Source organism: Pholis gunnellus (assembly GCF_910591455.1).
Source record: "Pholis gunnellus genome assembly, chromosome: 14".
Lineage (NCBI taxonomy): Eukaryota > Metazoa > Chordata > Actinopteri > Perciformes > Pholidae > Pholis > Pholis gunnellus.
Genome location: NC_136541.1, coordinates 8042019 through 8113654, shown reverse-complemented (window position 1 = coordinate 8113654; position 71636 = coordinate 8042019). Strand labels below are relative to the sequence as shown.

The following is a 71636-nucleotide window of genomic DNA, read 5'->3' as shown; positions in this document are numbered from 1 at the left end:
GATATATCCCCACCTTCAGGCCGTGCTCTGTTTCCACCGGCTGACAGCTTGTCTCAGTGGCATCAGCTCCTGCTGGAAACATCATGACAAAAGAGAGAGGGGGGGGGGGGGGATATAATTTAGATTCTGAACTCAGCATCTCAGTGAGCTCAGACTGAAATGTGTACAAACCGTGCTTCCTCTCAAGGCTTTTCATCATTCATTGATGGAGCCATAGAAACTGTGTTAATCTCTATTGTACTGAAAGTGAAGGTGTGTGTGTGTGTGTGTGTGTGTGTGTGAGTCCTTGTGAGTCATGATGCCTCGCTTCTGGAGGAAGCACTGTACACCAGATTGCATCAAGTGTTGCTGTGGCAATAGCTGTTTGCGTGTGTGTTTGTGTACTTCTGTCTTTGTGAAGACCAATGTAGTTTTGTGAGTGAGTCTCGGGCCGACTTCTAATCACGGATTATCACTGTGCTTCAATATTGACCCCATTCTGCAATCAAAAGGCAATTGATTGTGCAGCAACAGAAACACAAAGCATATTCCCACAGCATGTAAATACAAAGTACAAAGTGAAAGCAGAGTATACAAGTTGAAACAGTTCAAAATATTAATTGAAATGTTATAACATGTTGCCTTTGGGTATTCATCAAGCACAGACCTGAAAACAGACTGCACGTGCCCGTGACATAAATCCCAGAGCTGCAGAAACCAGTACTCCTACGCAGGAATAATACCCGGCCTCAAGACTGCTGTGTACCAATTAGTATGTGGTAATTTGATTTATCGCAAGTTTATTTAAGGAATGTGCACCATTAAAACACGATATAAAGTTTTTAAATTTAGGTTTTGACACAGGACCCGTGATCATTTCAGTTTCTGTTTCGAGGCCCCGGGGGATCTGGGTCTGTTTTGTAATCCAGCCTTGGTTCTAACATAGAAATCCAAATTTGGAAACATTTTATAAGTCCTGTGTTTTCTATTGTCATACAGGTTACTGACCCAGCATTGTGTTATAATTCGTTTTACAGTGTCTCCTTTGGATGTATCCATGGACACCACATAATGCTGATCCTATAATCAAACAATAATGAGCTGTTTGGGTATTAAGACTAAGGATAGGGAATGTATTAGTGTGTGTGTGTGTGTGTGTGTGTGTGTGGCTTGGTTACGTACCACAAAATCGGTTGTGCTATTTCTTCACTGAACCTGTTTTGGGTGATTAATTCAGATGATTCAGGCCTTTAAAATGTCAAACGCATCGGAGCTTTGAAAGACTTGTGAAAGTGAAAAGAAAGGGCTGTGTTGAACAGAAAAGCTACATTACACTTACAACTAATAAAACTCTCGTCTCATTTTGTAAATGAAAGCTCAAGCACATGCACTTTTCCGACACGTTTCTCTGGCAGCCGGCCTCGACCTGAAGCTTGTAGCGTGGCTCTCCCTGCAGCTTAATGTGAGGAGCTGCTTTACTCGTGCAGCGGCGCTTATGTTTATGTGGACGTCACAAATATACCAAGTTTACCTCACTCCGTTCTGGCACGTGGCCAGGGGGTTTTATGATTAAAACCAGATTGTGCTTGCCCAACTCAGAAAGGCTAGAAAAACAGATTGCAGTTACGCATACTCTGCACAAGAGGGAAGTACAGAAACATCCACTGTCTCTGCAGCATTTGTAAAGGTGGACTTTTTGAAGGGACTGTATGTACCTTTTTTCCCCATCTGCTGGGAGTTTTTTTTTTTTTTGCACTGATGTCATCTTGTTATTAAATCTGTTCCTGGTTCACAGTCATTAAGCAAACATCTGACTGTGACACGAGAAGAAGGCTTTAGTGTCTTCTCTGTAAACAGTAAATCAGCCAATTCTGAGTCAGAGAGATGATCATCCTGTAAATATAATGACGCTTCTTTTGTGTCACATGATTGGAGTCAAGCGGCTGTGGGGTCTTCCTGCCAACTCTGTTCCCTCTAGTGATGACTAAGTTACACTGCAAAAAAAAAATCTGTTTCAAGATTTTATCTTGCTTTTTTTCTGTCAGATTAAAGTGAGAAAGATTGTCAAAAATCAAATCGTTTTTTAAGCTGCTTAAATAAATCTCGCCTTGATTTTGAGTTCTGTTTTCAAGATGTTTAATAACCTAATGTCTAATCTTGTTTTGCAAGATCAGATATTCCTCAAATCTACTCAAAAAAGTTTCATTTTACTTCAGCAAGTGACATTTTCTCAACCTGCTGGCTGATTTTTCCCACACGTGTCACCAATCTGAAGTGTAAATACTCATTTCACTTGCCAAGACAGACACATTTTGCAGTGTAGTGAAGACTGGGAAATCATGTGACATCAACAAAAGCAGACGCATTACGCCCCCTCCGCCGCCCACACACAGACATCACACACACACACGCAGACATCAAACACGCACATAAACCCTTTTTTGTAACAGGGAGGAACACTGCAATTCATTTACTGACTTTGAAAACTACGCTGCCAGTAAACACGGCAAACGTCATCAGCTGAGAGCGCTGATGGAAACATCAACAGTGTAAAACAAGAGGGAGAAATCTGAACTTACCATGAGTTGTTCCCCTGCCTGGTCCCACTCTGACCTCCACTCGCTGCAGCAGGGTCTCATGTTTCAGGCCCCCATGGCACTGGGGCAGACCACCCCCCCCTCCCTCACACCATGCTGGTGCTCTGGCAGCCTCTCGCAGGGTAGGCAGGGGTCCTCACGGGCTTGGGAGGCGGGTACGGGCCCTTCCCACAGCGCCCGTTTTGAGGGTAAAGAGGAGGCTTCTGAGTCCTTGAACTGGAGGTGCTGTTACCAATAATGACCTTGGGGTCCAGGCTCTGTGGGTGGGGCTCAGGACGAGTTTGGCCAACGTGGTTGGAGTCTCTGGGGGGATAGAGGTGAGGCGGGTGGCCGTTTACGCCTGTCCTTTCGTGGTTGATGTCCTTAGTGATGCTGGGTGGGGTGAAGCGGCTGGTTTTGACGACGGATGCCATGTGAACAGGGGAGGGAGAGTTAGTTCTTAATATGATGCGGTCTTCGTCGATGTGTTGCATCGCCTGGACTGGAGCAGGCTTGTGATTAGACGGCGGGGACACCCTAGGGTCACCTGGATGAGTTGAGCCGTGGAAGTTACCGGACGCCCCCTGAGTGATGCTGGGCGTCTCCTCGCTGAGGTCAATTCTGGCTGTGAGACGATCAATCTGCTGGACCACCTGAATGACAATAAAGAGACTCGGTACTTGTCCGGACTGCAGCGGTGGAAAGAAACAAAGTACATGTACTCAAGTACAGTACTTGTACTTTACTCACGTATTTCCATTTAATCCCACTTTATGCTTCTACTTCACTGCAATTCAGAGGGAAATATTGTGATTTTTTTACTCCACTACATGTCTACATACAATCATCAGTTACTTGTCAGATTAGGATTTTACTTAAAAAACGTTTGATAAACTTATTAAATGCAATACATTCTTAAAAATTAAACTAGTGGTTCTAAACTTTTTTGGGCTTGTAACCCTTCACAAAATAAAAAGTATAATTTCAGGCGAGTTATTCGCAGTTCAGTCGAGGAGATGTTTCCCCTCTGAACTGTTGGTTTCATGTAATAGAAGAAGTAAGTCTTTCCAATATTTCACAAAAAGCTAAACACAGAGAATATTCCCCAAAATGAATATAGATCTGTGTCGTCGTATTTAGTTTTATTCCTCTTTCCTCTCCCATTAATCATCTCACAGTCCCTCTGAGCTATCTTGAGACCCTTAAGAGGGCTCTGACCCCTTCGTTGGAAACCGCTGGACTAAACTATCGACCAGCTATAAAGGAGATATTCAGATTTATGCATTGATACATCGCTATTAACAATCTAATGATATCATATACGATTATGACGCGCCATTTCTTAAACTTTCAGTACATTTAGCTCTCAAAACTTTCTACTACTTTTTCACAAGTGGTATTTAACTGCAGGACTTAACCTTGTAATGGAGTATTTCTACGTTATGGTATTGGTACATTTACTGAAGTAAAGGTTCTGAATACTTCTTCCAGCACTGCAAACGTGTATTTTCCCAGTTTATTTTGATGTCTTTCTGTTTCCAGCTGTTTCTATTCACAATCATGGAGGCATTTTACTTGTAATGTGGATTCAGTACAATGCCAGGCCTTGCACAGACGCATTCAGCTGTGAATCAAAGCTGTTTTACAGCTGCATGCAAAATGGATACTGTAAGAGCAAGGCACAATTTAGTAACAGTCTCAAGCCGGGCTTTTTAATGTGCTGGCCGGAACGCTGCCAATTTCTGCAGCGTTCTGAAAAAGGTCAATGCAAATTGTTCTCAATCACAGCTTCTCGGTAAGACATGATAGACGAGTCACAAACATGCAGTTAGCATGCACACACACACACACACATGCCGACATGTTGCTATGAACACGGACACACAGATACACAACGTGTGTCAAACTGATCGGCACTTTTGTCTGAATCTAATCTTTTTAAATGTCACAATATCCAGGGGAGCATAGATGAAAGGCTGAGACATCTGCACTTAGATGCAGACCTTCATCTTTAGACTCCTGATGTAAAGAATAAACATCTATAATAATAGACCCTCCTACCTCTTTCATCTCCACGTGAACTTGCTTCAAACCCCCCAACACATCCTCCAGATCTGTCACCACTTGTCTGATTTTATCCCTCACCGAATCCTGCCTCCTCTTCTGCTTCGCCACATCCGAACCCTGGCACTGATGGTCCCCGTTGGCTGTCGATTTTGAGGGCTCTGGACTGGTGATGCCAGAGGGAGGGACGTCGGGCGCCTTCTGTCTCCTTTGGTTCAAGTGTTTTTGTGGGACTTCAGTGGGGAAGAAACCTTTGTGAGAGCCGTCGCGTCCATTACAGCCCTCCTCTGATCCACCCTTCAGTCTGCCCCGGTCCTGATGGCTATCTCTTTCCTCCCCTCCCTCAAAGAACACAGGCCTCGGTCCACAGTGGCCATTTGGCGCGTGTGAACGACCCAGATGGGGATCGTGTGGCTCCGAATGATAGCTCTCAGAGTTGCATCCGCAGTCTTCTTCCTCCTCTTCCACTGAGACATACCTGACAGTCCTCCGGTGCTTGTACCCCTGACCTCTGACCTGAAGATGTGGGAGAGGATGTGGTATCCCGGCGTTAAAGGGGTGTGCCCTGGTGTCGCTGCGCACCACACAGCCACACTGTTCTCTGACAGACGGGTAGTGTCTCACCCCAGGCTCTGGCGGGTGGCTCCACTGGGCAGGGTTCAACTCCCGGGGGCAAACTTGGCTCAAGTCGTCTGACTGGCTGTAAGGGCCCGGCCCTGCGAACACAGGCCTCCTCTGTGGGCTGCGATGACCGCTTCTCTCAGCTCTGTCCGCTACGAAAGCTCTCCCTCCTACGTCTTTAACCCGAGGAGCCTGGGTGTCTCTCCTGCAGTCCAGAGATGGGTGGTCTGTCTGTCTGGCTGATGCTGGTTGGTATCCCAGCCCACCGTGATGGCCGTACGCTGGCTGCCCATAGTGGACGCAGTGCTGGCAGGAGCAGGGGGCGGGGGTGTTGATGTGCTGAAGAAATCGGCGGTGTCCCGTTGTTTGTGAGCCTTCTGTGTACATGTCCAAAGAAGTCCAGAGGCTTGTGTGGAAAACGCCTTAGAAAACAATTGGTTTCCTCCCCTCTCTGCTCTCTCTAGCCCAGTCATTCACTCGCTCTGTTTTCCTCATCTGAGTCTTCCCAGAAGAAAACTTTTCTTCAGCTCTTTTTTTTTTTTTTTCTTCCTCTCTACCCAAGCCTTCTCCCTCCCCTTCCTTCCTGTCTGTTGTTTCCCTTCTTCTTCTCTCCTGTGGTTGTTAATCTCCGCACCCGTTCTTTTCTTTCCCTAAAACCTCCTTCTCCTACTTCTCCTAACTTTTTCTCTACTTCTTCCTCACCCAGTAGCCCTCTCTCCTACACGGGGCCCCTCTCCACCTCCCTTCCTCTCTCTCTCTCTCTACCTCTCCCGCCTCGTTGTTCTGTCTCATTTGCTGCTGCGGGCTTCCTCTCTCTCTCTCTCTCGCTTTCTCTCTCTCGCTTTCTCTCTCTCTCTCTCTCTCTCTCTCTGTGTATTTCCCGTTTCCTCCCCTCCCCTCTCCCGCTCTCCTCTCTTTCTCCACCTCTTACTCCGTCTCCAGCCTCTGGTATATACTCTCACATAGTCGGTTGTACCTGAATTCATGAAATCCTTCTTTTCCCCCTCCACCTAAAATCCAGCCGCCCCGCGAGGCTCCTCCGGTAAAGGATTTCTGTCTCTCAGAGAGTGCGTGAAAGAGTCCCAGCTCCGGTGCTGAGCTCATTAGCCCAACTAAAGCCTTTGCACTCTGCAATTAAACGCTGCCTGGGATTCCTCAGCCGGAGACTGAAGGAGGAGGTGAGGGGAGGGGAGGAGAGAAGCAAAGGGGGAGGTGGGGTTTCAAACATACACAGACGAGGGAGTAGATAGCACTCTGAGTGAAGAAGACAGAGCCACTGCCTTTGTACGAGTGAACATTTTTTTACTATTCTTCTGTATCTGCTTTTGTTCTACCTCTCTCCCCACCAATGCCTGCGCCGCTGCTGTCATTCCCACTCTGTCATTGTCTCGGTTAAAGTGGCTTCACCTCAACAGTTGAGCAAAACTTAACTCTGCTGAGGCAAGCACAGATATTTTAGTTGAACTACACAGAAAATCTTCCTCTCAAGTTCATACAATGGTGTTTACATGCTCACTGTCAGAAAAATCAAACCACATGTTCAAGCCATGTTAAACTCTTCATCCTTTTCATTATGAATCAACCTCTGCTCACTATAGACAACGTCAGAATAAACACAGGAACAAAAAAGAAAAGCAGGACGAGCAATCAAGAACTCTCTCAAAAATAGCATAACGCGCCTCTGTTGTGGCTCTAAATCAACAGCGACGGAGGACAGCTAGGCGTTTATTTTCAACGAGGACGACTGTGACTTTTTAAAGAAAACAATGGGTTGTGAAAAGAAAAAATAAACTACTGAGAATAACAGCAGAGGAGGATGAAGGGGATTCATCCATCCCAGCAAGGTAACCAATTTGCAGTATTACAAACAACAAACGACATTCCTTGGAAAAAAATGCGGTGTTACATTTATTTCTCCATTTTCTCCACAAAAAAAATGTAATTGTGCAGACGGTTCTGAAAACCTGAAGCTCATGTATCAACAAAATGACTCCAAAGCACAATTCCATTGTGTTCACTCAAATAGAAATTCTACATCAGCCAGGACTGAAATCCTGCCACTTGGCAATCCTGAAGATATCAGTCGTGGTTGATTTAGAATTCCATACTAACATGCTATTTTTGAGAATTGTGTGCAAAGTTTAATTTTTTATTTTATAAACAATAGGGAAAAAACTGTAATACAGCATATCTTCCAGGATTGTCGCCACAGACACCCAGTTCGTAATGCAAATATATAAGTATTGCAATGCTTTCATCAGTGGACTGAATCACCAATGTGTTACCTCCTCTGGTAATCGTGACTTAACATGACTAAACAAGCAAAGTCGCAATATTTCCACCTGAGTAGGGAATTTTATATTTTACACTGCTGAATATAAGCACTTCCCTCCAACTCTGTGTATGCATATGTATGAGATAGATAGTCCAGAGAGAAAGACAAAAAGACGCTGAAGTCGATAAGAGGAGACAGCAATACCTCAACCTGTCGTCTTAATCTCAGTGTTTCACAGTAGGGGTTCCTCAGGCGGATCCTTGTATCCGAGCTACAAAAAGAATATCTAAAAGTTATAGTTGTCATACTGCCAGCACCGTTACCGTAGGTGGGTGTAGTATGTGTGCGTGTGTGTTGCCTCAGAAAGTTCCCAGCTTCGGCAGCTCTTACATCACTTTCTTTTGTGTTGGCCTGCCCACCGCCCGCTTGGCTGCACCACTGGAGGGCAACCACGAAGTAGAGAGTGGGAGCCACACTTCGCCACTCTGCACTCTGCTGTCCTCACCAGGGTCAAGATGACCTAATTAGCACATATGGATACCTCTAAAACAACCTATAACGAGAGCTCAATATGGTGTCAGTGATCTATCAGATGGCGTGTGCCCTAATTACCCTCCTGTAGATGCAAGGGCCCAGAAATTCACTGATGCAGACTTGAGTGTCCCACATCACGCAGTATGCAAATTGTGTAGTAAAGCATTAGTTTGCAAGAGATACTGTACATTATATGATTACTGTTTTGTCTGTGATATCACCATACTGTATAGGCTAAAGATAGCACTAAAGATATTACAGCACAAACATGCCCATAACGTTTTCTGCTGAGTGCAATTTGCCCTTTTTTTCTGCATCTGTTTGCAATTATCGATGTAGCAAAGTATAAATGTGATTCAGCTCATTGCATTGTGAGGTGTGAAAGAAGGAGCCAAAAGACATACTGAGTCGATTCAAGTCGGGCTTGGGCCATATAGACCAAGCTCGGGTCGAACTCTGGCTCATTTGACTTCTTTCCTTTCATTATGCACGTCTGCACCGCAAAGCACACGTATAAGGATGGGTGAAATTATACACAATTAAAGAGGTAAATATTTTATTTTAAGAACTTTTTTATACATTTCAAAAAAAAAATTGTTTATTAAATACCTGTAATATATTATTTATTTATTTTTTGACACAACAGTCATTGCATTTCAAAATAGATGAGTTTGAGCGTACACCCCTTATGCACTTCAGTTAACACCAACTCCATAAATATGCGAATAATTGAGGCTTATTTGCATAAAAAGGGGCAGATTTTCGCTAAATGTATCCCTTTTACCTCATTTTAATTACGTGCTAATAGCACTGGAGCACGGAGATGCTATTTTCTTGGCAGCGCAGTTATGCATGCATTTCACCCTTTGGGGTGCTTTGAGATTTGCACAATTTTGTCTCATTTGCACAGGTTTAGCGGCCACAAAAGCCACGCAATCCTTTTCTGAATTCGCCCCTGAATGTATAAAATATAAGAGGCATCTTCCTGACACTGCAGTACTCGTCTGCTTCTCTTCATCTACCTATTCTCCTTAAAAAACTTCTAAAATTTTAATAAAGAAAATCAATGACAGAAATTGCTTTTACATGTTATTTATCAAGTAGAAAAAAATAGAAAGTATCCCTGACATTTTGCACATTCAGTGCAAACTGGGTGTTTTAATGAGGATGAACAGTTCCTGTATCTGTAGAGGTCAATCTAATTCCACTCCCAAATGATCTCCTATTGTGAGTAAATTGTTGCATGTCCTGAAGAACCACCATCCCTGAGAAATAGCAAGTTCAATTTCCATCTAGCCCTGGAATGAGATTATATGACTTCTATCCATGGTGTATTTAAAGTCAAAAACAGGTCAAAAATCACATAAATTAAGCCAATTTCCCCATCAGTAGCATCGCAAAAGTGTCCAAAAACCGTTGAGGCAAAATTGGATTCCCTGAGACAAGAGGAAATAGCCTGAAAAACTGTAGTCAGATGTGATTTCTCCATCACAGCATAGTGACTAGTGACAGTGTCGAGACCACGTTAGATCACACCCAGTGATCATATCAGCGCTCCGTGTGTCGGTGCATGTCCTGCTTTTAGGGAACACAATGGTCACATTGTACCAAAGAGTTGTATAAAACAATTCTCATTTCTGAGTCAGGAAACCTAATTGCATCATGGTGCCACAAAAAACGCTGCGTCATGCGATTCATAAGATAAGTTGTTCTTTGAGTTTTTGTGGGAGAACAAAATGGTTTTAATGTGACGGAAGCTGAGAGACACAGTGTGCTCTCGCTTTAAAGGACACTAAAATAGACCACGGAGCAAATCGCTACTTTAATTCCTTCGTTCTTTGTGCAAGGTTGGAAAATGACTGTCTTAAGAAAAAAATCTACTGCTTTTAGACCTTGACACTATTCCACGTGGTCAGTCACAATCGGCACACAAAGAGTTAAAGACCTCAGGGTGCTGTAGCTAATTTGTCTTTATGGGGAGTATCAAGGGCACCACACGGGAGTCAGCTGTTTTAAAGAGGCCTGAAATCCAAATGACAATGGCAAAAAGCACTAATGGACGATATAATGACAGGGAGAGTGAGTGGGAAGGAGCACTGCTGAGATGTCTTGCAGAGAGCTGTTGCCATGGCTGACGGTAAGAAAATGGGAAGGAAATGATTAATTTTGCCCTGTTGGCATGAGATTGAACTTGCCTCGGGGACTAAAGAAAAAGAGCCTGTGTACACCTGGTTTGGATCTTGAATGGTGACAAGGGGGAAGCAGAGATAGATAGGTTGGAGTTTTATCAGTTCTGGACTGACAGCACAAAAGGACACGCTACAGCGAAAGCAAGGTCATGTTTGTAGTTAAAACCGCCTCAGATGAATATACGGCAATTCTAAGACCAGATCCATGTGAGCTGAAGAGGAGACAATGTCAAGACGAAAGCAGTGCAAAATCGCATCCTCCACAAGAGCAAAGCGGAAACGTTATGGCGTCTTTCCAAACATAAGATTAAAAATACAGGAATTTCTTGAGGTTGAGCAGCGATGGAGGTCAATCTGGAAGGTTTTGCACGAAACATTTATGTTTTGATAAGTGTTTAGGGCTGAGGAGGACATTTAGCCACATTAGCGGCTATCTGAGGCTTTACACAGCTGTGCTTTTAGCTAAATGCTAACATCAGCATGCTAACATGCTCACAATGACATTGCTAAATGTTTAAGTATAATGTTTACCATGTTCACCAGCTTAGTTTATTGTATCAGCATGCTAGCATTAGTTAATTAGCACTAAACACAGTAGAGCAGTTTAGCAGGTATTTGGACAAAAAACAAAAGAATTGGACAAATTACATGTTTTACCAGATGATGGCGCTAGTTGTGAAATGAAGGGATCACCATAGTTATTATAATTCATTGTGAGGGGAACGTATATATGTGTGTGCCAAATGTCATGCCAATCCATCAAATAGTTGTTGAGATATTTCAGTCTGAACCAAAAGACCAACACATCCATTGAGCCACGCTGCTCGCGAGTCAAAATGCAGTTTGACAGATACTAGTCCCACTAAAGTGTTTTGAAGTCCAGACTAAAACACTACAACCCCGCCAGAGGCTACCAAATGACAAAAACATCCTGGCTCTTACCTTTTGTTTTATCTATGAAGTAAACAGTGTGGCACCATGAACACATCAGTCTGGGACATAAAAGCCTGGCCTGCAATCAGCTGTCGGTTCAGGACACTGATTCTACAACAGGAACAGACAGTCAGACTTCTTTTCACTCTTATCTAACCAGCAGCAGTAATGTGCACTGACCCAGATAAACCCACATCGCATTGTTCATTAAGCAGCTAACGCCAAGGCATTTGGTCATTAGTCCAGGGCAGAAGATTTTAAATGACCACTGCCAAAGTCCATTAAGTGTATGACATTTTTGCAACCGTGAAAGAAGTATTCACATCCTTTATTTAAGATGAAGTTAAAATCAAATTTCGGGGGGGGGGGGGGGGGGGGGGGGGTTTCCCTCAGTGGTCGTAGCATTGTGACATAACCTCATAAGTAAAAATCATTAAACTTTTGGTATCAGACGGGATGTGAACGTACTTGCTAGTATTAGCATTATCTGGTGTTAGCAATGTGTTTTAGCGCAGACTGTAAAGATGGAGATGAAAGAGTCTTTGGTATGGATGAAGTTGTCATAGTTCACTCATAATTCCACTATGCCTTCATGTTACACTGGTTCATCTGGCGATAGCAATGTGCTTTTTCTGTGACAAGATTCAGTGGATGAAACATGAAGTTGTTTCATTTCACTCATTTAGCGGCTGGCTAGTTAGCTAGCTAGCTTGCTAATTCCACTTTCATGCTACCCTGGTTTCCGAAATTGAGCACACATGGGAGAAGTTTGCCTCTGCCAGAAATCCTTTGGTTAAGGCAACAGACCCTCTTGGTTTGGTAGGAAAAGATCATTGTTTGCGTTAAAGTAAAGCCTTTCTGGCAGAAAGCCCTGAAGGCAAACTTCCCCTGTGAGCAAAATGAGCTAAACAGTCGAGGTGTAGCAGCCAATCGCAGCACAGTAAGGATGTTTCTTTATTTTAAAGATCCAGATATTTAAAACTGATCACGTAACATTTCGGGAATTAGAGGCTCTGTTCATTGAAGTCAGTAAACCTACTTATTCAGAATTGATTAACTCGTTCTTAAATGGAGGCAAGATATAATTACTGCAAACATCCTTGCTGTATTGAAAGCATTCATTCAATTCTTGGGTTTTTTTCCAAGCCTCCTGCAATTTGAACTTTTGGTTTCATTGATACGGAGCAAGCGATGGTCCAAACCAGAAATGTTTACCATTCCCCTGACCTTGAAGTTCGAGGCCATCCATTCGTTCAGCGCAATCTCTCATGTTTACCCACAAATAGCAGCTGAATCATTCATTCTCTGTCCCTTGCAACCCAAACGGTGAAGCATCCAGCCTTTAGATTTTCGCATTTGAGGTGAATAGCGGTGCACATAAATCAGTGCACTGAGGGAGAAATCAAAGCCGTACTCGACCTGACAGACACTTATTATCGACAGTGCTGTGTTTAATTTCACATCTGTTGTGATTCTGTGAAATATTCTCCAAGGTAACCAATTAACGTCAAAATCATCATTTGCTTCCCACTGCTTCACATTTGCTTCAAACAATGACTTTAAAACAGCCTCGAACTAAAACTTGCTCTCAATAAATTGTGCTGCTCTTTTGTGTATGTTTCAAGTAGCTCTCTGTGTCTTTTATCGTGTAGATATGGAAACGTGCAGCAAATGGCAAAGAAAAACAATCCCCTGATGTACTGTGGAAACACTTGAGAGCAACAGTTTCTTGCTGTCGAGACAATTACGTGGTTCACATCTAATCTGATCGAGGATCAGATAGATGGAGGATCATTAAAAAAGGGCCTTGTGGTCCCATGTAGCCTTATCGTGAGAAGAGCTACTGATGGTCATTGGAGGTGTTTCTACGCCTCATGAACATCCGTTAAAGAAAGATGGGCACGTCATGCAAGACCTTGGTTGAACCACCTCCAGAAACGGCCAAGCCTGGGAGTGTGGTTTAACACACTGTGCTGACACAATGTTCAATCTTGGCTCAAGCTATGCGACCTCTCTTATTTTCCTAAGTGGCAGTGTCTTATTTAGTGCCGCAGCCCTCATATAGCACCGTCTGTGAGAGTCTTTTTCTCTCTTCTAAATTATTATCAAAGCTGTAGCGAGGACCATCTGAGGCAACGTCCAGACTGGAGCTGTTGTTTATCAAACTTTAGTTGAATCTTTAGAGCATTCTTATCACTAAAACGGCTCTTTGTTAAAAGTAACTTAACTTACAGTGTAGTTCTCATGTGATCACATTATTATTCACTTGTATTTAGAAGCAGAAATAGGCGAGAGTATACCCACAACTGGCCCATTGTTTATAACAATCCTTACATTTTCCTAACGATGCCGAGTTATTCTGCAGATTAAATAAAAAATAAAATAAAAAAAACTGTGTGACATCTTACTTCTGTAAGAGTCTGTTCAAAGAGCATGACAGTGTGATTTTGTGCCATCTGAGTGCATCGTTTCACTGCCATCCACACCACAACAGCAGGAAAACCCCACCAGGTTGCCTGAAAAATAATTATAATCCTCTGTTTTTCTGCCATTGTCCACCAACAGCTGCCCTCGGTGAGAACAATGCGTTCCATAAAACAGATTTTGGATGATGAGCACATCCACATCACATCCACTGAACACTTTGGATGAAAACCCAGCTTGTAGCTTTAGAAGCCGTTGTTTCCAGAGACATTTTGGTGAGCATCAACATTGTTTATAGGGATTTCTCAGGATTTTAGTTCTACTTCTTCCTTTGCAGTACATTTGTTATAGATATTTAGAAATAAAATATCTCACAATAGTGTAGAGTAAATTGTGTGTTCTGGCTACTAAAAGTGACTCGCATGTCAACAAAGCAAGGAAACGCTTGAATTATAACAAACAGAGGGAGAGTGACTTCACTCTCTGTCAGGTAGACATTAATTGATGTTTACATAGCAAAAAGTTGCTGCTAGGTTAATGCTTTGAATTTTGAATTTAGCACCTTTAAAGTGTAACTATTCAGTACTTAAATCGGTGTTCTGTTGCTGTATAGTATGTTGCCAATGCATAAAGGAAATGGAGGTCAGGTGTGGAAGTGGTGCTCACAGATGCAAATCATTAAAATAAATTGCAAATGGTGGTGAGAACAGCTCCAGAGAGATCTCAAAAATCCAACATTCAATAAACATAACCAAAAAACATTTTGCTTTTATCTGTAATGCATCATTTCCTGTTTGTATACAATTGTTTGTATGCTAACTGCAAAAACAGTATAGCGTAAAGATGAGTTTATAGAATACATTGCAAACAATATGTAGTATGGAATTTAGAGCTTCGGCAATTAATTGATTAGTCAATAGACACTAAATTAATTGGGAACTATTTTGATGAATAATTATGAATAATTATGAAGTTTTGGACAAACAAAACAAGAGATGGTCTGATATCACTAGGCTCTAGGAAATTATCCTGGGTATTTCTCACTGTTGTCTGATGTTTTATAAAACCAAACACCTAATCAATTATTAGATGATTGTTGGTTGCAACCTTAATGGAGTTCGGACACAGCTATGTAAGAAGGATATTATTGTTCTCACAGGAAACTTACTAAAGTATTAGTTTAACAAAAAACTTAAATTCAAGAGTGATTAAAAAAACAACATAGTGTAACCTCATCTGAACAGATCATTTCTGGATGATTATTTCTACATCTTTAAATTTAAACTCTTAACACGTAATATAATTAGCTCTTTGCGTTTCCTGTGTGATACTACTTGTACCACAGAGGCGCGAGGAGTCAGCGGTGCAGCCGACCTGACAGCTTGGTATGCACCAGTGGTGCTGACTCCCACAAACCACTGTGAGGGTCGAAGGTCGCCCCGGCCATTTTCACAGATGCTGTTCTCCTTTTAAGCAATGGATATCTACTGACCCCGCTGAGAGTCCAGCATATCGGGGTGAATGTGTTGCACATTCTGCAGCTGCTCACGAGCTAAACGATCACTGTTAAACTGTCCTGTTTCATTTTTTTAACCAAGCAAACACGAAATTGACTGAAATGATCTCTTGCACCTATGAAATAGATTAAAGTTCTCATTATGATCAATAGGTGGCACTCCTGATCCTTGACAGTTTTGAAAGGTCATCTGTTCACAGGAATGAATTTTTGCTGCAATAATTAACTAATTTCCTTCTTTTTTTTTATTTGCATGTTTCAGTGCAGATTATATGCTTATAAATGTTGCAATCTGTTGTATTCTAAATTATTACCCTTAACTTTGATCGAACATAGAATTGCTCCGCTTTTTCATGGATGTTATTCCGAATAATTCTGCTGAGTGAAAGAACCTTTACTGCTACAAAGGCTCTGCCCATCTCTGTCCTTCATTCTCATTCTTGGCTGCTAAAACTCTTATTCAGGCATTTATCACCTCCAGATTTGATTAATGCAACAGCACCCTCTACAGCACCCTCCCTCTCCCTCCCTCTCTCTCTCTCTTTCTCCTTTTCTCTCTCTCTCCTTCCAAAAAATGCCCGTTGGCTTTGCATGCAGGAAGGGATGCAGATCAATCCACTTCCTCTGCATAAAGAGCTGTTCATCATGCGGCTCCTTCCCATCTCTGTGGCCTTTTTAACTATCTTACACTCTCCCTCTAGAGCTGGTGCCAAATGACCTGAAACTCACTGCAAGGACAGAAAACATTCAAGTCCCTCATTATCCACTTCCATTCAAACTATTAATTTAAGAGTCACCTTTTCAGTGAAGCACGGATCATTTTGCTCTCACAGGCCGTGGTGATTTGTCTAGACACTTTTTGTGAATGTCAAACTACGTAAAAATGACCAAAGAAAAATGTATTTGATGGAACTGATGTAATTAAACAGATAGATGGATAGATAGAGATAAGTCAGCTGATGGGAATGTCATTAGTTTTGCAGGTATTTTGTCTTAAAAAAAGTAATGGATAAATTATAATGTTGGCACAAGTTAAAGTTAAGGGGTCACCAATGATATTACAATTCATCCATAGGAGAATATGAACGTTTGTTGGAAATTTCATGGCAATCCATTCAGTAGTTGTTGAGACAATGTGACTCTCATGATGGCACAAGAGGAAATGTCACAGGATAACCGAGGATTTCATCATCTTGGGAACTTGATGACAGACAGACAATAAATAAAAGTTTGTGTCCAGCAGAATTTGTATTTATTTATTTATAAATTCAAGTATCACATCAGTATCACATACTAATAATGTGAGAGTGAAGGGGCTTGTTGGACATCAGAGCAGTCAAAAGCAGTTTACCTTCAAACTCTTCCAGCCGTAGCCGCACATAATGGACAGTCAGGCCTCTCGGAGCCAGCTAGCCCATTAGCCTCGGCTAATGCATCCAGCACTCCCTGCCATGCACTGCCCATCACTCCAGACCGGGTCTGGTTTCACACAGAAGCTGCCTCATCTCTTTGTGCTCGCGGCAACTCTCGCTGCAAAACAATCACCCCTGAGTTGCTGAGAAAATGTGTGTTTTCACTCTCATACTATATGTAGGACCCGAGGTTCTACGGTCAAATGAAGATCTAGGAGAGGTTCCGAGGTTTCAGAGACAGACATATTGTGACTGGTTACTAGTGCAGGGTTTACTCTGAAATGAACAGATTACAAAATGCAGGACTTGTATTTTGTACGTGTGTGGTAACACACATCAGATTACTGTTTCTCCTCAAAATGTAAAGTGGATATTGGCTCAATCAGAGGGTGAAATTGTTTTTGACCATGCCTGTGATCTTGGGTTTCACAGCTCTGCCTTGCTAAATGGACCGGGTGCATTAGGGGCCAGAGGAGCACGCTGCAGAGTGCTCTTAAAAGGCGAGGGGAGCAAAACAACTCGAGACAGCCTCCCTGTGTTTTTCAGCCCCGCTGACTTGCTGTAGAGGGACGGGGACATGAACCAACCACGTATGGAAGCTCCCGGTATCGGGTTGCAGCCATCAAATCAAAACAATCATCCTGATGGAGAGAGGGCCCAAAGTACACGGAGGGTATGGTGAGTGACACGAGGGCCCTTATGTCTTACATGTTCTACTCTGCTTTGTTACAACTGGACAGAGTTTGCAAAAATGTGAGTTTGGGTATTTTTTGTAACTAACTTAACTATTTTCTGAATCATCGTCATTAGCCATTTATCTCTACTCTGGTTACACAATGTGGAAGAAACAAGGCAAGAAACAAGGAATTATATACTTTTAATATTGTTCTGCCTTTTTAAGAAAGACATGGAACTTACTGGGTACATTTTTTAAATATGTATAAGTTGTGGAACTCTTTCTGTCATGTGGTTAAAACAGCATAGTCCTATTTTAAGGCAGGTTTTTTCTGTTTTTCTCATTGTCAACTATGACGCTCCACTACGGTCGCAGTAAACACGTGCTTAATGTTGAGAATTCAAACAAAGAAACTTGAGCAACAAAACGTTGTCGTTTCGGTTTAAATAAGTACGTAAACTCAGTAAAACACAATAAACGAAACATATTTACGGAAAACACATAACTTCAAAATAACTCAACAATTCTTTGGGGCACGAAGACTCCTGGTTCAACGTCCTGTGTTTGTTTGACCCACCTGCCCTCGCTCCAACGCGTACCTAACGTGGACATGGAACATTACATGGAAAGCCCGGTGCGTCCCATACAGACCCTAAAGGTTGCCTTGTGTGTCGGTATCAGACGATGAAAAGCATAACAAAGTTTTGGTATTTGACGCCCTGGAAATGAGATATATCAATATGTATGTCTTCTCTACAGGATTGGGTGAGGAATTGGTGAAATAACCAGGTTGCTTCTTGTTTACGTTTCAGTTTGTTCAGTTTATTATGTACAGATGGCAGAGTGCATGTCATTTCCACAAAGAGTTGTAATCTTAAACTCTAATAAAATAAACTTTTGTCTCAAAACTGACTGAAACAGTGATATGTCCCGCAGACAATTAGTTGCGTTATATTTCAGTTTGTGTCGCTCTCTCGCTCAGAAACCCACATTTTCCTCTTACTTCCACCAGAAGACGGGTGACTCATCACTCTCGAGCAAATATGCCAATAGTGTGCGCTACCAGCAGGGTGTGTAAATTCCACACCTGTCCCATCATCTCTCCCTCAATCCCTCCCTCCGTCTCCCCTCCCCTTTTGTGCCTTCTCTCTTTTCACTTATGCTCTCCCCCTCGCTCACCCACACCTCGCTCTGAACAGCTTGAGGAGCAGAGAGCAGCGCTGTCTTGCTAAGAACATGCAACAGAAAACCGAGAAACCAGCAGAGAGAGATCAGGTTTGACAACACTGAGGGCCTCTCTCCGATCTTTACACACAGGTAGGTTGAGATTCGCACTTTATTACAGGCACTTTTATATCAAGATGCATGAAGACTGGTGTCTGAGCTCTTTGGTTGACAGAAGACGAATCGGAGATGAAATCAATAGCTTGTGTTGGAATTATACTGTGATGCATTTAAGTGCATCTTATATTATTTGGGAATGTTTTTGCTGAATGTGGCGCTGCCGAATTGCTCGTATCGACTGATTTAGACTGTTCCGCTCTTTCCCTCTGGTCCCCTATTTTTCTGTTTTTCTCTGTCCTCCTATTACAACCACGTTTCCTCATCACAACTTCTAGAAGAGAACCTGAGCAGAAGAGCCTGGAGAAGTTGAATAAAGTCATGTATGGAGGTGTTATCCTGCTTATTTAACACTACAGATGGATTATTCCCACAGGAAAGAACGAGGTGGCGGGATGACAAAGGCTGCAGCTGCCTTTTCTTCTCCTGAAGCAGGGTGAAAAATGACATAATGGCATTCGATCTCAGGTAACTTCACTTTGACACTGATACCCTTGAAACTAATCCAACTCTTGGGTTGTGTTTACAAGATTTGTGTCGCTGCGAGGGTGTGAAATTCAAGTGACTTTGTTGGACACAGTGGATGATGGTGAGTTATTTAGGTAACAAGGATAAAGAAGTGATGAGGAAATGACACGGTGATCTAATTAACACTGTGAATAAGTGTTGTTATCTTCACATTCTTGTTTGTTAAGATTTAACTAGTGCAACTTGGAGGCGAGAAGAGTCTAAATATGATCATTTGACGCTTGCAGTAAGTTGTAAGTTGTTGTTGAAAATCAAGATACAATTGATGCCTGCGCGTGCATTAGGTTTACTCGGTAGGCTCCAGATGGAGGCGGCGTGAACGTGTGTGAGAGTTGTTTTCCACCGAGCAGTGATGTCGTGACTAACAGTTTATTCTGAAAGCTGAGCCTGCGTCCCGAGGCTCAGACAAACTATCCGAGTACAAACAATGGAGGTAGACTCTTCACAGCCGGGTGGGGAAGGAATATACCCACTGTGTGAAAAGAGAAAGCCGATAGCTGCGTCTAAAGTTTGTGAAACACCAAGCAGTCATTTACATGACGTGTACTAAACCTTCTGTCATTGGTCAGCGGAAAGCTTTGTTTTCTACTTTTTTGGTAATTATATTTGAGCGGTGGTGAAAGTAGCTAAATACAAATACTGTGCTTAAGTACAACATAGACGTAGTTTACTTGACTATTTACTCTATTGCATTTATATGAAAGCTATAGTTACAAATTAATGCGCAAACTTGGATTTTAGAGACATTTCAACATTTACAACATTAAAAATGCAGCTTGCATGTCTCACAAGTTACAATAATTTATATATATATACTGATAATCGGCTTATTAACATGCAGGTTACTGTAAGAAAGAGCTGTTCATGTTGCATTTGGAATTAATAGAACTGTGGTATAACCCCATCATCTTATGTCTCCACACATTTTACCTTCATATTAGTGGCCAGTGCTATATATTAGACTAATACGGTTTGATTTATGAGCACATTTTCTCAGTTTTTTTCGATATTTTATGACATCTTTGCCTGCAGTGGACATAGATTTCTCATTTGGATAAATTACAGCATAAAAGCAGCTAGTGGATTACGCAAGAGATATTATTACTTTTAGAGGTCTGACCATGTTCTCCATTAAAAATCTGTATAATTCTATGAGTTGTTTTTTTTCTTGCAGAATGAGACACGCAAAGCTCAGATTTCCTGCTGCGAATATTACTATGGGATGACTTTTCTGAAGATGCAGAACTTAGCTCATTAGTGAGCATTGAACCAAACAGGAATTGTTCACAGTGGCTAAGTTCAGTGTCATGAAAGAATGAGCTCTCACATAATGTCCCCAAACGGAGAGGTGAGGGAAGAAGGATGCGCTGGAGGAAAAGAATGGGCCACCTGTACTGTAAAAGAGGAATGCTTTAAAAGTCTTGCATGTCCAGACACAGACACACGGGACAGAACAGTGTGGGGGTGAGAGGAGGAAGAAGATGTTCATTTTCAGCACTGTATTTCTGGTAAAGATTATTTCGTAAAGCTGCAGATTTTTCAAGATAAAGATGATTTTAGTCCATAAAAGTATGATCGATTTGTCAACTATGAGCTTACGTTGCCTCACAGAATTTAAATTGGAACCACTGCTGGTTGAACTTTGTGCTTGAAATCCTTTTTGGAACTGTTTTTCCCAGTTGTGCACTCCTGTGCCTACTGAACTGGATTCAGTGTGTCTCTGCAGAACTGGCTCAGTACAGCAGGAACAAGAGTGACATCTAATGTGACCCAATCAGAGCAAACAAGGCTGTCGTCATCATCCCCATTAAATTAATCAGAAGGAGCACATTGCAGATGACCACAGACGTGTTTATCACAGCACTCAGCAGCAGGAGTGATGAATTTGCATTTCTGACACAAAAGAAACGGTGTGTGCGTGTGTGTGTGTGTGTGTGTGTGTGTGTGTGTGTGTGTGTGTGTGTGCGCATGTGTGCGCATGTGTGCGTGTGTGTCCTAGTTTGTCTCCCTGTGTGGGTGAATCTGGCTGCCTCTGCAGGTAGTCGTTATCAGCAGCAGCTGATATGTGCTGAGTATAACACTTCACGTTGCCTCTCCTCATTGCTCACCCTATAATAAGCTGTCAGTGTGTCTGCGAGCTTCTTCACTAAATTGGGATACAGCGGCTCAACACCTCTGCAGTCTGAATGGACAGGCGCTGCATTAGCATGAGCAAAACTGATGCTATCGATTTTGGATATCTTCCACGGGTGAACAATTATTCTTCCTGTGGACGTGTTGTTTTTTTCTTACTCTGCAATAACATATCTGTGGCACATAACTAAGTCCAAAATACAGACTGGACTTTGTATTTAATCTTTATGTGTGTTCATTATTCCTGTTTCACGATCGTATGATCTTTTCTCACCAGAAGGTGGAGAGTGCTTCTAAAGTGTGCTCAGGTTCTTGAACATGTCAAAGACTGAGCCCTCATAAGGATGAAAACACTTGACTCAATGTGACATAATCCTCTACTCAAGCATCAGCAGCCATCTTTTATTCATTTACATCAGCTGTCTTAGTTTTGCTATCCACCTTACACTTACATTTTGACCAATCTTGTATTTATTTCAGTTTTATATCTTTTTAATGTATTTTTTTATTAATTATATTCCTTAAATTTGCATTTAAATGTTGTTTGTCGCTGTTCCTCTTTAACGATTATGTAAAATTGTGTTTTTGTATGAAATGTAATATAAGAACATTGTGGTCAGCAAGAAGAGGAGAAGAAATGTGTCCACTTGTGCAAATGAGATAAAAACATCAACGCAGCTGGAGAAGAACACTACACGCCTCAAGGTTTACTGCAGGTTTGCATATGAGTTGCTTTTATTGAATGCTGCATACACTAAATATAATAGGATCCTATGTGAATAAAAGGCCAAATTATGGTGAAAGGAAGCACATAATAAGGTCACAGGTTTACACGTGTCAGTCCCTGTAGAGCTTTATAATGCCCAACAGCATTATTTACACTATTTACAAATACTTTATTGATTTGTCATGACCAGAAGCAGCTACACAAACCTACATATTGTCAACATAACCTTAAAATACTCTCACATAACCTCCCACTCCCCTTATGAATAAATGCATACATGTTTTTCAAGTCCAAACACCCAGTTACTTTCAGCTGCTACTTTCACAAGATGGTTTGAGGCCAGAATATTAATTATAATTGTCACAAGGATTTGGAGCCTCTGGACCAGTTTTAAGAGTGCAGACCGGGACACAAGAGGATGCCATCAAAACCTGGTATTAAAGCTGAATCACCAAACCAAACACTTTGTCTATTGTTAATGAAGCGGACCACCTTCTCCACTCTGATTAAGCCTTCTGGAGTCTGGACAACACTGTGAAACACCTCAGGCAAACAAAACAAAAAAATAAAGGGACTTTTGCAACCAATATAATGAACAAGCAGCACAAAGATATTCTCATGTCACAACATTTCAATTAATTGCCTCAACTTTTCCAAATATAAAGCAGATGATTTGTGTGATTGTATTGTGTAATGATGATTGTTAAACTTTATTTTGTGAGACAAAGACACATTTCCTGACATGGTAGAATAAAGCTGTCTTATATTCTGTTCTACTCTATTCTGTTCATACATATATTATATTCTGTTGTGTTAGAAAAATAGCGTTTCTTATTTTAAGAGTGCATTTATGACATTATTAGATTAATAATACTGATCCATCTTTTTGTAAGCATTATTTTACTGATGTGGTCCAGGTGGAGCTAGTTTGAACTACTTTTATATACTTTTAAGTATATTCAGTCCAGTGGGTCCCAAACTAAAGGTCGGGCCCCTCAAAAGAGTCACAGGATAAATATGAGGGGTTGTGTTGATAAACAGGACAGGAAAAAAAATCTATTCATTGCCTTTTTCTGAATTGTGTGTTTTGTTTTGGATGTTACATCTTTGAGTCTTGAAAAATTGTTTAAATTAACCCACCTCTTTATACGGGTAATGTCTCTTTAATTAACTGAGAAAATGGACCCCAACTGGAAAAAAAGGTTCTTTAACAACGCACCATATGTTATAAGCTTATTGTATGTTTTTATAGAAAATCTTAATCTGAAAAGTAACTAATATAGCTGTCAATTTAACATCAAATCCCATTTACTTATCACATACACAATAATACACAGCACACTGTATTGTGGAATTATATTGTGTCTAGCTCCAGAAAGCAGCTAACAAATAGAAAAATAGAAAATAATACAAGACTATAGAAGTAGAGGTAAAATATTGTATACAGTACGTTTTTAAAGACTAACATAGCGTGATAAAATATAGTGTTATAAAAAGTACAAAAGTGAGGTACAAGAAGCAAAAAATGGAAATACTCGACTAAAAGTGAAGTACATGTACTGCCTTTATCTGGTAAAATAAGTGTACTCTCGGTGTGCTGTGAGCTGGTTGTAATGCGTCAAACGTCCACCAGGGGGTGCTCAATCCCTCCAGCTCACCATTAATAACAAATTAGGTCAATTCAATCGACCCATAGTGTCGCTCTTTATCACACTGTTGACCTCAGAGGTCACACTGTGGCCCTCAGAGGTCACACTGTGGCCCTCAGAGGTGGCCCTGAGAGCTCAGGTCCTGCCCCACATCGAGGTGACCTCCTGCTCCGCTGGACAGTGCAGGAAACAAAACCTGGATGTGAGGCAGCACTTCATTGCATTCATTTTGAAGAAAAGAAAAGGCCTCACACATTTTTTCCCCCCTCAAGACGAATACCGCATTAAAGAGATGTTTTTTTTTTTTTTTTTTTAGTGAATGAAGTTGATATTCACTGAATGTAGGAAAAATCGGAGCCCCCCCAAGTAAACCTTACCTTCACCTACATAACACCAACCTTATTTCTATGCCTGCAGATGTTGGAGTTGGCTTTGCCCACAGAGTGGAATAACTTGCAGATGGTGCTGCTCTTTTTGGGTGGTGTCATCAGGTGATCTTTGACAGAGGAGGCAACGCAGTTCCCAAGTTCTGGTTCCTCTAATTTCATGGACAGCAGCACCATTTCTACACCGCCCCACTTCTTACACAGGTGCTGGAAAATGGCCTTGTCAAGTTCTTTAAACGTTTTTGGGGTGAGATCAAAATCGACACCCTGGACCTCGATCCACGTTCTTTCAAACAGACGAATATCTGAACTGACATCTTCTTTATTTCTTCCTGTGCTGCTGCACCTGGCGCAGGTGCAGCAGGTGCTTCCTCACATTTTGAGCCAGGAGTTGCTGAAGGTACGTCGTCCTCGATGCTGTCGACCGGCGACTGAGTTGATGAAAGAGACTCAGGGTAGAACACAGTATAAATACCACAGACTGTGTATAAATACTCAATAGATATGTTAAAGAGGTAACATGTTACAGAGAGAAAACACCTTTACTCTGGCAGTGATGATAACTTTGTGCCTTTATTAGTTATTAGTGTCAGTTACTATTATTAAGTACACTGATCATGTGTTTAGACACAAACTTCTCAACAGTCCCTCCAGCTGTGATCAGCTGTCTGTCGACTCATCAGAACCAGACGTCCGCTTCATGTGATGCTTTGGAGGAAAGGACTTCTCTTTTTTCTTAAAACATATTTCCTCGTTTCCTCTCTCCTCGCATGGTTTCAATGCATCTCAGGTGGGAGGGACTAAGACGCAAGGAAAGGACGCAAGTGAGGGAAACGGGGGATGCAATTAAGAGACTTGGGATGTACCCACTGTCACCTTCTTTCGCTCCGACACAAAGCCCCGTGGTGTTTTCTTTTCTTTTTTTCTGCAGTTTTATCTCCTGTTGCCAGCTGTGACCGCTCTCAGGTCAGTGAAGGGAAAGACATTTATTTCCACCTCGTCGACGGGTGGGTGTGTTTGTGTGTGTGTGTGTCAGAAATCGAGGAAGTAAAGTGAGCTTAACTTCGATCAGGACCGCGCGGAGTCGTTAATCTCGATTTCTTAAAGAAACTGTAGTTTATAAGAGCGTTGACGTCTCCGAACAGAAGGGAATATACTTTTAATCATTTAAAACGGGTAATAAGCAGCTTCTTGGCTCACCTTTTTTTTGGGGGGGGGGAGCTCAGGTGAATGAACTTTTTTCTTTCCTTGGTTGTGTGGTAGGAGTTCGTTAACGCCAGAGATCTTCCTCTTCTCGTCGCTTTCGGGAGTATTTCGGCTTTTTAAAGATGAAATGAGTGTTTGTTTCTCAAAAGGTGAGACTTCTTTTGACATTTTGGTTTTGTTTGACACTTTTATGGACGGATGCATAAGTGGGAATTTTGATGGGAATGAGGGAAATGTCGGCTGTCGTTTACACAGCAATGTGGAAACAAAGGCAATTTGACAGACATGCGTTTTTATTTGCCTGTTGCAGAAGTTTTTGTACCAGAAATAAATACATTTTACTCTAAAGAACATGTTTAAAAATGTAAATCAACCTTAGATTGACCTGTGCTCTTACAATAATTCCTATTTTGTATTCCCCTTCATGTTAAACTGCCATTTGGTCACATAATGTGTGTGTTTCTACAGTGGATGCTGGCAGAGAGTACGGCCAGTGAGTTATGCTGAAGCCTGTCTGCATCTCAGGATGAGCACTAGAGATGGAGAGGCCCGTGTCGTGCAGATCTACCCCAGGCTTTCCCAGGACACGGCCACCTACTGTCCCCTGCAGGTCAGCGCTGCGGACACGGTACGGGCGGTCATCAGCAATGCCGTGGGCACTCTGGGCCTGGATGCCAGCCGAGCGTACAGCCTGCTGGAGGTCAGTAGATCTGGGAGAGAGGAGAGGCTGCTGGAGGCTGGGGACCGCCCTTTGGAGAGAGTCCTGCTGTGGCCGCGAGGGGCACAGAGGTGGCACCCTCAGAGCCAAGGGTACTACTTCATCCTGCAGGACCAGCAAGCCTACAATGGAGGCAACCAAGTAGAAAACAGCGGTGAGGACTACGATGACCTCTGTAACCTGCAAACTGTGACTGAGGAGAGTATTCTGGAGGCTTTACGCCAGCGCTTCTACAAGCTCAAAATCTACACCTACGCCAGCAACATCCTCATCGCCATCAATCCCAATAAGTTCCTTCCTCTTTACTACAATCCCAAGTATGTCAAGATGTACGAGAACCAGCCACTGGGCAAACTCAGCCCTCATATATTTGGCATAGCAGACGTGGCCTTCCGGGCAATGCTGAACCGGCAGGTCGACCAGTGCATTGTGTTGTCTGGTGCGAGCGGCTCGGGGAAGACCGAGAGCAGCAGTTATCTCATCCACTGCCTGACGGCCCTCAGCCAGAAGACGTACTCCAGCGGACTGGAACGGACCATCCTCGGGGCCAGCCCGGTGCTAGAGGTAGGTCACTGTGATGTGAAACGCCTGACAACTGACAACTAACACCCATCTGTTGCAGCAGTCCACTTTGTGGAGGTATGAAGGTGAGAGTTGACACTTTTGTATCAGATAACAAATATCCTTCAAAAGTCTAACGCCAAGGGCCAGACAATCAGTCAATCAACAGAAAATGATTATGAATAAATATAATATTATTAATCGGGTCATTCGTCAAGCAAAAACTGACAAATATTTTTCTGGTTCTCAACTGTTAAGATTGACTTCTTAAAGGGAAAGTTCAGCCCCAAATCAAGACAATCTTCCCTGTAGTGCTATTTGTCAACATAGAGAGTTTTAATGTGAGTTTCTAGAGAACTTACACGGCCTTACACTGCCGAAGAGGCTTAACGGCCGGAGATGGCAGCCTCAAAAGGCCGCCGTTTAGGGGGAGAGGGCCCGCAAATGTGAATTGCAGGTATGTCCACACACACACACACACACACACACACACACACACACACACACACACACACACAGAGGGATGATGAGAGGAGATGCTGAGCACAGAAAGAGGCGAGTGTACGCCGTCCACACGTGGAGTAAAAACAGCACTTGAGGACTCATTATGACGTGTGTGTGTGTGTGTGTGTGTGTGTGTGTGTGTGTGTGTGTGTGTGTGTGTGTGTGTGTGTGTGTGTGTGAGAGACAGAGATATTGTGCTGCTTTAATGACATGACTCCGTGCTGCCTCTTATTATGGCCCCGTGGGCGCTGTGGATTGAGCCCAGGCCACTCACACCAAAACAATTGTACAAACAACAAAAAAGCACTACAGGTAAAAGAAAGAATATGTATCTTTGATTTTGGGGTGAACTGTCCCTTTAATATTAATGCAAATAGATTATCTGTATTTCTTTTATCACTTGGACAAAACAGGCAATTTAGAGGTACTTTATGGGCATTTTTCACTATTTTATGACATAGACTAAACGATGAATAAAAAACAAACGAATGCATTAATCAAAAACGTATGCTATGAATTTTGAGCACCGTATTGGTCTGGTCCTTTTTAAATTGACATCATTTGAGGCATTTCCAGTTTAACCCCACCCCCCAAAACCTTTACCACCCCAGTAACTAACTTGCATGTGGTTTATGAAAACCCCTGATATCAGTTGACGAAACCGGCCGTTGATTCACAAGACTCTCCACTCTCACAGAATCCTGCGGATATGATTTAGCTGCTCACCAGATTAATGTGTTCTTCTTACTTGTTTTGTTGGTCAGAGTTCAGCTAACTGAAACTACTTTCATACAAATAACCCACTCTTTTTTCATATCCTTCTCTTTAGACCTGTGACCTCCCTCAGAGGAGAAATATGTAACATCAGCACCATGTGTTATTCACTTCCTGCTATGAAAAAGAGTGAATCATTGTTATCAACAATAAGCACAAAGAGGCTGTCTGATCTATGATTAGGAAGAACTCAAATTCATTTACCAGTTTGAATAGTATCGATTTGAAAACCTGTATAGTTCATGCTGAACTTTGATGACCAGTGATACGGTATATTTAAATATCAGTGTTTGCATATCGTGACAGTCCTCTCACGTTTGGATTTAGTAAAAGCACCAAAGAGCAAAACTAGGAATTCGCACTTTTAAAATACCCCAAAGAAACCCCAGTTCCACTCTCGCTCGTTTAGGTTAAAAGGTTTCTTTGTTGGCAGCCACATGTGTTCCAGTAACTATTTGTCAATGAGTAACAGGGCGACACATTTCCCCGTGATGTGTGCTTTCTGTTTCAGTTGTTTATTGAATTACACAATGTGTTTAAATGATGACTGACAGGAAAACCGGCCAAATGCTTTTCTTTTAGGGAAGTACTCGCCTCCATGATACTTACTGAACTTTTTGAGAACTGAGAACACGTCGCCAAGTGGGAGCCAATGCATTAGTTGGTATCCGTTCATTTATGATACAAAACAAATTGTTTTATTTCATGTTGTTTTCGAAAGTGCTGCTTGTGTCTCTTCACTTTGCACCAGTTAAATGTGTTCCAGCTACCAATAAGTGAGAATGTGCACCTAGTTTATCCATCCATCAATAGAGCGACTAACCTTTTTCACCAAGGACCCTGGCCCGCTCTGTTACTGATCACACACACACACACACACACACACCATGGGGTCAGCTTTTCATTAGAGATTGACTCAATATGGATCCTTTCTCTGAACGAGTCCGAGTTTCTTAAGCAACAGCTGAAGTATTTTTCCTGTTAACTTCCTGTTTTATTTTAAGCTCTTCTCCTGACAGGCGTTCAAAGAGGCAGAGATTCAGCTCGAGGAGAGAAAGTGGCTCGTTGTGATTTGATTTTTTTTAAACCGGGTCAATAACGAACAAACTTCGGCAAAATAGAGATGTCATTGCACCACAGTTAACCTTAGGTTAAACCAGAGGAGAACATGCACCCAAACTGTTTATACCCAAACTGAATATCAATGTAGGCCAAGCCAGACCTATGGGCAAGCTGCCTAATGTAGTAATGAGGATCAATGTGTGTGTTAATCTGTTTTGTTTGTATGGTCCTGTAGTTTGGCTGCTTTGCAAAACACTCTCTGACGTCTTTGAATTTCCTTTTATATGCATGAGTCACACTCTAACATACGTCTTCGTTTTTATCTGGAAGTACAAAACCGTGACTTATTTTTCTTTCCCTCTAACTTTGAATTCAATGTTATCTCTCTTGACATCAGAATGTTGCGGAAACTGCACACGATTGTGAAACTGCAGCCTATCAAAGTTGTGTTCTAATATGGGAAAAGAATCTGCAGTCGGTAGCCAGCAGGTGATTTCACTTGCTTGTGTTAAGTATTGTGTGTGTGTGTGTGTGTGTGTGTGTGTGTGTGTGTGTGTGTGTGTGTGTGTGTGTGTGTGTGTGTGTGTGTGTGTGTGTGTGTGTGTGTGTGTGTGTGTGTGTGTGGGGGGGGGGGGGGGGGGTTGTTGGTGGAGGTTTGTGTTGGTTGTTGGTGTTCAGTAAGTTGAGCGCTGAGCTCCAGAGGGGGAATTTGCAGGGCGTTGTCTTTGAAGGATCACCTGAGAGAGAAGAGAAGCGGGAACGTGTCAGAACAGGCTCAGCCAGGTCTGTAGGCAAACCTAGGCCATAAAGTCTCTCTCTCTCTCTCTCTCTCTCTCTCTCTCTCTCTCTCTCTCTCTCTCTCTCTCTCTCTCTCTCTCTCTCTCTCTCTCTCTCTCTCTCTCTCTCTCCCCCCCCCCCTTTGTTCAGCTGTGTTTTCATTCAGAGATCTCTGATTCTCTGAGGTCTACGTTTCAAGGTGTAATCTGGTCAAAACCATTTTTTATCCCAATGTTCTCTTCTTTTGTCTGAATTTTAACTGATGGATATCATTTTCATCATTCAGTATCCCGCAGTTAATTTTGCACCAGTCGTTTCATACAATGTTCAGTTGGGGTAGATCTGCATCTCACAAAGTCAGTAACTCTCACATAATCACGAGGTGGTCATTGACCAGTGGTTCCCAACCGGGGGATTGTGATCCATTCAAGGGGTTGCAAGACAAAAAGCAAGCAGAAAAAAACACATTTCTGCTCGAAAAAAATAATCTTTAGTTGCTTTTTTTTCTTGTGATTTATAGGATTGTTTTTAAACATTAAGGCCTTTAACCCTCCATTGTCATTGTTTTTGCAGACAACGGCCTACATTTAATTTAATCTATAATGCTGTAAACTGCGGCTGAGCAATGCATAGATATTATATCAATACCGTGATACGAGACCAGATATCATCTGAGATTTTGTCTATTCTAATATGGCATACGTGTCGTCTTTTCAAGGCTGCATTCCAGTAAAGTGATGTCATTTTATGAACTTCTCAGATTGTTCTGGTCGTTCTATTATTTTTCTTTTCCCTCTTAGTCATTATATCTACATTACTGATGATTATTTATCAAAAATCCCATTGTATAAATATTTTGTAAAACCACCAATTGCTAACCCTACAATACTGTTCGTATCGTGGTATTTGGTTAAAAAACATTGTGATACTTTATTTTCTCCATATCGCCCGGCCCTAATGTAAACAATAGAAAAGCAGCAAATCCTGACATTTGAGAAGCTGGATGCAGAGATTGTTCGATCGATCAGTTTGTCAATTTTCTAAAGAACCAGTATTCCCCGTGTCCGTCATCTTTCCAAGGGAAATGTCACAGCTCATTCGGTCCAATCAGGTGTCATCGAACCTGCCCCAGTCTTCCACTGGTATTTCCCACCTTTCCCACCAGTTTTCCGAGGCCAAATTCCTGATGATAAGCCTGGAATTTGTGTTACTTGACAAACAAACCAGACCTACCTGAATGCATCATTAGTTTTTGGAGGAGGGATTTCAACCTGGCCGTGTCTATGACAGTGTCCTTCAGAGGATCCAGACCTCAAACTAGGACGTGGCAAACATCTGTTTCTCTCCCTCCTCCACACACCATCTTCTCACCACGTGCTGTTCTTCAACTTCTTTTATATATGTTAGATTGATCTGGTTGAAAATGAAAGCCATGCTCTGTATGTACAGAGGTGCACAGGGAAGGAACATTCCAGTAATTCAAAGGTTTACCTGCCAGCGTGCATTCAGTACATTCTGCAGGTCTAGCTCGCTCTCTGTGCAAGCATTGCCTGTTAAGACACGACCATCAGCATATCTCCATCTGGAATGAGGGCGAACAGTGCGTCTGACATGTGCTCAGTTTGGATTTTTATTCTCCTTTGGGAAAGGCTCAAACTTGGGAAGTAAAAGCTGATCCAGAGTCAGCTGCAGCTCATTAGCACTCATAATACTGTATGTGTCAGTCAGCGGGGACTCTGCGTAGGTGGAGTTGTTGATAGTGAACCTTGGATACCGTCTCCAGCCACACAGAATAACAAAACATGCAACTGTGACGTCAATCATAGAGTTTCCTCTTGGGATGCAGCGAATGAATGATCTTCATTCATTATCCTAGCAGTATGTTTTTTTGATTCATTGTTTAGGTTAGAAGATGATGGCAAATTCTCATCAGGTTTTTCAGATCCCAAAGTGTTTTTAAATTACTTATGTTGTTAAAAAATAATAATAATTTCATTTATAGTGATAAGAAACTGAAAAAACTTGACCGTTTATTACAAAAAACTTTTAATTGATAAATTCATCAATTGTTAGGATTACTGTCAATTTTGTGGTAGTTGACTAATCAGTGGTTCCTTCTCACCAGCTGATTGATTTAGTGTTTTGTATTCATAACATTGGTCAAACACTAGCAGTTTTCTTTAAGTACTGCTTCATCAGCCCTACAGTAGAAAAAAAACAGTTTTCACTGAAATGTTATGAACGACAGAGAATTAGCAGAGCAGAAAACACCAACCACTGAAGAAGGAAGTGTGTCTTAAGTGAGAGTAAAACTCCTCTCTGTTTATTCAGAAGCCTTGTTGAGAACTGGACAAAAAGGCTGCTTAATGGAGCTTTTATTTTCAATGTTTGTGGCCACTTAAACCTGTGCATAAATGATGTGAGTCTCCTGGTTTAATTGCGTTACTGGTCAAAAAAGCCTGACAATGCATTGCAGTCAATGTGACTGAAATATTATGCAGAGATGCAAGTGAATTAGTAATGATGATGATGTGGTAGTGGAACCTCTTGGCAGTGTTCATGTGAAGTGAAATATAAAATAACACATCAGTTAAATTTTCAGAAAAGTTCAGTTGTATATAATGAGTTTTATGTTCAAGGTTCTTACAGGTATGGAAGCCCTGAGAGGCCAGTGAGAAAAATACATCTGGGGATCCATTTTTTAAGTCTGATCTAAATAGTTTTCTGTCCTGTGTTTATGATTTAACAACAGGTGAAAAAAAGGTTTTATATGTATGATAATATTCCTAAGTTCATTAATAGTTTTCATCTGTAACAAAAGTTTTGTGTAGTGAAAAATTGTTTGTTGTTGTAATGCTAATTTCGGCCACAAGAGGCTTCAGTGCAAATCTACTAAATATGACTAAAAGCATTCATGTTTTCTTTCAGGTGAGTTTTAATTTGCATAACTTGTTAACATACAACATATGTACCTTGTGTTTAGAATGCGTGGAGGAATTAAAACTCACCTGGAAGACAACAAAAAACTAAATGACCCTGGCACAGAAAACAATTTAGATCAGACTTAGAAGATGGATCACAAAAAATGAATAAATTAACCGAGAAAATAATCAACAGTTAAAGTGATAATTAAAGCCCTAGTTCAGAGTTAGACCAACTTTAATGTTTCATAATGTTGCCAACAGAAACAGTCCCCTGCCACCCAACAACCAAAGTTATTTATTGGATCGCTGCTCCGTGCTGTAAACATTTGCAGTGTTTACTAGTGGGTGCCAGCGTCTGTGAGAAACATGCCTACGCATTTGTCTGTTTATTTCAGTGAAAACTTATGCTCGCTATGTTCTAAACAGGCCTTTGGCAACGCTAAAACGGCAGAGAATAACAACTCCAGTCGCTTTGGGAAGTTCATCCAGCTCAACTATCTGGAGAGCGGCGTCATCCGAGGGTAAGGCTTCACGTTTTATGTTTCTCACCAACCTTCTCTACTTATTTAGTAGATAACCTCTGCAGCAGAGTTTGCAGTTTATCTTGGTTGATATATTTGTTTAGTTTAACGGTTCGTTTTTCTTGTGTCAAGGTTGTACAATGTTGGCAACCGCACCAAAGCTCCATAGGATTTGTTGACATTCTCTTCTTGTGTGTCTCTTGCAGGGCAGTTATTAAGAAGTACCTACTGGATAAGTTCCGCCTGGTGTCCAGAGATCAGGGGGAGAGGTATATTAAAGACACTCAGGAACAGAGTTGAAATGAAACTTACGTGAGCCCTGATTGTGTATAATGGTGCTGTGTGACCTCTGACCCGCAGGAGCTTTCACGTGTTTTACTATCTGCTGGTGGGCGCGTCCAAAGACGAGAAAAAGGAGTTCCATCTGTTAAAGCCGCAAGATTATCTCTACCTCAAGCAGGTACCTTTGATCCACACACTTTACTACAGCAGAGACTGGGGAGGACCAGCTTACCACGTGACGTGTCATTTTATATTAACAAACGGGGGGAAAACCAAAGGTCGATGTTTTATAGAGACAGACCCACAACATCTAGAAACTTCTCAACAGTAACTCGCATAAAACTGTTAAACTGCAGGTAAACTAGGCTTCACAAGGCTGCTTTCCCTCAAAATCATTTTATTATATTGAGGATTTCAGGCCATGTTCACATAATGATACTGTTGCCTATTTAGTCCTTTTTTATTGATTTAAAACACCAACTGAAAAGCTTTGTTTCTGTCTGATTTCAAGTATTCTGGGCTGTTTTGTATCTATTGACAACGCAACATGGACCAACCACCAGCAATTTCCCATATTCTCCCTTGTTAATGTTTTCTTTAGCTCTTGAGTAATGATTTATGGCGTACCAGCTGCAGCCTCAACTAATTCTTATAAATACCTTCTGTACGTCTTTTGTTATAGCTTTTGCTCAGACATTATAATATAATATATAATACATGATATAATCTAATATAATAGCCTTTTAGCTCAGTTAGGTGCAGGTGTTATCTGTTTCCATTCATACACCTCTGTGGCTGTGCTGTATATTACTAAGCACCTCGTTCTCTTCGCATCCCGTCTGATTGTTCTGCAGGAAGATCTCCCTTTAGATGACGAGGAGAAACTTAGGCACGAGTACAAGAGGCTCCATCAAGCTATGGAGATGGTTGGCTTCCTGGCCTCCACCAAGAAACAGTATGTATGATTTTGATAATGAACAACACAACAGGAAAGCTGAAGGCCGGAGTCAAACTGACCAGTGTAGCTTTACTGACCTTTTTTAGGACAAGTTAAAAGAAGAGTTAATCATCCAGTGTCAAATGTGCCCACAAAACACTTTGTTTGTAAATAATAATTAGGTTCTTTTTCTGTTAGACATAAAACAACAGCACATGCCAGAAGACCAGGAATGTATATTATCATTATTCAGCCCACTCACTGGGAGGAAGAAGAAAGCTAGGAAATATTTGCTGTACACGGCCCGACATCAATCTCAGTCAGACGGTGTTTACAACGCTTACACACAGCTCACATGTTATTTGTACCAATCGAAAGATATTGTAAGTAGACAAAGTCATTTGTTCTTTAACTGAACACTGTCGGAAGAGTTCCTCACTTCTACACTGGTGTCTGTAACAGGTCACAGCTTGTCAAGTCTAAGCAGGGGAAAAATGCGTCAAGCATGTCGTCAGGCGCCTGACAGCCTCGGGACACCTCGCACACATTAAAGCGTGAGCGGCATAGTTTGTAACCTGTTCAGGTTGGTCCCCCCGGTGAATAACCACACTGAAGAGACAGTGATGGTTTATATGAATACATCTACAGAGCAATGCACAGTTGGACACGTAACAGGCATTAAGTCCCAAAGTATGGACACAGTAAAATTATCATTTTTCCTTGAACTACTCTTGATCTGCAAGTACAGATTGTGTATTGGCTTGGTTTCCTCATCTAGCTGATAAGACACAAATCATCCTCTCTCCTCCTCGACCACACACTACGTTACTCTTATAACATATTCATCAAACTGTGTCGACACCCTAAATATAGGTTTGAAACACCACTTTTTAAACGTATATACAGGAAAATATACATTTATACAGAAAAAAACAGTGACTCCTCAAATTGCGATATTTTAGAGCTTGCACTAAACTTCTGGTTTGAGGTTTTCAGGTGGCGGGAGTAACAAACGCGTTGCGCAACAACCACGTAGGTATTGAGAAAGTTGATCACATGATTGATCGCAGAGGCAAAGACGTCATCACTGTCGAGCCAATGGCGTAACTTTATGGCGTCACCTGTCATCACCTATCAACTACTATTATCCTTTACAGTACGAGACGAGCTCAGAAGGCAACACTGATATGTTAACATCAACATAGCAATGCTCAGCTGTTAGCTACACATGCACACCAGCCTTTGGGTTATTAAGAGACATACTGAGGAACGAGCAGCAAGGTTGAAATAAACGGCAAAAGAGATGTAAATAAGATTCCAAAATATTCATATGTCAGTACGGAGTGTGAGAAATAAATAAAGTGTGTGTTCAACTGAAGCCTGGTGCGACGGGCAAACCGAATATGAAACAAGTCAGTCAGATTTGTTGTTTAAATGGATATTGAGGCTAAAACCTTTCATGGAATATAAAGTATGCAACTGAAAATACACAGCTAGTCAAAATTATGTATATGCTGTTCAGCCAGAAATAAGCCATCTGTTCTGTGTGTGTCTACTTCTACTGCGCAGGATATTTTCCATCCTCTCTGCCATCCTGCACCTGGGCAATGTGACGTACACACAGTCAGAGGACACTGAAGTCCTGGATGTTGGACCTGCTGAAGTTTTGTCCACACTGTCGAACCTGCTCAAAGTACGTTCCCCGAAGTGAAACAATTATGTCTGCTGATTTGCTAAATTGTCATCTGGAGTTATCATCTACAGTCTCCATTTGATTCCTAGTGTTCAAGAAAAAAGCCTGTACTTGGGATGAAATCACAGTAACTCTTGGAAATCAACTGCGTCATCACTACACCTAAAATAGCTCTCTTGTTTTGTCTGAGAACAAACATGTTTCAACCCATTGTGTTTGACAAATAGAGTCATTGTAGGGCTTTTCTGTGGGATAAACAATGTGTGACAGTGTTGTGAAACTCTCTGTATAACTGTTTTTCTAGGTAAAAAAGGAGCAACTGGTTAAGACTTTGACCAAGAGGAGAGTAGAGACCGCCAACGCCATCGTAGTATCCCAGTACACACTACAAGAGGTATGTAGTGAAATGTAGTATTCGAGCTGCCCCCTTCATGTTTAATTATTAAATATGAATATGTTTAATATGAGTTGAGTTCTGCAACAGCTTTTTATTTCACTTGAGTTTGAGTTGTAATTTGCTTTGTTTGATGTTTCTGTGTGTTTAGGCCTCCGCAGTGCGGGACTCCATGGCCAAGTCTTTGTACAGTGCTCTGTTTGACTGGATCATCCTTCACATCAACCATGCAATGTTCAACAGACGAGACATGAAGGAGTCGGTCACCGTAAGTCTCACAGGCGCATAAACTGCCACATTGGCTGCGGGAGGCCTACATGTTTAGTCAAATTGGAGAGAGAAAAACTATTTTCAATCTGCATGATTTTGACTTTAAAGTTAATTTGCCCACTGGAACATTTTAAAATCATATTCAAATATAACAAAATATCATCAAATGCATTGCTGAAAAGGGAATTATAGGATGTCTGTGCTCTCGTGTAGCTGAAGTAAAAGTTGCATTTCATATCAGAAATACAAACATGCATAAAAACATAATAATAATGTAGCTAATGAATATTATGATCAGGTTTCCAGTGTGCTGCTGTTTTGTATGTCGGTTATGAATTGTGCTGTTTTCTGTTGTGTTTTTAGTGTTTGTCCATCGGCATCCTGGATATGTTTGGATTCGAGAACCTCCAGACAAACAGCTTTGAGCAGCTGTGCATCAACTACTCTAATGAGAAACTGCAGTATTACATCAACCGGCACGTCTTCAAGCTTGAGCAAGTCAGTGTTTTTAGTTTTCTTCATTTTAATCCTTCGTGACGTTCGGGGGTGGTTAGTATTCATTCTGTATTTGGTCTCTGCATGGCCGGCACTTTTTATTAAATGTCTAATTGCCTTTGTGGCCTGTGCAGTGAGTTACCACTGTGCCTGCAAAAATCTTTAAATATCTGAAATGATGTTGTCAAAATTCAGGACTTGCATTGTCTTACAGACAGATTTACTGCAGTGTTTTGAAACTTGCAGGCACTGTATTTACTGTTAGGCTGTTACGAATACATCTCTTCATCAGTGCCACATTCATTTACATTTACATATAACCCCGAGTAACCTATTTAAATATATTACAGGAAGATTATGTGTCCGAGGGCATCACCTGGCGAAACATCGACTACACTGACAACAGCGGCTGCATTCAGCTGATCAGCAAGGAGTCAACTGGAATCTTTGACCTGCTGGATATGGAGAGCACGTATGTGAACATGTAACATCCCCAAAGCTTTGTCCGCATTGGCTTTTTGTTTGCTATGTTAGCGTTTTTTCCGCGCTTTGTCCGCTATTTTCGTAGATTCCTCTTGGAATGCGTGCTTACGATCTGGCACTTGGTCGCTATGTTTTGTTTTATAGAGGTTGGCTCCCAGAAACGCCCCGAACAACGCAAAATAAGAAAAAACAGGCAGACGGCCTGGTCTCTGCAGATACAGACACCGCCACACACTAGTGGGTTATAACTGAGGATTCAGAGGGATTACCTTTGTATGGGTCTATACATTGTTTAGGAAACTGATACTGATATTCTGTCTTTCTCTCTGTGTATCTTCAGCGTCCCTCAGGCCACAGATGAAACCCTGTTGGACAAGTTGAAGCAGCAACATGGGGACAACCCATTAGTTGTTCCGTCCTCACATGGAGAGCCTACTTTTGTCATTCAACACTTTGCTGGAAGGATTAAATATCACATCAAGGTGGGGTATATGTCCCAAACGTCTTTATTCTACAAAGTAAATAATACACATTTGAAATTCAACACAAGTACACTGTGACACAGTGATGGGTCTGCAGTAGCCTTGTTAGATAAGCCACCGTGAGAAAAACCTGGAAAATCTTTGAACTAAGTGAATGATTAATGCTGCGCCCTCCCCCAAGAAGACTGTGGTCGCACTGTGAAGTTGAAGGTTGCGAATACAAGTAATGCATGTGGGGCTCCCTTGTGCAACTGCAACAAGAAAACAAGGAATACAGCATGTTAATCGTGATTTATTTTTGTTCTAAAGGATTTCCGGCAGAAAAACACGGAGCACATGCGTCCTGAAGTCATATGCCTTCTACGGAGCAGCGAGCGGGCGTTTGTTCATCAGTTGGTTGCATCCAGTCCAGAAGCTCTGTTCAGATGGGGAGTCCTCCGAGCCACCATCCGCATCATTGCAGTATTCAAGAAACTGGGACGCCAGCGGGCAGAATCATGTAAGTAGCTAATCGAACCGCATTTTCACCAGCTGAGGTAATTCAACTTGTTTAAAATGTCAGATCCGTCTTTGCCGGAATGACATGTTTGTTGAACTGACTTTTTCTGAACGGCTCAGTCAGCTTCCGTCTCATCAACATGTTTTTAATCTTTTGAGAAATGTATTATTACATACAATTTGTTGTTTTGTCGCCACAGTATCTGCTAGACGAGGCTCTCGCAAAACCCTCAAAGACATGAGAAGGAGCAGCAGTGCTTTTGAGAGACTGTCCAGGTAAATGTACTACACTAATGCGGTTGTAGTGGATTTTACTGCCACTGACATGTCTCTGTTACAACTTAATTTTCATTATGATGCAACCAAATGTATTCAAACTGACAATGGGTTTTAAATCAGGCAGGCTTTTTCTGTTTTAGAGAATTAACAATTGATTAACAACTGTCGCAATCAACCATCCAGATTACATCCCAAACACAGGCACAAATACTATATTAATTACTTTTTCATTCATTCATTCATTTACTCATTTATTTATTCTTAGATAATTAGTTAGTTAAGCTTTATTTATTAAGGATATCTCATTGAGATCTCTTATGAAGAGAAGCCTTAGACCACGTTACACAAACACAAGATCACAACAACAAAATGTATTCTCACAAAACAACCATCACTCTCTTTTCAACATAGTGACCCAGAACAAACAATGCATGTGCCTTAACATTAATGATCAGCTGTGACGGTATGCTTGTCAAAAGAAAAAAATACACCTTAAAATGAATTATTAAATAATAAAAGTACCTTTCTGACATTTACAGCAACAGCCTGACTCTGGATTTCTCCTTTGATCGCTCTGATGAACATCTTGATGTATTTGAAGACATCTTTGTCAATTATGAAAAGAGAAAGTAAGTGGGCCTCATGGCTTTACTTTAAACACACTGATTTTGATGTGTTAGCTTTTTATTTCCAGAGCTGCATGTTGAACGGAGCTTCATCTTTTCTGTTTTTTCTGCAGGAAAAATCGAGGCAGTCGACAAAAGCAGCTCATTCCAAAGGTAAAGTGCTGATGATGGAGTGGGAGCCAGATTAGAGTTATTAAGATGTGTTTGGTTATTTAGGAGCAAAGATGTTGAAATGCTCCTTTTAGTAAGGCTACTGATTACGTCAAAGCCAATAGCTCTCAGTTAAGGTTAATCAGTCTGCAGAGCCAAGTTGAGCACAGAATGAATCTTGTTGAGTAAACTTTTAAAACGGAGTCTGAAGATTCATTTTGCGAGAAGGTTATTGCCAAGACACAGACGACGACAGTAACAGTGGTAATGTGGTAACCTGAGAGAGAGCAGATTGCTGCTACAAACGGGTGCAGTGTTGGTGAAGCTCACAGCTTTTTACATCATTTCAAAACCAGCACTATTACACTGATGATCTTAAAAAGTGAAAATGAGTTTGTTCATTCTTCAGCTCATCCTTTCGTCCATGTGTCCGTCCAAAGTCCTTTCGTTGTGGGAGTCAGAAAGCTTACAGACTTTATTGTGTGTTTTTAAACAGAACCTCGTGGATTTGCAGTCCCTCAGACATATTGTTGGTCTCGCCGCACATGACCGAACCAGCAAATTCATCTTCCACCCTCATCGGAGGACGATGCCCCCGACAGTTGGCACTCAGTTTCAGGTTTGTTCTCTCTGCACCTTTTGCTGGCTCAGTTTCATAAAGGACAACTTTAATCCTCACTTCATGTTACATTCATGTATGTGGTAGGGAAAAGTTTGATTCAAGTCTCGAAATGAGATTCATTGTTTGAAGGTGATACTCCTTTTTATCATTTCATTACTAGGATAAAAGTAAGGCACTATTCTACATTACACTACATCGGACATTTTTGTCTGAACTTCAGGCCGCACATTCATTCTGTTTTTTTTCCCAATATGTGATAAAGAGCATAACATTTTGGAATGAAACCTTTTAAAGTGTTTTGTTTTTTTAGATATTTATAATAGAATATGTGGTCTCAGTGACTGGATTTTTGAAGCCTGCCCTCCTCTTCACACTCACTGCCCATTAAGAATCTAAGTCGATTTCAGAATCCAACAGTTTGACCTGTTTGATTAAGAAATTCAGGGTTATTTTACAACAAGTGAAACTATACTTGAGCTATAGCTATAGTCTCCCATAGCCACGTTTTTGTTAACTACATTACAAAATGCATGTACTATAATTTTGGGACAGTATTGCAAAACATCAGTGCATGTTTGTCTCTAATTGTTATCTGCCTGTGTAGGCGTTCTGTCATAGTTAACTGAGCATAGGCTGACTCATGTACTGTACTACAAGAGTACAGAGAGTGAAAAAGGGGATAGCTTTTGAAAAAACTCCAAACAGTTCCTTATATTTTAGGAAAAATATACTATCATAACAACAAAACAATCACCCATCGCTCACTGCACTTCTGTGCCTCACAGAGCTCACTCGGAAAGCTGATGGAGGCAATTGAAAAAGCCGAGCCATTCTTTATTTTCTGTGTTCGCTCCAACGCTGAAAAGGTAACGTCATCTGTGATTCTGTTCCATCATCCTCATTGTTACTGTAATCCTACATGTTGGACCGTATCACACAGGTCATCACTGGGCAAAATGTTTTGTTTTTGCAGAAGGAGCTGCACTTTGATGATGAACTTGTGCTACAGCAAATCAAGTACCAAGGCATACTGCAGATGGTTTGCATCCAGAAGTTCGGCTACAGTGCCAAATACACATTCAAGGTGGGCAATCTTCATGAGTTATGTTTTTACACTTCGACAAAGTGCAATGGAAACAGACTTGGCAAATATATGATGAAGTACATGATGCATGAGACTTCCACTGAAGCTTCTGGTCTGCTGAAGAGATGAAAGAGGAGTCTGCAAGTTTCCTGCAATGTTTTTCACCGTTTAAGGTCGACTGGTGCTCTTTTAGTTACATCATCTTGCTGCGTCCTTCTCTTCTGCAATGATAAAATGTGTTTCCGGCTGTAGAATTGGTGCCACCTACTGCTCGTCTGGATGAACCAGCTCCTAATAATTGCATAACTTTAGTGGATGAAAACAAGCATTGATTTGCATGTTCTTTTGCAGATTTTCTCGAAATTCAATTCAAGTTTGCAACACATTTAGAAGGAAGCCTGGCTCGTGAGAAGAGAGATAATTTGCACTTCTGATACCATTTTCTTTTGATGACAGGAATTTTTTGAGAGGTTCAGAATGTTGCTTCCAAAAGGAGCTACTGTGACGCCAGAGCACATAACTGAACTGCTTGAGAAGATGGCGCTGGATAAGACCACTTATCAAATAGGAAAAACCAAGGTAAACATTCTTGATCATGTCAGTCATTTATTCTGAACTTAACTCACCGTGGTCCTGTGTATCACAATGGCCAGAGGATGAAAGTAACATTACCACGCCTGGGAAATCACTTCATACTTAGGTCACCCATGAGTACTGCATGTACCCATGTTTCTGTTGGTATGTTTTGAATTTAACGCATCCAACAAATGACGTGACGAGCAGGAATTTTGTTAACATTAAAATGTCTCTTAAATTTCATTATTGTCATGACTCACTTCCTCAAAAGACCTAGCAGATTTCATGCTTTACTTAAAGTCATAAAAACACATAAAAGTCACATAATGTAAGTAATGCATGTATTAAAATGTACCACAGATAACATGTTATAAATGGTCCCAGTGGTTTCATCATTTGTGTGGCTCTCTTTCATCTTCTCAGGTGTTTCTCAAGGAGAAGGAGCGGCAACTTCTCCAAGACACTCACAACAAAGAGATGATGCGTCACATCATCATCATGCAGCGCTGGTTCCGTGCCATTCTGTTAAGGATGCACTTCCTGCAAAAAAAAGACGCCACAATGATTATACAGGTACCATTCATAGCATGGACATTTCCTCAAGGAGACTGTCAGACAATTATAAACATCCCATCACAGGTTTCCTAGGATGTTGTAGATAAAATAAGATTTATTAATCCGAAGGAAATTGTTGTGCCAGAGTTATATCAAAGATTACAACAAAAGAAAAAAAACGTATTATTTACAACAATAGAGCAATAAGTGTTTAAGAACAAATACTGACACCAGTGCAAAATAGAATAGCAATAACAGTCAATATAGTAAAATAGAAAAAGTAAATTACAACAACATAAGATTACAAAGTAAAATGATAAAGTGTATCAGGAGTAATACAACAGTGCCTAGTAGAAACTACAACAGAAAAGTAATATTGTACATCCCTGTGTCTTTCCTACTCTGTATCCTGTCAAAAAAAGAAAAATAAAGTCACACAAACAAGTTAAAGTACATCAGATTAAAGTTGACAGAGGATTTCTGGTGGGTTTTTTTCTTTTTTTTTAGAGAAACTGGCGTGGGTTTTACGAGAACCAAAACCGAGCTGCTACGGTGATCCAGACAGCATGGAGGAGTTCGCTCAAGAAGTCAAATTGCCAACATAAGACGGAGGACGATAAGAACATGTCCAAGACCCGGCCTGGACGGGACAGGTACGTACTAAACCTACACAACTGCATGATTTTAGAAAAGAAGCCAGCACATGTATTTTAAGTGGAATTTGATTCAAAACCGAAAATAAAGCATTTGTATTATGGATATGTTTTTGTGATGCCAGTCTGATTTAGTGGTTCTTACACAACAGTTTGACAAAAAAGGAGTTGACGAGGCAGCAAAAAGTGGAGCTCAGCCCCAACAGGACCCAGCAGAGGTCCAGGAGCAGAGAGAAGCGAGAGGGCAGAGGATCCCCTCCCCCTCTCAACAGGCCCCACTCCGTCCCACTGGAACCTAAAGTTGTCAGTGGTGACCGCTACCCCAGCCCCTCTAAAGGCAGCTTGCTACAGCGCTACACAGATAGCGAGACCTTCAGGGAGAAGGCGGAGCAGTGGACGGGAAGAAAGAGCGACGGAGAACGGACGGATGAATCAAGTCCAGAACTACGGCGACGACAAGGCGTTCGGAAGGATGAGTTTCAGTAAGTCATCCTAAAGTCATAGAAATCTTTCCCCACAAATCTTGGACACCTGTTAATATGGCCCCAACAAGCTCTTTTAATAACATCATAAACTTCCTTTGTGTTTACATGGCAGTCATTTCTCAAAATGTGTATCTTGATGCTTTCACCGATACTTGCAAAGTCCCACAATAGTCCACAGCTCTGCTCTTATTTCCTTCTGCAACGCAGGCTCAAAGTGAAGTCCTTGTCCGTTGATGAACTATCAACGATCAGCTCATCGGGCTCCGATAGCTCACCCTCTACCAACGAGGTAATCTTTGTCAATGTGGTGTTACATCATTTAAAAACTCTAGAACATTCGATCCATTTAACATTTTTGCTCCTCATACAGTTGTAAGTGTCCTGTACAACAATAAATGTTGGCGTTGGCATTTCAAAGAACTGTAGTTATGTGTGCTGTAAACTGCACAAATGGAATCTCCTTACGCATGAATCAAAGAAGGGCTCTCAGTCTGTGCCTCATCACGTTTCCTGGCCCAATCAGGTCAGGGTGCGTTTCCGCAAGCAGCCCAAACGCAAGCGGCGCTTAGCCTACGCCCGCAGCGGTCTGATGATGAACTTTGGGGCCTCCAAGGAGAGCGAGTACTGGAGCTTTCCGCTGCCTCCCATCAGCCCCCATGTAGCCAACCTGAGGGGCGCGGCCAGTAGCGTGGATCTCCGGGCCGCCAAATCCCAGGTCAAGGTACTGACCGAGGGGACATTTAGACCGACCACGGCTCTCCTCTGCATGCAGGCCTTGCATGTGTATGTCCCAAACGGATTGAAGGTTGCATTGCGCTGGGACTTCTCGTTTCTGTGCCGCAGCCAAGGAGAAAAAAAAGAAAGTGCTCTCGTTTCCGAAACGCAAAAAGGAAATCTTAAAAGCCCATTTCCAAAGCTCATTTCTGATCCTTTTTGCCTCTTTTTTCCGAGCTTTCGGTCAGCAGGTACAGTTCAGAGTTACCACAGAACATGGTTTATTGCTTTTCAGTCACTGTTTCTTCGTCACTTTAAAATGAAGACAGGGGTTGCAACTTTAATTATTTTAGCTTGTTGCTTAATTTCTGTTCATTTTGTTCATGTTTATAGTACAAAAACCTGAAATACCACACGACAAATGAATTATGATTAATGAATCTGATTAAGGCAATTATATGACACTATTTGATTTTTGTTCAGTCTTTTGATTTATTTAGTCATGGACACACTTTAATCTACTGTACATGGCATCATAACATAAACCAATCATTGAATTAACATCACTGGAATATTGTTACTCACAAAAACTCACATTTAATAATGGAAATATAAACGGGGGAAGCAGATTTACAAATCACTTGATTTTGAATCTATCAGTAACAAACGTTTTAACACACTGACACAACGTTATTGATACATGTACTAACTTTGCTCATACTGATTAAATCCAAAAAGGTCAACGTTCAGCTGGTGGCAGGAGACGGTGCAGCTTAGCATGAGTTAAAAATGGTGAAGGACTTCCGCTGTGCTGCTAATCATGTATCAGCTTTATGTGGCCTGGTTTGGTGGCGGTGCAGCGGCTGCAGGGCGACATGGTGGGGGAAGGTGGTTTTCTTACGATAGTTTGTTCTTTCGAGTTTTTGGTCAGCAAGCTATGTACTTTGGCTTAGAGCATGTTCATGTTTTGATACTGTTGCAGATACCAGCAGAAACTGATGGGTCAAGGTTCAGTTTTCGAAACAAGAGCACCAATGAGGACTCGGGACAACAGGGATCTAACCAATCACAACTCACGACTCCTGAGAGGTAAAACTCTCTCACTCAGTTCAAAGGAAATTGTTCAATGTTTTAACAATACTTACTGCAATTGATATGTTGCTACATGGAGTTGATACAGACTGTCTTTTGTACAGGATTTGGTTTCTCAGCAAATTCCTGAAAAAGCGGGCGCCTAAATATGCCCCGGTCAACGACCCTCCATCAGCAGGTGACCAAAAGCAGCAATCTTAATATATTTAGTTGTACAATGCAGAGTATTATAAATATACTCTTACACTTTAAATATGAAGCAAAAGGGACAGTTGAAAGCACTGTAGTGAATGTACGTAGGAGAAGGTCTAAAGGAAAGAGGAAACAAACACAGTTTATGGTATGCAGCTTTCCTTATGATGTTGGTGTTTACTGGATCTAACAAGTAGAAGTCACCGTTTACCATCATACATCACTGGTTAACGCACTTCTCTTTACTGCCGTCTGGAGATTATTTTCTGATCATCTTGAAGAACAATCCTGTTCATCACCAGTAGATTTCTTGTTCAAATGTTTTAATTGTCGTGTCAGACTAATAACGCCACATCTCCCCCGTCTGACCGCAGTCACCTTGGCCAGCTACACTCCACATACATACCACAGCCCTAACCAGAACAGTGACCGGGTCAGTCGAAACCCGACCATTCGAATCAGCCGGGGCACGCGGCACGCGGCAGGCGGCAACACGTCTCTGGAGCGCGAGATCACCGACGCCAACGAGCTGCGAAGCCTAGACGAATTCCTCGGCACACAGGTGAGATCTACACCGGAGGAGGAGAGCAGCTAACTCGGGTTTTACTTTCAGCTCGTTCAAATCTTAACAACACACATATGGCTCTCACTTGTTTCTACTGTAGATGTACAGTGTTGTCACATACTGTCGCCCAGCTACAGAATCGTACACTTTTTTATCTATCCACAGAATAAACATACATTTAGCACACGCATCAAGCTGTCATGGATGGGGCCTTGTGAGTGGCTGAGGGGCGATGTGGTGTACATAACCAACAACAACAGTGTTGTTAAAAGTGGCATTATGAAATTAAAGTGTAACTGGGGGAAAAAAACACTGAAATAACTTTGGTAAAACTGCTACAGAGTCATTTTAAACTAGATTATTTTGTAAGCATGCAAGATTTTAAGAACAGGATTAAGGACTATTTGATCTGTTAATGAACAACTTTATTAATTCATTCATAAATTAGTCTAATTAAATTTGTTGTTTTGTTTTTAAGTCTGTAATTCCCTTGGAAAAGAGATTGGGGACTATCAATGGGACTATCCTGCTAAAAGTAAAGGTTCAATAAAGGTCAAATTAAAAACTAGCTCAATTTTATGTGTGGAGTTTTGATAATGTATTGAATCGATTCACAATTTACTGGTCAATGTACACAGTTTTGTCGTGGAAGAGTTGCATAAATAGTTTTATTATTATTATTGTCCAATCTCCAAAGAATGTTACCCCGGTAGCCGAAAGGTTAAGGCACACAGGCCACTTAACGGTCCTTTGTTGCCATAAACCCTCTCAAATGTGAAAACTCCTGTGTTCCACCTGTTCATACTTTCCTCGTCCTCAGGTGAATGAGCTGCGAAGTAGAAAAGATCTGTCACCAACAGAGAGCATCTTCCTCTCAGCCACCATGCAGTTCAGAGATACCATCAAAGGCATGTACTCCGTCAAGGTCAGTTCAGCTTCTTCCTCTGTACAATCTGAAGTTTGTTTTAGAAGGAAGAAAGTAGAGGAACAGCATTTTATGCCTTTTACCAGCATGTCTCTATCATTCATGATCATTGTAGGAATTTTTTTTTATATAGTTGTTGACTTACTTCTGCAGTTATTTCACAGTGTTTCGGATGTTGTTATGTAGGTTAATTCAGGTTTATTTTAACATGAAGTCACTTATTGTTGAATGTCTTACAAACGAGCCAAATTAAGAAGTTGGAAAAGTGGTCACTGACTTTTCATGAACACTCTGCGACCAACAGACGCCCAAAATTGGCTACAAAGATCTGATGAAGGGCTACCAGAACAAAGTGAACACACTAGCAGGGTCCAAGAAGAAGAAGACGGAGGTCTCGTTGGTGGTCAACTTGTTTCAGTCTGTGCTGGACGGCTTTATAAGGGGCGAGCTAAAACGACTGGAGTCTGAACCAGCCAAGGTAAATCGGAGATTTTCAGTCAATCGTCAGTCTCTAAACGACTTGGTGGGTATAAACTATCCCCTGACTCGTTCATTAATCTCACTTCTGGCTTCTCTCAGGCCACCAAGACGACGAAGAAGAGGAGGAAAAAGGAAAAATGCGTACGTTGAATGTCATTATCTGCATTGTGAAGTTTTTGCATTGCACATCCATGTGAATCATCCCAGTGCATTGTCTGTACATCCTCTCTCTACAGCCTAATAGTCCTCTGGATCACCTGTTCAGCACATACCAGGTGAACGTTATGCAGTCGTGTGACTTGTGTGGCTCCTACATCTGGGGAATGGAGAAAGCCTACATGTGCAGTGGTGAGTTCAAAGAGCTGCATGAAAACAAAATGTTTTTTTATTGTTTTATGTTCAAAACAGGGACACAATTAAATTTGACTCTTTTTTTTTTTTTTCTCCCCTCTGTTTTTTATTCTAAGCTTGCAAGTTAATATGTCACAAGAAATGCCTGTCCAATATCATCACAGATTGCTCGACACGCCGTGCCAGACAGGTAGATTCACATTTTTAAATACTCTTACAAATAACCATATTATGATTGAATATATTTATTTTAACCTCCTCTTGTCTTTTCTTGTGGTAGGATGACAGCGTACCAGGCTCCCTTCACTTTGGAGTGCAGGTGTCTGTCCTCACCAGTAAAGCCAACCCTGTGCCCAAAGTGGTGGAGTTGTTGCTGATGCACGTGGAGCTGAACGGCCTCTACACGGAGGGTATTTACCGCAAGTCGGGCTCAACCTGCCGAGCGAGGGAGCTCCACCAGATTCTGCAGACTGGTCAGTAATTCTCTGCACACCAGCCTCAACTTGTAATGCACAAAATGTTGTTTTAAGAATCCAACAAATCTATTCAGAGATTAGTCAGTTTATGTTCGAGTTCAACATAACATTGCAGCCACAGGATTTCCCATATTCTCTCTACATTCTTTCATTTTTGTCTTTCTTAGTTTAAACTCCTCTGTTATTGTGTGTGTTTACTTATTTGTTATAATAAGTAAACTATATAATATATATATTGTTGAAATAATAACTTCAGAACTCATGATAACTTGTATGCTGTGCTTTTTAAAAGAACTACAAAACGCAATACTTTTAATCACATCCTTTGTCCCCTGATTATGAGGAATGAAAAGTCATAATAATATTATTTATCCGTGTGTTCTGTTTTGTGGCATTAGATCCTGAAGGGCCATGTTTAGACAACTACCCCATCCACACCATCACAGGTCTGGTTAAACGTTGGCTCAGAGAGCTGCCGGACCCCCTCATGACCTTCTCCCTCTACAGCGACTTCCTGCATGCCGTGGGTGAGTTAATATTGATGGTATGTCAAACTGAAAAAACAGCCAACATTAGAGAAGCTGCAGCTAGTCATTTCCTTTGGCTTATTTGCTAGGAAATTACTTAACGATGAATCAATTATTAAAATAGTTGCATAAGTGATAGAAATTCCTGATATGAATGTTTACTCTGACCAGTTTTTGAAGTTTATTGATCTCGAGGACTGCTCCCTCTAAGTCGATTAGTCAACTAATCTGTTGTTTTGGTTTTAGTCATCTACAATTTCTTTAGGCAATTAGTAATTTTTTTATGTTTTCTCATGCTGAATGACCTATTTCAAAGAAACTTATATGCACTTTTCTGGTAAACTTACAATTGATAGTGTCGCTTTTGTGTGATTCTTTGTGGAGAACCTTGGTTCTACAGATCAGTCGATTAAATCAACAAATCGATTAGACGTCAAAATCCTTTGTTTGAAGGACAAGCCTGTTGATCTCCATGTTTTTTTGCCCCCAGAGCTGCCAGGGAAAGCTGAGAGGATAAGGGCTGTATACCAAAAGGTTGATGAACTTCCGCCCGCCAATTACAACACGTTGGAGCGACTCATCTTTCACCTTGTCAGGTGGGACGATCCCTTCTTCCCTTCTTCTTCTGCGTCTACTCATTAACTGTCATGCTTACGTCCGGTGTGTTGCCAAAACAAAAAGATTTCCACAACATTCTAAAATGTGTGATGCGAAGAATCCTCCGCTCCTCACAGTGATTATTTGATTCTGTTGTTGACTTGTGTGAGATAAAAATCCTTTGAGAGCTTCATGTGAGTGGCTTTTTTTTTTTTTTTAGGGTTGCAAAGGAGGAAGAACACAATAAGATGTCACCAGCCTCTCTCGCTATCGTGTTTGCCCCCTGCGTACTGCGTTCACCTGATGTGGATGACCCCTTCCTGGGTATGAAGGATGTGGGCAAGACTACAATGTGAGTGATACCGCACACTCCACTCTTCAGGAAATGTAATTTTATTTATTTGCAATTTTGCAATACAAAGTGAAAAGAGTGCAAATGTAAGAAGTCTAAGATAACAATAAGGTGCAAATACAAATATAAATACAGCCTATACAATGAAAATATGTGTATGGATCATAAAGATATAAAGAGGTCATCGGTAGGGATCAGTCTAGGTGGGGTCGCCTGGCTTCAAAATACTGTATGTGCTCTTGTTGGATACACGGTATGTATTTCTAGAGATCGACATTGTTTTTATGGGGGTGTATTCATCTTTGACCGTGTTGCCTGCAGGTGTGTTAATATCCTGATCTCTGAGCAGCTCAGACGCTACAATGAGAAGATGCAGAATATCCAGGAGCTGGAATACGCAGAGGCCCTGGCTGTCAATCAGCTCAAACTGAGGAGGCAAAACACAGTGAGAGAAAACTTCAAGACCAAAAGAATAACACCTGGGTCAAGCAGCCTCTGGCTATCATTTCAATTTAAGTTTTTACATCCGTCAATCTGGCTGGAATAAGATGCATAATACTGAGGAAAGATGGGAGATTAGCCAGTATAAGACAGAGTTAGCCACACTGCCACCCAATATTTAATGCATATAATGTTTAATCAAAGAAAAAACACCTTTTTTACATCTAAATGACTTGATGGATAAACTTACATTCTTAAGAGTATATTACAGTAGTAGTTGTTGGAATAAAATGAATCTGATTTGAAGCCAGTGTCTTAACTTATCAGCTGAAACCCAAACCTACTCCAACCCCTGTGATCTCTGTGCAGCTTGTTGAAAAGCCTTCAGCGCTGGATGTTCCAGACCGACCAAATTCTGATGAAATGGAGAGGACCCTCATCGATAGGATCAAATCCATCAAGCAAGAAAAGTGAGCTGAGATTATTTTTTTTTCGTTGAAGTTAAATGCCCGGTGGGTAATGCATATAAATGACATGAGTTTGAATAATAATATCTTGTTTTGTTATTTCCAGGGTGGACTTGGCCTGCAGGTTACCTGACCTGGAGGAAGACCAATCTGACTCATCGTCGTCGATGAGCTCAGACAGTCAAGATGACATCCTGGGCAGCGTGGACTCGGAAGGTCAGTAGGGAGGTATGGTATTTTCACCTTCCTCTGGATGCAAAGAGACAGCTCACCAAGAAGAAAAAAATGTTGATGTGATTAGGTTGTTTTTTTACCGAACTGAGACAACAACAGCTTTCTTGCAGGGCGATCCTGCGTTGTTGTTGTTGTTGTTTGTCGCTGGACTAGCCTCATACAAATTCATGAGAGGGCCGTGTTATTTTTACTCGGGGATAAAGTATGAACATGGCCAAAGGCGGGACAAAAAACAATCAAACCTGCCTTTACATCACACCACTGCACACTTCATATACTCTTTAATCATATACTGACTGTTCGACCTCAGTAGAATAACTGATTCTATTTATATCAAAAGTCTTTTGTTCATTGTTTCCAAAATTAAGCTACAATATCAAACCAACACAAGAACTTGGGATTGACTGTGTGTGTGTGTGTGTGTGTGTGTGTGTGTGTGTGTGTACTACAAGCTCATACCAGAAATGTTTGCCAATCTGATGTTTCTAGCACCAGGAAAGGTGACCATGCGATTGAAAACCCAGAAACCCGACTGCCCGCCTAAACCTGCTGACCTGGCGCAGAGAGTCAGAAGTCTGATGTCTCCGATAGAGGCTGCCCAGAGAGAGTTCGCACCAGGACGAGTGACAGATGTTCCCCAAACCACGTGCTTCCTGCTCGACCAAGACAACCCCTCCCCCGACGACCAGCCCCAGATCAGCGACAAAGCGTCCAATAGGAGATTTGATGACCTGGACATCCCTTACATCGATGAGGATGACGATTTAACCTGCACATAACACCACAAGTTGTAAGAATTGGAATATTCCCAAGTATGTGTTAAAATATTTGTGAATGTCAAAAAGAAATAACTGTGCACTTTGTTTTGTAGACTTTTTCCATTTTTCAATGCTGCTATGGAAACAAAGTGCTTTGCGATGGTAGATCGTACGGACTGTCCCTTCAGGGTTTTTATAACTGATCTGGAGGAGAACCAATAGCAAGGACTACTCAGCCTCTTCATATTCTATGCACTGTATGTGATTTAAATCAGATTTCAGAAATGTACAGTTCACATTTTATAAAAAGTAGGTACTTATGTGAAGCTGTGTGACCAGCAGTGTTTCCTCTATAGAGCAAAACACGGTGAGCAACTAAAGATACAAGTCCCTCCTTTACTAGTGTACATTATTCTGAACTCCACCACTGTGGTATTAACGGGATTTGATGGTGTTTGTGGGGAGAAAAAAATGTCTTGTAAGTGTACCAAAAAGGTTGGTAGGAGAATCGGAGTGCTTCTTGATTATACAGAGCGACATTGCGTTTCGGAGCATTGTTGTTCATCTTAAACTATTTTGTTATGTTTTTCTGCTCTTCATGTTCCTGTGGTATTGCTGTGACTGACCACTGATTCAATACACCTGAAAGGGGAATGGTCATAGTGCTGCCTTTTAGACTGACTGAAAATACATCCCTCTGTAACTTCTCTTGGCTGTGCAGTTTCACAAAGTACATGTTTTGTCTGTACATGTAGGTTTTTTTTAAAACATGCATGCCTGTACATTTTCCACGGAATAATGCATATGGGGGTGAACATCCTCAGGGTTTGACTTTTGTGTAATAAACTGACTATTTTCAAATGTCTCATGCTGTATTAGAGATGTCTATAACCAATACTGCAGCTTTGACAATGACAAGTCTCTTAACAGTATATTGCATATTCTGTTCAAATATTAGGTATAAAAAAAAAATACTGTACATGAAACACTGCACAACATACAAAACAACATGAAATGTTGTCTGAACAGAAACCTATAAATTAGAAACAAAAGACCAGATTTGATATTAGTATTTCGAGAAGCTATAATACAACTATTCCTATGGTGCTTTTTCCTGTCTCTATTGTATTTATTGAAAGACCACGCTATTGAACAAAGAAGGGGGGGAAGCGCGATAGGTTCCATGATTTGTTGCTACAAATGTATACTTTACAGGACTACACTAATTCTACAAGATATTGTACAATAGATGTAATATAAAAACAAATTTAGTATGATTTATTTTTAATGGTTAAATAGATTAAATATATCTCGAACCACGTATTTAGTGTATTATGTGTGGAAATTGTACTTCAGGTGGAAGTTTAAGAACTTCCCTTTTATGCTAATTAGATCATGGAGGAAAATAACAGCTACAGCAGACCATTCTGGGCAAAATATTGATTATCTATTCAAAGTAACTGACCTGTTAATTCAAACTTGTTCGTCAGTAACCCTTTGCATTGTTGGTTAAATTACTCATTCTAGATCTTAATTTTTTTAATACGGCTCTCATGCTTTATGATGTAAATCCCTCTGTGACACACTCTGTGACAGTTTTCCAGCACAAAAGTTTTCTCTTCCCAGAAATGTAAAACACTTCATTTGATGACCTAAAATGAACCCTAATGAACCCTAACCCTGGGAAGATAGACGACTTAATTTTGGGATATTTTGAATCACTTATAACGAAAACAATATAAACAATCAGCCAAGAATCTCCTGTCTTCTTTAATTTCAAATGGATTTCTAACACTTTATTTAAGTCAATAAAATGTAAAGCTCTATAGGCATTGTTTGCTGGTGTTTGTCCTTTTATGTACTTTTGAACCGATTTCTAACACATTACTATACCATACTTTGCCATTTTGTCATTATTTTTATGGTTTTTTATTTAAACTGATGTTAGCAATATATTCTCATTCATGATTTATTCTATGTATATAATTTGTTATTGTGAGCCTGCATTGTATTTTATTGGGTTGTGTAAACGTCTGTCATGTTCTACTAATTTTCCAGTAAATAGACAGGGGACAACAACCTATAACCTTTTTCAATTTAACAAAATATGACAAATAAGATCATATAATATATAAAGCAGCACACATACATATCATAGTATGGGCACTTCCAAAGTAGGTACCAGAAATGGTAATTCACCCACTTTTGTCAACAACAAAAAAGGACTAATCTGTGATCAGTGTAAGAAAAGAGATTGAAGGATTTGCACCCCTCTATTTATTTTATTTTTTTTGTTATGTCTACTCTGAATTGTTTTTATTGTGTTTGTGGAAGTAGCTGAACATCTTTTAAACTGTATTCATAAATCTCAGCCACTTCACCGTATAGGATATGTATTCTAATATACCGAACGCGCGGTTAGATGTTTTGTTATTATTGTGTTTATGGAAGTAGCTGAACATCGTGTACACTTTCTTGATACTCAGTCTATCACCATATAAGGGATTTCCTCTTGTACACCCGAACCCGCGGTGGGATGTTCGCAAATCGCCATTTGAAGATGGGTAGCGCCAACGTTTTTCTTAACCAATCAGAACCACAGTTTGGACGTGCTCGTGCATCAGGCAGCCAATCGTTGAACGGTGCTGCACTGGAAGGGCGGGACTACGTTTAGTTCAGGAAGAAGGGTTGAAGTGAGGTGGAGAAATCATCATTTAGGTAGCTCTCTGCTAGCTGCCTATAGCCGACTTCCGAGGTGTTATGAGCTTTGTAGCCGAAATCAGTAGATTGTTTTAGTTTTGATAGGAGCAACGATGACCCTCTAACACCAAGAATGGACATAAGTTAACAATGACGGGGGAGAAAAAGAAGAAAAAGCGGCTGAACCGCAGCATTCTTCTTGCAAAGAAAATTATAATAAAAGATGGAGGAAGTGTGAGTTAAATATTTATTTATCTTCGTTAAGTGAGCTTTGCCGCTGAGCTAAACTGTCTCTCGGCTGCTGAAATGAGTTAGTAGCCTTGTTTATTTCATGAAAAACGTAGCAGTCGTAGCGCCATTTGTTTATATCTTTCTGTCTTTAATGGTTTGTCCCGTTAACCGTTAGCTGAGTCCGTGCGGCTAACACAGCTAGCTCTGAAGTGGCTAATGTTAGCGGCCTAGTCGTTTACACGTCAGCCCTGGTAATGCTAACGTTGGGTGTGTATTTATTCAACACCGCACAGTATCTCACTTAACCAGAATGTTATTTACTCTAACTTTAAACCAGCACTTCATGTTTAACGGTGTGTCACGTTTATTCAAATCTTCAAAACTATGCGTGACGGTGCTTTATAAAGCACAAACTGGCACTAACGCTAGCTCTCTAGCTTATGTGTCTAATTGGGGTTATTTTTTTATCCTGCTACAACAAACTGATAATCATTGTATTATCTAGCTAACTGTTTATGAGAGAAAGTAGTGTAACTTGTCAGTCAATGTAAGATATGTTTGGTCGATAATGTAATACTTTAAAGGTTGAAAACTAGCACGCACGACGGTTGACGTTAAGTAAACATTTCCAGATAAGCAAACATATTGACTGCATCTGTTTAAAGACCTGTGACGAAGCTCATAACTATATGTCGTCTGTTCAGAATGTGGTGCTAATGATTGGTTAAATATCACCTTGTTGTTTGCATGTACACTTAGCTGGGTCACCTGTGGTCCAGGTGCGAACCATAATATAATGTGATACGATGCCCTTAGCTGGGAGCGTCAACCTTCCTCAATGCACGGACCAAACAGACAACGAACTGTCTTATCAGAGATTCTAATTATTTGCATCATTTTTAGATGGTCAAAGTGATGATTGCCCCAAATTTAGGCTTTTGGCAAAGAGTGAGTATGGTAGGATTGTTATAAATACAGTGAGGCATCAGAGATGGTGATGTAATCCGGTGGACAGCTATGCCAAACATTCTGGGTATCCAAAATGAAGACACACACATTTGAAATCCTAATGAAGAGAACCAATAACTGTTGTTTTCTCTCAGTAATGATTCTGTTGATGGCCTTGTGTCTGTACATTTTTTTTTTTTTAAACACCTGACATGATGTGGCTATATTCCAATGAGGTCCTTAGTTCACATCATTGTTATTGCCTCACTGTTCTGACTACTCAGCCGTTAAGATTTCACTTTCTCCATCCAAGACTGTTTTTTTGTTTTTTTGTCCACGTGGGGAAGTGACAAACCACACGAGCGAGTAAACTAGCAGCTAATGCCTGTGTCAAGGTGGCCCTGGCCTACTTTACAGTCTCTAAGAATTGTCATCATAAGGAATCAAAGAAATGTGGTTCCTGTGAAAGATTCTGCTCAGCATCCACGCTCACTCGACCACACTTTCTCTTCATCTTACAGACTTGTGTAGATTTTACCATGTTGCAATGAAGTGACTTCCTCTCTAGGGTGTGGGTTTTACGAAAGTTTAAAGAATACCAATGGGTGTTTTACTCATTATAGGTCGATACTTATTGTGACCCAGTAAACTATAGCACAGAATCTTTAGTTATTTTCACCTGTTAGATCAAACACTTTGGCTCCTAGCTGTGAAATGTAAATGAAGAATGTTGTCAGTAATTCATTTTAAATCTTTATTTTTTTTTATATGAATCATTGTGCCACACTTGGATGAATTTGAAATTAAATGAGTCATCGCTGCTTGATTTAGGGTGCGTGCATTCACTTACTCAACTAAATTAATTTGTAATAAGCGTAAGGCACTATAGCTGATATTACATGTAAACAGCTTAACCTCGTCTCAATCACATTAATGTTGTAATTAGAGTAAGTATGACTGGATTAAAAGAGCCACAATACTGCTTTTAAATTAGTCTTGGCATGTATGCACCTTATTCACTTTTATGTTCTTGGATCTTTGACTTGGATATTTAGTGCAGGCACCACTAAACTCATGTTGTAGAATAGAGAAAATAATGCAGAATGGCTCGTGGCAAAATACATCTGGCGGCAGATATACAGCTTTATCTCTGTAAGATATCAGTTTAGAAAGCATTGACATTTTCATTATGGTTTTATGACCTAATTGTCTCCAGGATGCAGCACATTTTTTATGACTGTCCAGCAACTTGTAAAGTCAACTTAAAGGAGTTACCGTGAATCGTATGAATTTCTAATTCGAAAAGTTCCCTTCGTTTGTTTGTGTACAGTAATCACATTAATTGTGTGGATGTAAATCTACTTATTGATCGTGTCCCGTGAGCAGATTTCAGTATGAAGGTAATAATTCAATTTGAAGGAAAACAGTATGCAAGTCACAGAGCAATCCTGATTCTTTTGGTGGTTTAGTTCAACATTCAGCCCTGTATTGGCCAAGTCAAAACTTCCTTCCAGAGTGAAAGAATATCTCCCATCTGTGGGCTGTCCCACAGGATCAGGTGATGCAGAATCTCAGTATCATTAGACGAAAGCTTCTTTGAATTAGATTCCAGTTTGAGGTTCTGTCTGTTAATGTGTTACCGTTAACAGGCACTATGACGCAGTAACAAAATGTGTGTTGCTTCTTGGCTAATCACCTTTCTGTTTGTATGTGTCTCCATCCAGCCTCAGGGAATCGGTGAGCCCAGTGTTTACCATGCTGTGGTGGTCATCTTCCTGGAGTTTTTTGCATGGGGTCTTCTCACCACCCCAATGCTCACGGTAAGCCCGGACGGACACACACACACACACACACACACACACACACACACACACACACAAAGGCGCGCTCTCACACGTAGACGCACTGTTATGTAAACTGATATAACCGTTAGTAATACATTCATACGCCTACACCTCTCTTCTCTTGTGACCCAGCCAAAGAGTGGCATTTCCCATTGACTGGAATCACACAAGACCCATCAGTGTCTCTGAATGATTGAATTCCTAATCAAATGAGTGAGGCCCCGTGTGACGCAGTTTTTTTTTGTGCGTGTGTGTTGGCAGATGTTTTGCCAAGCGCTAATGGACTGAGAAATATGAAAAGGGCATCAAACTGTTGCATTGTCTGAGCACCAGCTCTTTGTTGAATAGGCTTATCGGGGGGGGGGGGGGGGTCACTGGTTTGTGTTGTCGGGCCGCAGCACACAACCACACATTCACCTCAGTGCACTGCAGCGTGGTGTGGTTGTCTTTCCAAAATGTAACCTGTGATGTAACCAGAAGAACAATAAGCTAGTTATTAGAATGAAATAGTTGTCCTTCTTTTGACAGTGACCGTATTTATTTAGTGTCCAGTTTCTTTTTTAACTTGCACGTTTTCTTTCTCTTTGTAAATGACTTTGCGTAGAAACTGGTATCTCAGACAAATGAGTAAACATCTGTGCGCCACATGATGTGAACCAGACAGTCTTATGCAATGCATGCTTTCCAGCGGTCTCTCGTTTGAAGAGGTGGTTGTATGTGTAACTCTTATGCATTAATTACTGGGGGTTTGTAAAGCTTTAATTACTGGGGGTTTGTTGCCCTAAAGATCACTGGGCGGAGGTAGGATTTGCATTTTGGACTAATCAGAGGGCGCCTGAAGATGAGAGGGACTGCTTCACTGCTCCCAATGAGTGTACTGCTTCATTAGTATCCAGCAGCAACCGTCGTCGCTGAGCGTTCGCAGTCTGTGTGTGTGTTGGGTAACTGACTCCCGGAGGAAGAGAGGAGATTCTCAGCCATGCCATGAGCTGTTCCTTCTGTACCACTAATCAATAACTAGTTCCTGTTATTTAGTCTTAGTCTAGCTCCAGATGTCCTAATTTAAACCACGGCTTCATGTTCTCACGGTGTCAATGACACTGACGGTACGGACTTTGAGCTGGACTATCTTGTACAGTATTGTAGGAACATGTCTGAACATATCCTGAAATACTTAAATCTACTTAGTAAATGCACTTGCATATAGCGCATTTCTATTGCATCTTATCAGCTCTCAACATGGAGACGGCCGAGCTGGCGTCTTGTAGCTAACGTTGCTTATAGTGTAAACAACGGCAAAAGTGCTGGCAGAGCTAACAGTGGTTACTTGAAGGGGAACAGTAGGGGGCCTGCTGCGCTTCAGCACCGGCCTTATCAGCTGAACGCCTGGACGTCACCCGTCAGTACAGACCAAAACCTGAAACTATTTAGGTCACTTGACTGCTCAAACAACTGAGAATGTGTGACTCTGTCTGTCAGGCGTAAGCAAAACATCTTCAATTTTACAGTCTTTCCCTTCCTGAGGAACTTCTATCTTTTGATGCGTTGTAGCTTAGTGGGGACTATTTGTCTCAGAAAAACAAAACGTGTTCGCTACAACTCCTGTGGGATAATTGTGCCGACAATTTATTTACATCTATACTCTGTTTTTCTGACCAAAGTAACAGGATTTAGCGCTCACATAGGGAATGACAACAATGTTTATCTGCAGAGAGATCCTAGCTTTTCACTACGTTTGGTAGAGTTTCTACCACAGAAGTAGAAAATAATGAAGACCTTTTGATGCTGCTGCAGTGTTTACATGCTGCAAATACGGGTGCGGGTGTTTTAATATTATTATTATTGCGTTGCGGTGGGTTTAATTTTCCATCTCAAGTTATGCATCCTGTGTATTTTTATCTTATTTTTTTATTTCAGTAAATATGCACAAGTTGTACACAGAGTAATGCTGTATCTGCTATGATCTGCATGTCATATTTTGCAGTTAGTAATGTAGCAATGGCCCAGGGATCTGCGGTGTTGATTTTTGCCCACGAACACTGTGGAACTACGTCATTTTATCTTGTTGTGTTTTTACCCTGTCATGCTTCACATGTTATACACACTTTAAATGCCATTTTATTTTTTATTTTTTTTACATGTCCATATTTTCTGTTTTATGTGCTTTTGTTTGTTTTCCTGGTGTTTATGTGAAATTTATGTTTTTTAGTTTTAATATTTTAGTTTTTCATTACAGTGACAAGTTTACACATCCTGCCATAGACCTTAATGATTGAATTCATGTTTTATTTTCTCATCATTTGGTAGTTGAGTCCAGTGGCGTCATAGTTGTTTTGCTCCCTAGTTTAACTCTGTAGGTCATTGTTTAAAATGTGATAACGTGGTTTCATGCTGTGTTATCTGTGTTTGTTCTCCAGGTATTACACCAGACATTCCCCCAACACACATTCCTGATGAATGGACTCATCCATGGTGTCAAGGTAAGTTATCAGTACACACAAAGAGAGTATTCTGTCTCTTATGACCTCAATATAGCGGTGACACGATATATTTCAGGTAACAAAAAGACATACAGTAAGGCATGCCAGCAGTCCTATGCTTTTGGGTTTTTTAGCACTATAGCAGCTGTTAACAAACTTCTTCAGCAAGTTTGTTTTGCTTTTATTTGCACTTGGAGGATTTTGCTGAGCATGTGCTCTCTTGTTCAGTGACGCCCTGCTTAACTGTAACGCAGTTCCACGTAAACACCTGCAAGCTGTCCCGTTACTACAGCAGGTTCTCCAGCTGGCTACAGAATATATCATAGAGTGCACCTTCATGCTGCCTATTCAGGGAACATGAGTCTGTCTCACGATAGTTGGAGAGTGCATGCTTTTAATTATTTTAGATTTTTTTCTGTTTTCATTGGGGCTCATTCAGTAATATGTGCGTAGAAATCGTACTACTTTGCGCACACATGCAAAATACAGACATTCTAAATTGACAGGTGCGTGCCTGCTATTGGCATATTGCCACGCCCTCATTTCTCGATAAAAGGATATTCGTTACCTATACCGAGAGTTGTATTGTGGCGAAAGCGGTGAAGTGGTTGTCCCGAGAGTGAAACATGGCCCCTAAAGCCAAAACAGGAAACGGGTGGAGGAGGAGGAGGACAAGGACCACCTGATCTGTCAGCCTAAGATGAGAACCGCCACAATTATTGTACTTGCATCCAAGCGTAAAGCGTGCTTATGCATGGTCTAGGCATGTTTGCGAATAATTCTTTCTTTTTAATGTTAAACCATTTCGTGATCACACACAAATGAAATAAAAAACAAAATAACTGTCTTTTATTAGCCAGATGATAACGTTTCAAAGATCATCTGTTTTTACTTCAAAACAGACCTCAAACCAGCGAGCTCTAGGTCCTTGTTATTGCCTTCTCTTGTCTTTATTTAGAGTAGGAAAATATTCTTTTTAAAGTCTGCCAGCTACAATAGCCTGGTGGTATCAGACTTTCCAGACCATATAAAAGACTTTAAACTACACGTACCCTGTCAACTGTGGTACGTGTACTTGAATCACAGTCCCTGTGTTGACTTCACTCACGTTATCCACACTTTTAAGCACTTTTCTGATACATCTGCCTCACTTCCTCTCTCTCTCTCATCATCTCCAGGGCATATTATCATTTCTCAGCGCTCCGCTGATTGGAGCGTTGTCAGACGTTTGGGGACGCAAATCCTTCTTGCTGCTAACGGTCTTCTTCACGTGTGCACCCATTCCACTGATGAAGATCAGCCCATGGTGAGTGCATAAACGCCAACGGCGCTATTCCAATTATTCAGTCTTGTCTTTAGGTAGAAGGTGAAGTACTGTAATGCAACCTAATACAACAACAGACTAAACTACAGCCCCAAAATGACCAGTTAACAACACTACAAACTTCACAAATGTAAAATGACAATGTTAAAAGCCAAACCCTTTTATTCTTTCAGGTGGTACTTTGCGGTTATCTCCATGTCCGGCGTCTTTGCCGTCACCTTTTCTGTAATCTTTGCCTATGTGGCGGATATCACGCAGGAGCATGAGAGGAGCACAGCCTACGGTTTGGTAAGGACATGGTTCACCAAAACAGAGTCCTATTAAGATATGTCTTTTTAAATGGATGATTATGAGGCAGTTATCAGTGAGGAATTATGCCTGTAGTTCTCAACCAAAGAGTCCTAACAATTAGAAACTATAAGTGCATTACAAGAGGAGATCGATCCCTTCCTGTTTGGCTCAGCTCTGCATCTCGCTCCCTCCAGGTATCCGCTACCTTTGCAGCCAGCCTGGTTACCAGCCCGGCCATCGGAGCCTACTTATCGGTGACCTACGGCGACACCTTGGTGGTGATCCTGGCCACGGCCATTGCCCTGCTGGACATCTGCTTCATCCTGGTGGCCGTACCAGAGTCGCTGCCGGAGAAGATGAGGCCAGCGTCATGGGGAGCACCCATCTCCTGGGAACAGGCAGACCCCTTCGCTGTGAGTCACGACGTGACATTCTTTTCAGTCTGCTGTGACCCGGGATTATGCACCGGTTTCTCACCAAACAGCAGTTGATTGCCGTGTGTTTCATCAGCTCTGTTGTTGTTTTGCAAACCTGCCAACCTGTACGCATTTAGTGTAGCCTGCACGAGCTTTGACATCCAAGTACTCTGGTACTAGTCTTCTCGTTCTTCTTTAACACCTGGATGGAAATGAATAAAAGATATTTAAGCTAAACGAGAGACATGGGATGAAAGTTTAATCTCCAATTCATCTCTCTACCAATAAAAAGACCAATGAGGCTTTACTGCGTACAAAAGATTTTAATGTCAGTCATGCCACACTGTTTGTGTAGAAGTAGCTGCAGGAAGCCTCCCAAATCAGTAAGGCACTTCACGTCTTTGTCGCCTAACAACCTCGTCACCTCATATGTATATGTTCAGTCAAAAAACCTGCGTGTAAGTTTGTTAGTAAGTTAATAGTCGGCAGTGTGAGGGTGACACATCAAAGAAATAAAACAAGAAACAGAGGAAACATTGTCCTAAAGTGACTATGACTTTGGAAGATATATAAAATATCATGGTGATTATGGTAGGGCATTGGGCAGCAGACTTTTTTTAAATTTTAATTAAGGCTTATTAAAGTAGGAGACTATGTTAAATGCTCTCCGCTACCATTGCTCATGTCTATGTCTTGCTGTTCTCTTAACAGTCTCTGCGGAAGGTGGGCCAGGACTCCACGGTGCTCCTCATCTGTATCACAGTGTTCCTCTCCTACCTCCCCGAGGCCGGCCAGTACTCCAGCTTCTTCCTCTATCTCAGACAGGTAACACTCTTAAACATGACTGAGTTAAACACGCAGGCTATCCAAACGAACATTGTTTACACGCGTCATGTACACTTTTACACCACATTTAATAGCACCTACTCATCCAAATGTGACATGGAATTGTGATTTAATTCATTATTGTGACATTTGAAATAGACACTGCTTTCTTACATGAAGTTGTTATGTTTGGTATTAATATGGCAGCGGCATACTTGAGCCATTTTGTTTTGCTAATAAAAAGCTGGAAAACGCAGGGAATCGTTTCTGAAGAGCTTCTCCCAACACACTTTTTCCTACGTCACTTTAAAATTGGATCAGCAGGTTTGCTCAGCAGCGTGGGAGCAAATTCATTAGGTGTCTCAGCAAAATGCCACCGCAGGAAAACCGATGTATTTTAATAGCACAAGTAGTCTGAATTAGACTTGTTCTGTCGTTCTTTAAAGGTACAGTAGCTTCTGGAAGCTCCTGTCGTGACGTAATCTTTTTTTAACTGCTTGACGTAAGGCGTGTTCAGTTTGTGTACACGATGTCTGGTGAACCAGTCGGGCAAGCCTGAAATGCATACGATCTTAAAAAAAACTAACCGCAAAGTAGTTCTGGAGCGTTGAGGCTCACATTACTCTTCACATATTCCAGTTCCCTTTTTATGCCGACGTTATCGTATATATCTCTCCACATTCACTGTCATAAATGAAACGCACCTCGCACCAGCTGCCCTACTCCTGAGGCTGCCTGTATTGAAGGAGATAAAGTCTGATCAACTTCTCTTGTGTGTCTCTGACTGTGCTTGTCTTCTCGTGTCCCGACTCGTGTTATCTGAACGCTGTCTCGCCCTCAGGTCATAAGCTTCTCATCAGAGACGGTGGCTGCCTTTATCGCTGTGGTGGGGATCCTCTCAATAATAGCCCAGGTACTGAAAAAACACTTTTGCTGTTCAATTACATGTCAAATTGAGCCGTCTCCTCCTCAGAGTTTTATTATTGTTACCCTTAATTGTTTTTTAACATGGCAGATATTGAAAAGTCAAGTCAAATGTGATTTGTATATCACAAATTTGCATCACAGCGCTTTTAGAATCTGTGCAGCGTACTACACCCTGTGTCCTTAGAGTCAGTGTGGATCAGCACGAACTCCACACAAACCTTCAACAGAGGACAGACAGACACGACAGATGTGTGAACAGAGTAGACAGGAAACTGAATAACTTCGGGTTGATTTTTGAGAAAAAAAACAAGCAAATTGAAGATCTTATTTCTCTCACAGAAGCCAGTTTTAACATTTGAGTGGGTAGTTTATTTTGAATATTGCTGCAGATAACCTTTCTGTCTGTAGATTAATCAAAGACTCCAGTGCAATGAATATGATTCAAAGTATTTGCTACATTACGCTTCCTTAGACGTTACTTGTGTGACCTATGTACTGTGGTTCTGCAGACGGTGGTGTTGGGGATCCTGATGCGGTCCATCGGGAATAAGAACACAATCCTGCTCGGCCTCGGCTTCCAGATCCTCCAGCTGGCGTGGTACGGCTTCGGCTCTCAGCCCTGGTCAGTAACGTCTAACACACACTCACCTTTCCCCTGCATTCCTTCGTAGGGACAGACATCCCACACTCTAAGCACCAGGAATCAATTCATTTACTTTATGATTCCTGAAAGCAAAGTTTGGTTTTCCGTGCCTCCATCTGCAGCTCGGGTTCAGACGTATGTGCAAGCTTCAGATAGAGGTGATACGGATTAATGTGATCACACAGCAGTATAATTCAAATAAGCAAGCAAGCAAGCAAGGAAGGAAGTCTAATATGATGAGGCATTTCCTGCAGCATTGTGCAAAACCACAGTCATAGGCAGAACGCTTTTGAATCAAATAGGAGTGGCTCATTCAACCCCAGTAAAACAGAAAATATTTAACTTGTGCATGGCAAGATATAGTGTTTCTATTTCTTCTTTTTTTAAACTTCCAAGTAAAAATTAATCACACAACACCTTTTATGACAAATGTTTGCTTTCAACGTTAATCAAATATTATTCCAAGAACCTAAAGCACGGTCAGATATCAACCAGAATCTATAATCCGAGTCAACAACCTCCAACGTGGCACTATTTCCATCTTCTGCTTTAGAATTTCTTGTTATTGTTCACTGTTGTTGTAATTCTCTGACAAACCACCAGAGGGCAGCATAGCCTTATTCAAAAGCTGGTGAGACTGTAACCTGATAACTGAGACTCTAGAAAGGCATCAATATAGTGTTTTAACTCAAAATATTTAGTTTGACCAAAGTACAATGATTTTCTTTTTACACAGGCATTTTACTGTCATGGAAGTTACACTTTAAGATTCAGTGCTGTAGTACTAATGTTTCACTTAAAACCTGTAAATATGAAGAAAAGATGCTTTTACTCTTTTACACACACACACACACACACACACACACACACACACACACACACACACACACACACACACACACACACACACACACACACACACACACACACACACACACACACACACACACACACACACACACACACACACACACACACACACACACACACACACACACACGGGTCATAGATCATAGCAACTCCGTCAGTTTCTCTTGTTGCTGCTGCCCAGTGGTGAGGGCAGATTGACCCGTAATATTGATTCATTCACAACGTGTCGTCTTGTTGCTGCGCTCTGCTTTGATCAATACCCAGGAAATTGAGTTAAATAAAGGTCAGGCTGTTCCATGTTCACAAAAAAAGAAGAAACGGTATGCATTACTTCTAGAGTCTCAACATTTAAACTCCAAAGCAGTCGCATGATGATTTGAAAACAAAAACATTCAAATCATTCTCATGGTTTTAGTTTTTCAACGATCTCAAATTAACTTTGGCATTTCACATTTTTGACTTTGAGGCTCAGTCACTGCGTATTTATATATAGCTGCAGTTTGGTTACAGAAGCACATTTTCCACAATTGATTCAGAGTTTTTTGGTGGTTGTTTTTTTTTAAGCCATAGTAGGCGTACGAACCTTCAAGGACTTGTATTAATCCAATTCTTGAAGGGTTAAAAAAACGTTTTGTTTGTGTCCTGAACAAGCGTGTGTTGTTGGTTGTAGGATGATGTGGGCTGCTGGAGCGGTTGCAGCCATGTCCAGCATCACTTTCCCCGCCATCAGCGCCATCGTGTCCCGTAATGCAGACCCCGACCAACAAGGTGAGTCACTCAACTGTTAACAGCTGTTGGTTTATTTTTGTCTCAACACAAACTGCTACATATTAACGGAATGCACAACTAAAACACAGTCTTAAATAAGCTAAGTTATAAGCTAAGCTAATATTCTAAATGATTGAATATTTAATCACAGTAAATGTGTTTAGTTGTTTTTATTTCACAGTTTTCCATTCCAGATGCAATACACACACTGCTGTCGGTACATAAAAAGTATTTAAGTTCAGTGCACTTTTCATTTGTTGACAAAGAGGGCGTCTGTGCCCACACGTTGCACACTGATACACCAGCAAGAGGAGGGATAAACACAAGTACACAAGCATTCACTGTTGTCCAGCTAGTTTATCTACAGCACACATTTTTATTTGACAAATAACTCGGTCTCATTCTGATGTTCCTGACGGTGTTGTGTTCATATCTGTCCCCCTGCAGGTGTTGTCCAGGGGATGATTACTGGAATCCGGGGCCTCTGTAACGGTTTGGGCCCTGCTCTTTACGGCTTTGTCTTCTACTTGTTCCACGTGGAGCTGACCGACACGGACGGCTCTGAGAAAGGTGCCAAACCCAACATGGCCAACCCCACTGATGAGGTAGATACTCTATGCTGTTCCACATACAAAATAGTAAGTGGCACATATGGTAGCTGTGCTTAAACAAATGTGTTTCTCTCTTTTCAGAGTGCCATCATCCCAGGTCCTCCCTTCCTGTTTGGTGCATGCTCGGTGCTGCTGTCCCTGCTGGTGGCCCTGTTTATCCCGGAGCACACGGGGCCCGGCGCGAGGCCCGGCGCCTATAAGAAGCACAGCAACGGGGCCCAGAGTCACTCCCACAGCCCTCAAGGCAGCGGGGCCGAGGGCAAGGAGCCGCTGCTGGAGGACAGCAGTGTATAACCACAGCTAAGGGGGGGCAGACAGAGCTCCAACCCAACACCCCAGCACACACAGACATAATTACACATTTAACCACACGGACACACTCTCACCTCAGGCACACATCAGACTCAAAGTGCCATGAAGAGGTGTTTGTGTCCACGGCACAAAGGTGGGCACTCCTCCCTTAGCAGCCCTTTTCTTTCTTGTTTTTAAAGCGGGGTATTGTGAGGACTCTCTAAAGACCCTGTATGAAGAGATTGTGTTGAGTATTCTTTTGGGCTGCAGTGGAAAGGTGTGCGCGTGTGTGTGTGTGTGTGTGTGTGTGTGTCTTGCTGAGCTGGACTCTAATCCTTGGTTTCTATAAAGCGGTAACAGAGTGGAGCATACAACAGCTTGTCCCCTCCTGGTGCAAAACAGAAGCGGAGTGATTTGGTTTAGAGTGTGAGTGGGGTGGATATCAAATGTTACTAAATACCTGTGTGATTCTTCATATTCTTCTGTAGCCAGTGACGTGGCAACGTTGTCTGTTTGTTACACTCCCGTTGAACAAACAGACGGTTGAGCGCTCGTCTGCTGGTCTTTCACAAGCTAAATTCAGTTCTGACGCTCGTCTCGGTTAAAGCGTCCGAGAAGGGAACACAGTTCTTCCTCTGAATGCACAGCAGCAACTGTTCACCTACGAGGGGGGGGGTCCCAGTTCAAATATAACAAAAGAAGCAGCTTCTTAAGACCACGCTTTGTTTAAACATCACACTTCTGACAGAGAGAAGTGTGCGAGAGAGACCACTTTATCAGCTGAAGCTGTGTTTCAGTGTTTACTTGCCATTCTTTAGATTAGTAGTGCAGTTTGGGTTGTATATTTTTCTCTGTTCGAACTGAAGGCTAGTTGTGCGTCAAGTTTTTAGTCAAGAAACAAATGTTGCCTCGAAGTGACTTAATATATATATATGTATATATATATGTATATATATATATTAATTACGTAACCTGTATGAAGACCGAGGTCTGAAAAGGCTCTGTAATCGTGCGCTATCGCTCCCATCGGAGCAGTTACAAACTTCTTATTCCGTTTCTGTTTTCATGCCCTTTCTGTTACTTTGTTTCCTGACATGTATCACCATCAGAACTTACAGAACCATGTTTTTATTTTACAAGCCTCTGGAGCTAGAGCGGCGCTATCGGCACGTCAGTGTTGGCACTGACTGTTAATACGGAGTCTTTGAATTAATATCATTAGGTTGAACAGAATATCACTCGTGCTGCTGCGGTAGATAATTCAAAGGTTGAGTCTGATGTGACGTGGCGGATGCACATTTCTACAGTGGTAATATGAAGAATGAAACGGTTTCACAGAATCCCCGGCATTTAAGCTTCCATACAAACGCTTATTAACAGGCACTGCAAATTTCCCAAACCGTAATAAACAAATGGTAGAAGTTTTAGATCTCAAGCACCTCAAGGAACTGGCTTCAAACTGACAAACGTGACATTTACCAGGCTTCAGTAGTTTAGACTTACTGGTGTTTGTCGCCCGTTAGAGGCAAGGAAGGTAAAAGCTGCTACAAATTTGGCAGCCGTTACAGTTTCACATTTGTCTTTTTAAAAGATGTGTGATGAGTGTTTTTAAGGTTTTACATTTTTCCACAAACACTCCCGTTCACTACGATAGAGCATTAAGTGTCAGTCAAGGTTCAATTCATTCATAAAAACATTACCGTGCTGGCATCCTAATCAAGCAATGCCTATTACCAAAAATAAACACAAAACTACATTTAAAGAAACTTTCCCACAAAAACAAACGCCATAAAAACAAACTCCTACAAAGTAACCAGGAGGGCTTTGATAAGAAGTATGATCCAGTCAACATATTAAATATAATGTAGCAGAATGTAAAACCTTAAATAACTGCAGCATGTATTGTGTTTCTTTGCTGTGGGTGGTGCACATCAGCACACATCTGTCTGCAGGTCTAATGTGCTGCTGTTGTCTTTCTTGCCAGTAGGCGGCGCAGGTTGAACATGAACTGCTGCTCCTGGTTTTGGTGGCTGCATCAGTGACGCTGTGTTCCCTTTGTTCACATACTGTGCTAGCAACTGGTAAATGTTCCAAATCCCAAATTTCAAAAGTTGATTTATAAAATGCCTCAAGTGCATTTAAACAGCCCAATCTGACCTGGTGTGGATAAGTAGCTTCCAATGGGTTTCATGCTGTTTAACATCTATCTGAAGAGAAATGTACGTCATATATTTTGTGCCAATTTTTGTTCTGGTTTTCATACTGTGTGTATGTGTGCTTGTTCACTTGAGTGATTTGAATATCTTTTTTTTTTCTTCCTCTTGTCTTAATTTTTTGACTGAATTCTTTTTTTTATTATTTTATAGCTTTTTAAAAACTTCATCCAGTCATTTTTTTTTTTTTAGGAGTTTTTTCAACATTGTGGCCAGATGGTAAAATGATCGAATGTCCATCTGTCTCTTTTGATTTCAATCTTCGTTTAATAACTAGCATTTCACTGTGGTTAGTTATATTTGATTTATCAGTAGATAATAACAAAACACTGAATGTTCAAAGCCAAGCTGTACATGTTGACCCTCAACTTTTGACTTTTGAGTTTTTATTATTTCAGAAGGGGTGTTACTAGACCGAAAGGCCATTGATGTTGATTTAATCTCTGAATATCATACTTTTTTTTTATTTAACATTTATTGGACCAACACATTGGTAAACCCATGAATTCAGATCCTACTAAAACTGGTAAGATTCTGCACCAGCCCCACGTGCACTCGTACCGCTTTCAAGCAGACGACTGTAAATGTACTAAAATTCAAGTGTATATATTTATTGCTCAAGGAGATGGCCGCCTCTTGGCTCTATTTGGTTGTATGGTGCAATTATTATTCTATATTTCTCAAGACTTACCTGCTGGCCACTCCTGTTTTTAGTACAATGTGGTTTGTGGCCTGAACCCCCTTCTCTCTCTCTCTCTCTCTCTCTCGCTCTCTCTCTCTTACTCTCTCTCTGTGTGCCTAAATTAGCCAAGAAATGAGTGTGGCAACATAAGTAAATGGTGGTTATTATGTAAATATGGGAAACTAATGACAAACTATTTATTAAAGGTTTATTGTACAATGAAATGTTTGTTTGCCTTTGTGGGTGTTTGGGGTGTTTACCATTCATCACGTATCATTCGGGTTTATTTTTCTAATTCATAATTCCATTTAGTGTTTCAAAACGCTGATCCTGAATTTGATGTGGTCTGAATCCCATTAGATCCCACTACAAACAGTTCATTCAGCTTTTACTTACTATTCACAACAGCAGACTCTTAGTTTAATGCTCCAACATGTTGGATGTTTGTTTAGTCATCCTGCCCTTCGGAGTTATACTGAGGCTCTAATGCTTTCCTCCACTTAGACACTGTGTACACTCGGCTGTTATTAATACACAGACCTAAGCTTATTTACTTTCTGTGGTCTTTGTTAAAGCCACATGGAGGCAGTAGTGAAGTCTGGCAGAAACCCTTAACAGGTCCATCACCCTGTGCAGCTACTGTGAGGGGAGAGAAATGTGATTTTATGATTCTTTTTCATCATTCTCTGTGGTAAATGTTTATTTTAATTGATTGCTGAGCGCACGCACACAAAAGCATGCTACCAAGAGCGTTCATGTGCTCAAAACTTCATCCAACATGATTTGTTTATTCAGGTTATTGATCCTATTGAAGCCATTATCTGTAGTATCGATACTTTGGGCCCGCCACTGGGGTGTACTGTACCACATTACAACACTGACCACAAATATGCATTATAAGCCTTTACTTTTAGATAAAGACTTAGTCTATTTGTATTCATTCATTTCCTTTTGAAATTTGGCTTTATTTAGAAACTGTATGAAAAGGTTCCCCCATGTGGGTTTGCAAAAAAAAAAAAAGAGAAACGTGCCAACATGATCCCTTGGAGATTTCCTTTGCTTTTGAAAGAGATCGGTCCACCTAGACAAAAGGCGGAGACTCGTCTGCCACTCGTGGGACATGTCCCTCTACGTTTACAGGATAATCTCTGCGTGGCCGGAGCGCTCTGCCTCGCCGGTGTTTCCTTCCATCGGCTGGGATGCGATGAAGTCGTCAAAGTGGAGCAACAGGTGCTGCGTGGTCTTAACCTGGGATAGAGGCGATGACAATAAGACTCTTAACTGTAATCCATGCTCATTGTCTCATGAGAAGCCCTCTAACAGCACTGGGCACTGAGGTGGTGGTTTAGTAGAACGGGTCTCATTTACATACACGTGGCCTTCAAAAATCTAGATGATGGTCAAAGAAAGATGACCACCTTGCTCCAGTTTTATATCACACTTTGATTTTTAGCTCCCTCTACATGTAAAGGCTTGCAGACACATGTTTGACATATAACGTTTTTAGTTTTTTTTTTCCCCCCCATGTGAAGCACTCCTGGCACTAAAAGGAAGAGGGGGTGGATGTTGTAACTTGCAGCCTCCAGTGCTTGTAGCTGCACAACTCAACAAACAGCGGGCTCCAACTCTCCGGGAATTAGAGGCTCACAGCCTTGTTGGGATTAACAGCTCTCTGGCAGGGAAGGGATTGGGCATGTTTTAACAAGAGAAACTCCCCTGAGCGCTTTAGAGAAGCTACCTGATCACTTCCAAGGCACAAGTGTGTGTGTGTGTGTGTGTGTGTGTGAGAGAGAGTGTGTGAGTGAGTGAGGGCCCCTCTAGAGTTTC

At 41.3% G+C, this 71636-nt stretch overlaps 3 protein-coding genes across 8 annotated transcripts in view; 2 read left to right on the top strand and 1 right to left on the bottom strand.

The window, feature by feature from the left end:
- Positions 1 to 6103, bottom strand: part of LOC306705677 (uncharacterized protein) — a 6642-nt gene extending 539 nt beyond the window's left edge. The window contains exons 1-3 of the mRNA XM_079172494.1: positions 4617 to 6103; positions 2559 to 3208; positions 1 to 72 (exon numbers count right to left, since the gene is read on the bottom strand). The exon at positions 1 to 72 is cut by the window's left edge and continues 539 nt beyond it. Of these exons, the coding sequence (XP_079028620.1) occupies positions 2663 to 3208; positions 4617 to 5627 (1557 nt within the window). The 5' untranslated portion in view covers positions 5628 to 6103 and the 3' untranslated portion in view covers positions 1 to 72; positions 2559 to 2662. The remainder of the gene's footprint in view (positions 73 to 2558; positions 3209 to 4616) is intronic.
- An 18688-nt stretch (positions 6104 to 24791) lies between these two features.
- LOC306706350 (myosin IXb) lies at positions 24792 to 52609 on the top strand. Of its 6 annotated transcripts, none has more exons than XM_079173386.1 (43): positions 24792 to 24929; positions 25227 to 25318; positions 25638 to 26451; positions 32916 to 33010; positions 33217 to 33279; positions 33371 to 33470; positions 34147 to 34247; positions 35799 to 35922; positions 36227 to 36316; positions 36468 to 36584; positions 36950 to 37084; positions 37432 to 37553; positions 37709 to 37801; positions 37905 to 38046; positions 38356 to 38545; positions 38745 to 38820; positions 39363 to 39452; positions 39563 to 39602; positions 40096 to 40218; positions 41007 to 41087; positions 41195 to 41305; positions 41762 to 41884; positions 42305 to 42454; positions 42944 to 43089; positions 43242 to 43571; positions 43782 to 43863; positions 44098 to 44295; positions 45271 to 45377; positions 45485 to 45558; positions 45947 to 46134; positions 46958 to 47062; positions 47367 to 47540; positions 47642 to 47683; positions 47779 to 47890; positions 48010 to 48083; positions 48174 to 48366; positions 48768 to 48896; positions 49387 to 49492; positions 49714 to 49845; positions 50167 to 50290; positions 50656 to 50756; positions 50860 to 50969; positions 51477 to 52609. In XM_079173386.1, the coding sequence occupies exons 3-43, from the start codon at positions 25696 to 25698 to the stop codon at positions 51764 to 51766; spliced, it is 5739 nt and encodes a 1912-aa protein (XP_079029512.1). In that variant the 5' UTR covers positions 24792 to 24929; positions 25227 to 25318; positions 25638 to 25695; the 3' UTR covers positions 51767 to 52609. The 6 variants fall into 6 exon arrangements, with proteins under 6 accessions (XP_079029512.1, XP_079029513.1, XP_079029516.1 ...); XM_079173390.1 differs by lacking the exon at positions 24792 to 24929 and adding an exon at positions 24987 to 25139 and having other exon boundaries at positions 50860 to 50981; positions 51477 to 51613; XM_079173385.1 differs by lacking the exon at positions 24792 to 24929 and adding an exon at positions 24988 to 25139.
- A 1899-nt stretch (positions 52610 to 54508) lies between these two features.
- On the top strand, positions 54509 to 70033 carry mfsd14a2 (major facilitator superfamily domain containing 14A2). The gene is made up of 12 exons (XM_079174004.1): positions 54509 to 54679; positions 57349 to 57444; positions 59886 to 59948; positions 61127 to 61254; positions 61446 to 61560; positions 61758 to 61976; positions 62691 to 62804; positions 63646 to 63717; positions 64241 to 64353; positions 65915 to 66012; positions 66460 to 66617; positions 66705 to 70033. Exons 1-12 carry the CDS (start codon positions 54596 to 54598, stop codon positions 66915 to 66917), a joined length of 1473 nt encoding a protein of 490 aa, XP_079030130.1. The 5' UTR covers positions 54509 to 54595; the 3' UTR covers positions 66918 to 70033.
- The last annotated feature ends 1603 nt before the right edge of the window (positions 70034 to 71636 follow it).

Excerpts from the sequence above, each read along its gene's own strand:
- LOC306706350 (XM_079173386.1), top strand. The coding sequence starts at position 25,696 with ATGAGCACTAGAGATGGAGAGGCCCGTGTCGTGCAGATCTACCCCAGG. Across the intron at positions 26,452-32,915 it reads GGGCCAGCCCGGTGCTAGAG|GCCTTTGGCAACGCTAAAAC; the intron begins GTAGGTCACTGT and ends TGTTCTAAACAG. Across the intron at positions 39,453-39,562 it reads GTCAATTATGAAAAGAGAAA|GAAAAATCGAGGCAGTCGAC; the intron begins GTAAGTGGGCCT and ends TTTTTTCTGCAG.
- mfsd14a2 (XM_079174004.1), top strand. The coding sequence starts at position 54,596 with ATGACGGGGGAGAAAAAGAAGAAAAAGCGGCTGAACCGCAGCATTCTT. Across the intron at positions 54,680-57,348 it reads TAATAAAAGATGGAGGAAGT|CCTCAGGGAATCGGTGAGCC; the intron begins GTGAGTTAAATA and ends GTCTCCATCCAG. Across the intron at positions 62,805-63,645 it reads TCTTCCTCTATCTCAGACAG|GTCATAAGCTTCTCATCAGA; the intron begins GTAACACTCTTA and ends TCTCGCCCTCAG.